The 63,443-nt window shown below is 40.1% G+C and overlaps 1 protein-coding gene across 1 annotated transcript; it reads right to left on the bottom strand.

The window, feature by feature from the left end:
* Nucleotides 1-5,916: 5,916 nt before the first annotated feature.
* Nucleotides 5,917-41,733, bottom strand: Nlrp2 (NLR family pyrin domain containing 2). The gene is made up of 11 exons (XM_032895211.1): nucleotides 41,454-41,733; nucleotides 39,495-39,539; nucleotides 37,419-37,478; nucleotides 21,511-23,113; nucleotides 18,820-18,990; nucleotides 16,793-16,957; nucleotides 13,650-13,820; nucleotides 11,682-11,852; nucleotides 10,283-10,453; nucleotides 7,686-7,856; nucleotides 5,917-6,055 (listed from the first exon to the last, which is right to left on the bottom strand). The coding sequence occupies exons 1-11, from the start codon at nucleotides 41,731-41,733 to the stop codon at nucleotides 5,917-5,919; spliced, it is 3,147 nt and encodes a 1,048-aa protein (XP_032751102.1).
* Nucleotides 41,734-63,443: the final 21,710 nt, after the last annotated feature.

Here is a 63,443-nt window from a genome sequence, read left to right as displayed (position 1 = left end):
ACTAAAGATGTTGAACATTTCTTCAGGTGTTTCTCAGCCATTTGGCATTCCTCAACTGTGAATTCTTTGTTTAGCTCTGAACCCCATTTTTTTTATTAACTTGAGTATTTCTTATATACATTTCGAGTGTTATTCCCTTTCCCAGTTTCTGGGCAAACATCCCCCTCCCCCCTCCCCTTCTTTATGGGTGTTCCCCTCCCCATCCTCCCCCCCTCACCACCCTCCCCCCAACAATCACGTTCACTGGGGATTCAGTCTAAGCAGGACCAGGGCTTCCCCCTTCAATGGTGCTCTTACTAGGATATTCATTGCTACCTATGAGATCAGAGTCCAGGGTCAGTCCATGTATAGTCTTTAGGTAGTGGCTTAGTCCCTGGAAGCTCTGGTTGCTTGGCATTGTTGTACATATGGGGTCTCGAGCCCCTTCAAGCTCTTCCAGTTCTTTCTCTGATTCCTTCAACGGGGGTCCTATTCTCAGTTCAGTGGTTTGCTGCTGGCATACACCTCTGTATTTGCTGTATTCTGGCTGTGTCTCTCGGGAGAGATCTACATCCGGCTCCTATCTGCCTGCACTTCTTTGCTTCATCCATCTTGTCTAATTGGATGGCATATACATATGCATGGGCCACATGTGGGGCAGGCTCTGAATGGGTGTTCCTTCTGTGTCTGTTTTAATCTTTGCCTCTCTATTCCCTGCCAAGGGTATTCTTGTTCCCCTTTTAAAGAAGGAGTGAAGCATTCACATTTTGATCATCCGTCTTGAGTTTCATTTTGAACCCCATTTTTTAATAGGGTTATTTGTCTCCCTGCGGTCTAACTTCTTGAGTTCTTTGTAAATTTTGGATATAAGGCCTCTATCTGTTGTAGGATTGGTAAAGATCTTTTCCCAATCTGTTGTCATTTTGTCCTAACAACAGTGTCCTTTGCCTTACAGGAGCTTTGCAGTTTTATGAGATCCCATTTGTAGATTCTTGATCTTAGATCATAAGCCATTGGTGTTTTGTTCAGGAAATTTTCTCCAGTGTCCATGTATTTGAGATGCTTCCCCACTTTTTCTTCTATTAGTTTGAGTGTATCTGGTTTGATGTGGAGGTCCTTGATCCACTTGGACTTAAACTTTGTACAGGGTGATAAGCATGGATCGATCTGCATTCTTCTACATGTTGACCTCCAGTTGAACCAGCACCATTTGCTGGAAAATGCTATCTTTTTTCCATTGGATGGTTTTGGCTCCTTTGTCAAAAATCAAGTGACCATAGGTGTGTGGGTTCATTTCTGGGTCTTCAATTCTATTCCATTGGTCTATCTGTCTGTCTCTGTACCAATACCATGCAGTTTTTATCACTATTGCTCTGTAATACTGCTTGAGTTCTGGGATAGTGATGCCCCCTGAAGTCCTTTTATTGTTGAGGATAGTTTTAGCTATCCTGGGTTTTTTGTTATTCCAGATGAATTTGCAAATTGTTCTGTCTAACTCTTTGAAGAATTGGATTGGTATTTTGATGGGGATTGCATTGAATCTGTAGATCGCTTTTGGTAAAATGGCCATTTTTACTATATTAATCCTGCCAATCCATGAGCATGGGAGATCTTTCCATCTTCTGAGGTCTTCTTCAATTTCTTTCTTCAGAGTCTTGAAGTTCTTGTTGTACAAATCTTTTACTTGCTTGGTTAAAAGTCACAACCGAGGTACTTTTTATTATTTGGATCTATTATGAAGGTGTCGTTTCCTAATTTCTTTCTCGCTTGTTTCTCTTTTGTGTAGAGGAAGGCTACTGATTTATTTGAGTTAATTTTATACCCAGCCACTTTGCTGAAGTTGTTTATCAGCTTTAGTAGTTCTCTGGTGGAACTTTTGGGATCACTTAAATATACTATCATATCATCTGCAAATAGTGATATTTTGACTTTTCTTTCGATCTGTATCCCTTGATCTCCTTTTTTGTTGTCTGATTGCTCTGGCTAGAACTTCAAGAACTATATTGAATAAGTAGGAAGAGAGTGGGCAGCCTTGTCTAGTCCCTGATTTTAGTGGGATTGCTTCAAGTTTCTCTCCATTTAGTTTCATGTTAGCTATTGGTTTGCTGTATATGGCTTTTACTATGTTTAAGTATGGGCCTTGAATTTCTATTCTTTCCAGGACTTTTATCAAGAAGGGGTGTTGAATTTTGTCAAATGCTTTCTCAGCATCTAATGAATTGATCATGTGGATTTGTTCTTTCCGTTTGTTTATATAATCGATTACATTGATGTTTTTTGTATATTAAACCATCCCTGTATACCTGGGATGAAGCCTAGTTGATCTTGGTGGATGATTGTTTTGATGTGTTCTTAGATTCGTTTTGCCAGAATTTTTTGAGTATTTTCGTGTCGATATTCATAAGGGAAATTGGTCTGAAGTTCTCTTACTTTGTTGGGTCTTTGTGTGGTTTAGGTATAAGAGAAATTGTGGCTTCATAGAAGGCATTCTGTAGCACTCTGTCTGTTTCAATTTTGTGGAATAGTTTGGAATAGTATTGATATGAGGTCTTCTATGAAGGTCTGATAGAATTCTGCACTGAACCTGTCTGGACCTGGGCTCTTTTTAGTTGGGAGAACTTTAATGACTGCTTCTATTTCTTTAGGAGTTATGGGGTTGTTTACATGGTTTATCTGTTCCTGATTTAACTTTGGTCCCTGGTATCTGTCCATTTCCTGCAAATTTTCAAGTTTTGTTGAATATAGACTTTTGTAGTAGTATCTAATGATTTTTTGAATTTCCTCTGATTCTGTAGTTATGTCTCCCTTTTCATTTCTGATTTTGTTAATTTGGACACACTCTCTGTGTCCTCTCTTTAGTCTGGCTATTGATGTCGTTGATTTTCTCAAAGAACCGACTTTTGGTTTTGTTGATTCTTTGTATGGTCCTTTTTATTTCTATGGAATCTTCTGCTCCTGAGATTCTCTCTTGTATCTCTTGTATTCTGTTGGTGATGCTTGTATCTATGGCTCCTTGTCTCTTCCTTCGGTTTTCTATATCCAGGGTTGTCTCCCTTTGTGCTTTCTTTATTGCTTCTATTTCCATATTTAATTCCTTCACCTGTTTGATTGTGTTTTCCTGGAATTCTTTCAGGGATTTTTGTGATTCCTCTCTATAGGCTTCTACTTATTTATGTTTTCCTGCATTTCTCTAAAGGAGTTCTTTATGTCTTTCTTGAAGTCCTCCAGCATCATGATCAAATGTGATTTTAGATCTAGATCTTGCTTTTCTGGTGTGTTTGGATATTCAGTGTTTGCTTTGGTGGGAGAATTGGGCTCCGATGATGCCGTGTAGTCATGGTTTCTGTTGCTTGGCTTCCTGTGCTTTCCTCTAGCCATTGGGTTGTCTCTGGTGTTTGTTCGTCTTGCTGTTTCAGAGAATGGCTTGACCTTGCTTAGGCCTCTTTGTCAGCACTCCTGTACAACTGTTTTCCTGTTTTCTTTCAACTTTTCCTGAGAACAGGTGTTCTGATTTCAGGTGTGTCGGTGCTCCTGGAGACTGTCTTCCAGTTCTAGGCATAGGCAGGAATCAAAGGGTCCTGCCCCTGATTGCTTGTGTACATCCTTGCACTTAGAGGGTATAGTTGGCACTATGCAATTTTCTCTTGGGTCTGGACTGTGGGCAGTGGTTACTGGGTCCTGAGTGCAGACCAGAACTGCGTACTGGCGGCTGTCTGTCTCCATTTCCTTGTGTCTAGAGGCACTGTTCAGTTTTCCCTTGGACCAGGCATATGGGCCGAGGTGTTCAGAGATGGCAGTCTGTCCTGCGGTCTCAGGATGTCTACACTCCTGGGTGGTCTGCTCTCTTCCCCAAGGGATTTTTGCTTCAGTACTTCCTTAGAAGGTGATTCAAAATACAGGAGGACATACAGAGACAAAGTGTGGCGCAGATGCTGGAGGAAAGGCCATCCAGAGACTGCCACACATAGGGATCCACCCCACATGCAGTTACCAAATGCAGCCACTATTGGAGATGCCAAGAGGTTCATGCTGACAGGAGCATGATATAGCTGTCTCCTGACAAATATAGAGGTAGATGCTAATAGCCAACCATTGGACTGAGAACAGGGTCCCCAACGGAGGAGTTTGAAAAAGGACTCAGGTAACTCATGGGGTTCACAAACCTTTAGGAAAAACAATACCAACCAACAAGTCACCCCAGAGCTCCCAGGGACTAAACCACCAACCAATGAGGACACATGGAGTGACCCATGACTCCAGCTGCATATGTAGCAGAGGATTGGCCTTGTTGGGTATCCATGGGAGAAGAGCCCCTAGGTCCTGTGAAGGTTTGATGCCTCAGTACAGGTTAATGCTAGGGCAGGGAGGCAGAAGGGTGTGGGTTGCTGGAAGTGTGAGCATCCTCATGGAGGCAGGGGTGGGGGGGTGGGATGGGATGTTTCTGGAGGTGAAATGAGGAAAGGGATAACATTTGAGATGTAAATTAAGAAAATGTCCAATAAAAAGTGAAGGGAAAATTGATCTTGTAAAATATGCTGCTTTTGCAAGATAGGTGAGAAGGTTAACTGCTATTTCTGCTTTTGCAATCGAGTTTGCTTAGTCTTCTTAAAAGATGACTTGTACAATTGTTAGACATATATCCTAAAATAAGCCTTTGCCTACATGTAGATGGAATACACAGAATTTTGTGGGTTTTGCCTTTATAAGTTCTGTGCTGATAGGACTAAAGGTTGCATCTTGGTAATGTCCCAGGTGTAATCCTGGCATCAATCAGTCTAGGTGTTTCATCACCTGAAACAGCTGGGGTGATGTGATCCTTGCTGTTTGTTTTAACACACACCAGTCACTCCATTGCATATGGACTCTTTGAGAAAGTTTTGCCCCACCCCTACCCTTGTAGCCTCCCTTAGGTTAGCTGTAGCCAATCCTGTGGGGCTGAAGCATAGACATGCCAATGCCATGCCTAGATCAAGGATACACATTTCAATCTCTGTACTTCCACTATTCTCTACCCCTAGCTGTGCATGTCCTTGACCTTGGTCCCCAGGGCTGCAAACAAAACATAAAACCAGTAACCTGCGTAGACTGGTAGGGCTATAGAAATAGGTACAACTAAACAGTTGCCACATTCATTTCCTGTTCTGCATTCTCCTTACTGCTGGGTAGTGATTTCTTTGGAGATAATACCTCCAATTCCCTACCAATAGGTTGGGAATCTCATTAAGATGCAGGGTGTTCTAAAGGGAGGTGGAACACACTACATTGTAGGACAGACCCTTTAACTCAGGAAGGAATCAACTCTGGTTGAGACAGTCAGTGAAACTGACCAGGTATACCAGAACCATTATTCCCCAAACATATATGATAGTAAGGATGCTGAGAGACACTCAGACCAGACTGGTCACAGCTGCCTGGCAGAGGCTCTCCAATCTGTACAACTGCCTGCAATTGTGCAGCTTGCCCCAGGTTGTCAGTTTTCTTAAGCCATTACCCTTGCTGGGATGGGCTTTGGTGACGAGGCTGCCCTTGAGTTATTGCTGCTTCTGGAAGTAAAGCCTAACAAAAATCTCTGGTTTACCAAGTTGGATTTTCATGGTATCCATACTTTGGTCTGTAATTGGTGCCCAATCTGGGAATGTGTAGTTAGTATCCACTCAGGAATAGTGTTGCATGCTACCGTAAGATTTTCTTTCAGTTTTGTGGGAATCCATTAGTAAACACAGTTCATGAATGCTTTCACTTTTATTTCTCAACATACCAGTGATACAAATGTTTCCCACTTACCATTGCTTAGTGATACATGTGAGCTTTATACATAGACTTGAGTGGAATGAAGGATAACGGCATTTAGCCCAGATACCAATAGATCAGAGAGGGTGCCCAGTGAGTGTTCACCCACATCTTCAAGGCCCCTTACTCTTTTGGAGGGTAATGGCCTCAAAAAATGAAATGAGGGGAAGAATGACTCTTTTTCTTAGGATCCACTTGGTCACTGGTAATGCTCAACTGTGGATGGCTCTCCTTCATTTCTTGGATCAGCTTCTGGATACTGGGGTTAGCTTCATCAAATTTCAACCTAGGTTGCAACCAGAGGAGAAAAATGGTTTCTTGATGTTTTGAGGAAACTTAAAGTTCCCACATGCCTTGAAAGTTATCACTTTAATATTACACTGCAAGGTAGAATTGGAGAGTGATATTTTAAATCTTACTTTGTTATATGCATGTGTGTCCATGCATATATTGGTGGAATACACTCCTGCACCTGAATATATAGAAGCTAGAGATTGTCACGGGGGCATCTCTCAACTGATTCTTTACCAAAATGCCAACTTTTTTTATATTAGTGTTTTGCATGTATGTATGTATGTGCACCACATTCATGCCTCATGCCTGGTTCCTGTGGGAGCTCAGAAGAGGGCACTGAATCCCTGGAGCTGGAGTTACAGATGGATGTGAGCCACTTTACAGGTGCTGAAGGCAAACCTGGGCCCTCTGCAAAAGCAACAAGGGCTTTTAACCTCCGAGCCATCTGCTTATTCCCAACCATCTTAGTTTTTGAAAAAGGCAGGGTCTCTCACTGACACCCAGGAACTTATCATTTTGATTAAACTGACTAGCCAGTAAGCTGTCAGAATCTTTCCAACTCCTTCTCTAAGTACTGGAGTTATAGACCTGTATGGCCATGCCTATGTGGGTACTAATGATTCAAACTAAGGTCATGTTAGCACGGCAAGAATTTTACTAACTCCCCAGCCCCAGTATATTGGGTCTCATCCTCAAACTCATTATATAGCTATTGATGGCCTTGGATTTCTGATCTTCCCCACCTCCACCTTTTTTAAAAATTATTTATTCACTTAATATCCCAATATCAGCCCCACCTCTCCTGGTCCCTGCTCAAAAGAACTCCTCCCCATATCCCCTCTCCTCCTCTGAGAATAGGGAGGCCTGGATATCCTCGTCTCCTGGCACATCAAGTCGCTCAGGACTAGGCTATCCTCTCTCATTGAGGCCAGACAATGTGGATTACAAACTCATACCTTCATTCATTTATGTGTGCTCTAAGGTTCTCATGTACTAGTAGTAGGTACTTCATTAAGTTGTCTATCTTCCCCAGCCCCATTTTTATTTGTGATATTTTGAGAGAGCATCTCATGCTATAATTGAGGAATGCTTGAGGCTCACCATGTAAGCCCATATATGGCATTCTTATCTTAACTTCTCAAGGTCCAGAGAACAGGCCTGAGCTATCACACCAGGCTCCCAAATTTTTGAGGCACCATGTTAGACTTGAAGTTTGTTTTCCCTAATAGACAAGTGTCTAACAATTGTGGCTTCTTGGTCTGCCATGCATTTACTCTATGACTCTGTTTACCTACCAGTGCAACAGAAGGGGTAAGAAGAAGGTTAATATTGTTTGGCAACCACTAGATGTGTTAATACATATCTTTAATCCCAGCATTCAATAGGAAGAGGCAGGCAGATTTCTGAGGTTAGCTTGGTCTACAAAGTGAGTTCCAGGGCTATATAGAGAAGCCCTCTTGAAAAATTAAAATATCATTTGCTGACTGGATGCCCATGGATGAAGCTGATTGCCAGTGACTGATGTCAATAGTGAACCATTCTGGAGCATTGCTTGTCCTCACTACCACCCCCAAAACCTTCATGTACAAAACACTATGAAATAGGAAATAGTAGGATCGCACCTGAGTGTTTGGAGGGGACAAATTTGGAGTTTCAAGGATTCACAGAATATCTTTACTGCATCAGTTCCCATGACGTTCTGAGACAGGTCTAGAGTGTTCAGGCTCTTGTTGCTTCTGAGAATCTCAGAGAAGTCTTTGCAGTTCGTTGGAATGATGGAGCATCCACACAGCCTTGCAGACCAAACACAAAACTTAACTCATTAAGTCTTACCCAGTACTAGATCCTGTATACTCTAATACTCCCATTCTAGGTAAGTTGTGGTTGTTTGTAAAATAGGGGCATGAGAGTTATGGGGGTTACCAACAAGTGTCTGCTTGGATTTGAATTGTTACAAAGGAGGCAATATGGTACTGTAAACAGGGTTGAAAGTTTTCTAACAGGGAACTGGATGTCATTTCACTAGATGGTTACACTGTCCAACTGAGAAATATTTGTTTATAACTATGATCTGTGTTGTTTTCAAGTTTAGTCAGAGAAACTTCTTTTTACAGTTAAGTATTGTTAATGAAGACTCATAACTGGTTACAATGCTAAGAATAAATGATAAAGTGCACAACCATAGAAGGTCATCTTCATCAACCTCTCTCCTTTCAAGGCTCAGGAAAACATCTTATAAGAGGGGATAGATAGACTAAGAGCTGATGCGAAACACTATTATATGGGTATGGCATGACTGATGTACACATGAACTCACAGCAACTGAAGTTATCTGCATGAGGGCTGTACAGATCAAGCCAGCCAAAATTTCAGCATAGATGAGAGAGGGTCTCTAGAGGCACTACTCCTTACCGAGGAGCTATTATCAGTTGACCGAGGGAGAGTCACTTTGGAGATGAAGACATGGTAGGTTGTCCATGTTTCCACACCTATGTGTATATGATCAGTATTCACTGGACTAAGTGGACTGATTGATACTAATAATAACAACAATAAAAGAACATGAAATTGGGAGGAAGATGGATTATGCAGTCCCAGGAAAGACTTGGGGGTAGTGAAGGAATGGATTAAAACACCTGGTGTACATTTATGAGAATCTTATGACCACAAAGAAATAATTTGGTTATCACTATACTTTGTTAGAGCTCCCAAATTTATTGTTTTATACTATTATATAGAATTGTATATATTATAATATAATATTAAAATTTCTCAATATTTACTTTTCCACCCCTAGTCCTTGGAAGTCTTACTCTCTGCTTCTGTAATCTGTTTTTTTAAGTTTTCCTGTCATTCATTGAAGATCTACTGATATAGTTCAAGTAACAACCAAAGCACCACCAACAGATTTGGTAGGTTAAGGAAAGTGTGATAAATATTTACAATTGAGTATTACTCAGCCATAAGATGAGGAACCCTGGCATTTATGACAATGTGAGTGAACAAGGAGGACATTTGTTGAGTGACAATCATATGACTGCACTTCTATTCAGAGTATTATCCATCATGAGTCTTGCACAATTGAGGGCTGTCATTAAGAGTATTTGATTGATGCTCCTAACTTGTCTGGGATTTGTAGGACAGAATCAAGTAGACTCCATTGACCTTACTGAAGCTATAGGTACAATGTCCAACTCTTATCTCTATAATCCTTGGAAGTTGGGCAGCAGTGGGTGCTTCTGCTTGGCTTGATGAATCTCATATTGAATTTTTTTCAGAGGAGGTATTTGTATACCCTGTTTGTGTAACTGTATTATGTGTTCATATGTGAATGTACATATGTGCCACTGTGTTGGTACTGTTTTCAACATTTTTCATCTCATATTTTAAAATAAGTTTCTTTATGAAGCTGGGATTTGTAATTTGACTTGAAATTACTCTTTGAGTTCCAGAGACGCCCCAGTCCCTGCTTTCCCAGTGCTGACATTGTAGGCATATACTATCACACTTGATTTTTTATACTTTATGTTGATGCTGGAATATGACCCCCAGTCTAATTGATTGCACAGCAAGCAATCATATCCACTAGCTAACCTTTTTTAAAAGAACAACTTTAGGGGTTGGGGATTTAGCTCAGTGGTAGAGCGCTTGACTAGAAAGTGCAAGGCCCTGGGTTTGGTCCTCAGCTCCAAAAGAAAGAAAGAAAGAAAGAAAGAAAGAAAGAAGGAAAGAAAGAAAGAAAAGAACAATTTTATATACATGGTTGTGTAGCCAATGAGGTAAGAAGGGAGTGGATCCTCTGGAGCTGGTGGTTACAGCCAATTTGGAGCCACTTGATGCGAGCTTGGGAACAAAATTAATATTCTTTGTGAGCAACAAAGAGACCTTAACTGTTGAGCATTATCTCTATAGCCCCTTGCCTGGTGATTTAAAAGAAGATTCAACTTAGTACTAGAGAGGTAGATCAATGGGTAAGCCCTTGCAGTCAAGCCTGCAGCCTGGGTTTGAACTTTGGATCTCATGTGTTGGGAAGAGAGAATCAATTCCTTCATGTTGTCCTACTGACCTCTATGTACCAGCTGAAGATGCGAATACTAGAAAAATATGATACAATACTCAACTGATTTGACTCAAGGCCTCCCTATTGCTCCTGAAGGCATTTGCTACACTTGAAAGCTTCTTTGAGGTACAGATTGCAGTTCAAAAAGGTACAACTCACCACAAACTTTTCAAGTTACTCTTGGGGCTCTTCAAAGCCTCACACAAAAACTTTGCACCTGTGGTTCCAATTCGATTTAGCCCCAGATCCAAGTGCTTCAGGCTTGGTGCTTGTCCGAGCATCTTTGAGAGATAGTGGCAACCATTGCTGGTGATGTTACAGGACCACAGACTGGAAAATCACATGCAGAGGGATGAAAACCAGAAACAAATAAACACCTTAGTCCATTTTGGGATGATGCACCCAAACGACAACCTTCAACCTCAACCCATTGGTATTAGTCAAACCTTAAACACATCTACAAATAATATTATATGGCATCAACAGTATATATATATATATATATATATATATATATATATATATATATATATATATATGCAATAACAATTTGTGGGAAGAGGTCATAAATTTGAATGCAAATAGGGAAGGATATATGGTAAAGTTTGGAGGGAAGAAATGGAAGGGAAAATATTGTAATTACATTTTAATCTCAAAAATTATGCTAAAATTAAAATGGATCCTAGAGATTCCATATAAAAACCGGGGTCATATCGAGCTTACTGATCCAACCTCTACCCAACCATGTATACTTTTTGTTGCATAGTGCTAAAATCAAACTTGAAGATGTTAGGCTGGGCTTGGTGGCATAGCACTTGGGAGTCTGAAATAGGAGAATTGATTTGAATATAAAGCCAGCCTGGGCAAGGAGATTCTGTCTTACAGAAAAGACAGAAAGAATGTAAGATGGAGAGGAGTGCTGTGAAATAGTGTCTTCTGGACATGACATGACTGCAGCACACATGAAGTCACAGTAACCTTGGTTATCTCCAGAAGACCAAGTCAGGCAAAAATACTATAATATGGGGGAGGGTTTCTGAGGACCTTCTCCTCTCACTACTAAAAACTATTAATAGTCAATGGCTGCTGGAGGAGGTAAAGTCGCTATTCTTTGGGAGGTGCCTACTGGTAGGTTGTGCTTCCCTCAAATGGATGATCCCACACCTGAATTTGTGTTAGCAGTACTAATTGGACTCAATGGTTCATACTTTACGAAAACTTAAAAGAAGTAAAAGAAGTCCAGGAATGGTGGCACATCCTTATAATCCACATACTTGGTAGGAGAAGGAGAATTCAAAGTCTTATATACAGTGAATTCTAGGCCAGCCTGGGATACATATGACACCACCCTTGACCAAAACCAAAACCAAAACCAAAAAGGAAGTCAGATCTGAAAACCAGATCTTCCTTCCAATTCCCTATAGAATATTAACACCACAAATTCTATAATGGTGGAAATACTGAAGCTAGGGCTTTACTTAAGTTACATGGAACCATTACCACCCAGCGCCTCCCCCACCCCCCACAGCTCCAATGTCTGCAGGCAGAGAAGACTTACACCAGGGTCTGTAGTTTGCATTTGGGGAAGCTTAAGCTTTCACACAGTTTTTTCACTCCATTATCTCCAAGTTCATTCTTGGCCAGGCTAAGGTGTGTTAGAGTCTGGCTGACCATCAGAACAGAAGAGAGGTCCTTGCAACAGACTTCAGTGAGATGACAGTTCTCCAACCTGTGGATGCGTCACACAACTGAACTAAGAAGGACTGGCTTACCAATAATAAGTCTAGGAAGGGGAGAGGCTTACAGGGACCCACTCAATTCAACTGTTGTCTATGAATAGACTTTAGGAGAAGGGCAATTACTATCCTTAATTGTGTCTCTGCTGAGCCCATCAGGCTTTGACACATAGCTATAAACCCACAGTCTTACACATGGCCCTGGTTATCTTGGTGCATCATAAAATAAGATGAATAGGAAAAAATGAGAGAGATTTGTAGAGGGGAAACTGGAAGGTGGGGGCGAGAATGCCAGTATGCATGGTAAACATGTATAAAGCTTAAAAATTCCCACCTAAAACAAAGACCTCAAACCAAGCCAAACCAACTAAACAAACAAATCATATATCAAGACAGGAGAGGGCATTTCCAGCTGTCCCCAGAAGATAAACTCAAGTTCTTGTGATTTCCATTACATAGTCATGATCACATGAGGGATTTAGACTTAGGAAAGCAACCTAAGACTTCCTAAGGCTAAGCCAGCTAAAATCCAGCATGGATGAGGGAGGGCCTTGTGCTGAGGAGCTTTTGGCAGGTGATGGTTTCTGGGATATGAAGAGTCAAGTTTTCTTCAGGGATATGTCTCCTGAGAGGTGACCCATGCTCCAATAGACTGCCTTTTATTTGTTTTAGATAAAGTATCATATATTTCATTGACTTACTGCCCTTTGGTATTAAGTACAATTTGATCATTGCATTTAATAAGATATTCAATAAATGTTACACATTATATTTAATTTAAACAAAAATTATGGTATGTTAACAACTACCTTCAATTTAACAAGGCTATATTTCTAGAGTACCCTGAGATGAAAATGGAAAACATGACTATACCTATGCCAAAAGATGTTCATAATTGAATTTTAACATTAAAGTGAGGCATTAGTACATTTGCAGTAGATTGTCTTACCCCACGTACGGAAAGTAGACTCAGTGGGTTTAAGCAAAGAGCATGTGAAGTTGGGATGGACTGGTGAAGATATGATGGAGGGAATTCACAGGAGAGAAAAATGGGTGATGAGATTTACCAAGTGACACACACATATGCATGCATGAAGTTCTCAACAAAAAGAGGGAGAAGAACAAAATGAGTGATGTACAGTCAAAAACTCAGAAGACACCAGGTGTCTACAGGCATGGGTGGGCTAATAGTGTTGGGAACAAAGAAAATTACTCCAAGTACTACTATTTCATTTTCAGTATCTGTTTTTATAGTTTAGTTTAGTAAACTAAATTCAAGTTCCTAGGGGAACTGGGGACTTCCCAATAACTGAATGGCTTCTATTATAAGGAAACAGTTGTCTGAATCCAGACAGCTCAAGGGCAACTTCTCCATTTTGCTGGCAGGGTCAAACTAAGTTCATGTTCCCAAGCCCAGGAACTTATTCCTAACTTGATCAGTAAAAACTCCCTTGCTCAACCCATATCTCAAAATATGATTGGAAAATGCTACAGTCCACTCCACTCCCCCTTCACTTTGTGCTCTTATCCTTTAAATATACTGTGCATTTTCTCCTCAGGGTCACAGTCTAGTTTCTGATTTTGTTCCGTGACCCTGATGGATTAGTAGTGTCTTGATTACAATAAATTTTTGTCATCTGTATTGACTAGTGGAGTTTTGCTGGATTTATTTTGGATTTAAGTGGATCCCACAATATGGGTTGCCTGGTAAGTGTGGAGTCAATCATGTTTCTCCTGTCTATAGCTTAGTGTCCAAAGTGATGTCTTATAGGAAGAGAAGAGATACTTACGATACCCTCTGCAGTATGCACTTTGATTGCTTCCAAGTATTACATAGAAGCCTCACACCCTTGTCCAAGAGATTATTGTCTGTGAGATCCAGACTTATCAGGGATTGATTGGCTTTCAGGGCTGGGAAGAAGTCATCCCATTTCTGAGCAGTGGTAGAACAAGATCCCAGGCTATGGAAGAAATGAGAACAAGTATGTTATGAACGGTTCAGAGAATGATGTAGGTAGAATAGCTGTTCTTGCTATTGTGAATGAGTTTAGTTAAGTATATAGCAGGCCAAAGTAAGAGAACTAATTGAAAGAGATAGTAGAACATCAAATCAGGCTTACAAAAAGCTAGTAGAAACTGACTGTCGCCAATTGAAGGTATCAGATTGTTTCAGATCAAGCTTGTTCTCCTTGGATGAACTTCCTACAAACTTTTGAGTTTTCTTTCCTATTATAGGAATGAATGGCTTACTTCCTAGCTGTTCAAAGGCACAATGTTTATACTCTTTAGCCATTTTGTATTACAAAAACATGGTCTAAATTACCTAACTTCAGCAAGTTTCATTCTCTTTCATGTAATTTTTTTGATCATGCATGCTTTTAATACTAGTACTTGGGAGGTGGAGGCAGGCAGATCTCTGGAGGGGACAGGCTAGTATGGTCTACACAGTATGTTCCAGGCCAGTCAGAACTACACAGTGATATCCTATCTCAAATTAATTTTCACTCTTTTAATATTTTATACAGATATATAATATATCTTTTCCCACCCACCCAATAATATATCTTATTCACATCTTCTACAACTAATTCATACTGCCAACTCAACAGATTTCCATCCCAAATTCATGTTCCCTTTTAGCCCCATCTGTAGCTGAAGAGATATCAGCCATCAAGGTCAGATTGGTGAGGGGAGAATCACTTTTTCTTTGGTGTTGTGACCACTGGTAGGTTGCCCATGCCTCAAGGATAGTCCCACACCCATGTGCATATATGTATTGCAAATTGTACTGCCATGAATGTATGAATATATATATAGTTTAAAGACAGGGTTTATCTATGTATCCATGACTGACTCCAAACTCATTATGTATACAAGGCTAGCCCTTGAACTCAAGAGATCTACCTGCTTCTGCCTCCCAAGTTCTTGGATCAAAGGTATGCACCACCAAACCCAGCTTCATATATTATCTGTGAGACTGGGTCTCACTATGTGGATCTCAAAGTTTCAGTCCTCTTGTTTCAGTCTCCCCAGTCCCATGATTGTAGGCAAGTGAGGGGTTTTATTATCTCCAATTTTATGTTGGAAATAATTATATCTTAACATTGAATGTTTTAAGTCGAAAACACACACTGAATGATATGTAGACATTCCCACAGCTAAAATGTACTAAAGATGATGAAGAGCCTCTCTCTTAGAGTTACACTGTAGCCATGTAACCATGTTGAATCAAGGTATCAGCATATTATGTGGACTGCCAATTGTTTCAAAAAATAATAAACATTGAACTTACATGACTTTCCTTTCATTTTGGACATTATCTTATTTATTTAAAGTGAAAATTGAGTCTCAAATATTCAACTCATACACTTTCACTCTAAGATAATTCTCTCAGTAAAAGGAAAAAAGGCCACTTTCCATGGATAGTATTCACAATAGTTACAACTTATCTCATGACTTGTTTTACCTCATGTCCTAGTCCTTATGGATTGTATGATAATCCCCTCTCTTTATTGACAAGAGGACCTAGACAAATTGGTGAATATTACATATTGGGGAATACAGAGCATGGTTTGTGGCCTAACACTGTGTCCCTCCTACTGCTGCTGGTTCAAATGTGGTCATATTTGGATCCATGGACCACAGGATGGGGTTGGTGATATAAGCAGTAGGGAACATCCCAACAGCTAATATCCCAGTCAAAAGTGATGCCAGTGGAGGGTTTAACTGATACTCTGGAGCACCTTTGCTGGGAAGTAGGAGTCTTCAAGCTTATGTTGAATGACAACTCAAGAAGAATATAACTACAACAACCACAAGAAAATGACCCAATAGGGCTATTACTTAAACTCTAGGAGCTTCTTGGTCACAGGGTTGTCATATATAGTTGTTTATGTTGTTCAGAACTTAGAGAAGGTGAAGACTGAATTATTTTTCTATCTTTTAGTCTATATGCTCTGAAGGTTGGGTCTCTCTCTCTCTCTCTCTCTCTCTCTCTCTCTCTCTCTCTCTTTCTCTCTCTCTCTCTCTCTGCATAAACAATCTTATTAGGGAGACAGAAATGAATCCCAGAGGGCCAGGAGAATGAATGGAAATATGGGGCTGCTGGAGGTGGGGAGTGGAGATATCTAGAAAGTCCCAGAGACCTGGTATGTGAGAGGCTCCCTGGATTCAGTGGTGGTGATCTTAGATGAAATGCTCAACAGTAGGGAGAGGGAACCTGAAGAGATCACCTCCAGTAGTTAGATGGGGTCCCCTGGTGGAGAGATGGAAACGTCAAACCACCTTCAAAATTTTTGACCCAGAATTGTTCCTGTCTAAAAGATATTCTGGGACAAAAATGGAGCAGAGAAAAGGAATGGCCAACTTGAGACCCATCCCGCAGGTAGGAACCAAACTCTGATACTCTTACTAATGCTATATTGTGCTTGCAAACGGAGCCTAGCATGGCTGTCCTCTGAGAGGCTCTACCAGGAATGAATGAGGTTGGAGACTCATAAGGAAGAGTTAGGGGAAGGATTGAAGGAGCTGAAGATAATGACAACCCCAGAGGAAGACCAACAGTGTCAATTAAAATGGACCCCTTGGAGGTTCAGAGATCACCAACCAAAGAGCAAACACAAGCTGGCCCTCAGCACATATGTAGCAGAGGACTGCTTTGTCTGGCCTCAGTGAGGGAGGACATGCCAAATCCTGTAGAGACTTGATGCCCAGGGAAGGAGCAGGCATCTGGTGGGGGGGGTAGCACCCTCTTAGAGGTGAAGGGGACAAGGGATGGAGTAAAGAACTCTGGGAGGGGGATAACATTTGGGATGTAAATAAAGAAAATAATCAATTAAAAATAAGAAATCTTTACCTCTAATTTAGATTTGCTATATAGAAAGACCTGAGATAGTTTTATATGACCACACTTTTAGGGAATGACGAGACAGACCTGAGAAACTTCAGGTTGCATGCTGGATTTTTCACAACCTTACACAGTGAGTGAATCATGCTATCCAGTTTACCACCTTGCAAAGTCAGATGTGAGATGGTTTCATAACCACAAAAAATGAGGCATAATTTCTCGTACGCATCATCTGGGGAAATATTTTTGAGGCTGAGGAAAAGAACACAAAAGAGGAGATATTGAGTGCTGTTGAGTAAATAAACATACTCAACAGTAAATAGACATACTTGGCACCAAACCTGTCAACTTCAGTTTGATCTCAGGGACCCACGAAGTCAAACAAAAGAACCAATTCTGGCCAATTGTCCTCTGGCTTCCACTCACACAAATATATACCTCACATTCTTCTCCACAAAATTATAAATAAATATAATAAAAATTTCTAAAAAGATGATTTTGACTTTTATACCTCTACTGCACAATAAACAGAAGCAAAGGAATGCACTTGCTTACATTTTGGCTCCCCCAAATTAAACTACCCCATTCTTCAAGTCATTGTTGACAGACTTGTATTGAGGCTATACAACATGGTTTTGTTATAGGTACACCTTGTCTGATAATTGACAAAACCAAGATAATTAACACATCTATCATCTCACACAGCTACCATTTTCCACTTCATAGTTACAATCCTACACTCCTGAAATGATCAAGAAACATGTTGATTTGGGCTGAGATACTCCTTTTTTGGTGCAACCATATGATAATCTCTATATAAAACAGATTCTAAAAAGATTTATTTTTAACTATGTTGCAGTGTATTTATCTATGTGTGGGTATGAGTAGGTGTGTGGGTATATGCTTGTGTGAGTACAGCTGCCTTCAGATTCCAAAAGAATGTATCAGGTTCTCTGGACATAGAGTTACAAGAAAATGGATAAAGATTGTATTGTGTCAAATAAGCCATTTTTGTGTGTGTGGGAGATTACAGACGATCTATGCTCTCACGTTATGTATGGTGGCATAGGTCTGTAATCTGACCATATGGGAGACAGGTAGAGTGTCAGAAGTCTGAAACCATCTTGCTCTACAAATGAGCTATTGGAAAACCAGGCCTACATAGACCACCATCTCAAAAGACCACCTAAACCAACCCTGCCAAACCACCCTCAACTCTTCTTAGCCAATATGGAGCATATAATATTGATATTATAATAACATTACAGCATATGCTATTTTCAGATCTTATCTCAACTCAAGCTTTGTTTCTATTGTCTAACATTTCTCATTAGAAACGATTTGACATCCTTGTGATTTATATCTTCCTAGATTTCAATCTTCTAGGCACACAATCTACAGATTAACCTCAAGTAAGAGTGAAATGTTCCCCATACTCTGCCCTCATGCATTTCAGTTACAGACTTAACCTTTTTCTTGCACACAACTCATTTTATTCCAATTTCATTAATTTACTTACATGTTTTTGGTAATGGACACATAACTTTGCCCAGTTGACTTTCTATGCTCATGCCTCAAGTACAAGCTCTCTATCTTTCTACATCAGTGGCTTTCAGCCTGTCATGATTCTGTGTCCCCTGAGGACACTAGATGATACTTGGATACCTGTAGACACAGAAGTTTCTTAAGACTGAAGGCAGAAAGTGCTGTTGATATCTGGCATGTGGAGGTGAGGGAGGGACCCTACTCACCATTCTATAATATATAGACCAACTTTCTTCCCTCCAACAAATACATCACTCAAGTTCCCACATAGGTTGGTGACTCTGTTCTATTTAGAGCCAAATGGTTGCCATAGCAGGATTCAAACTGCCTGGGGATCTTGATTTTTCTTATGGTATTTGTGGACATCAAAACTGTATTCTGCATTATACAGTTACTACATGATTCTTCTCTAGATAAACTTAAATGGCAGGGCTACCTAATTTCCCTGTGTCTTGGATATCTGGTTTGAGTCTGGGATATGAGTTTGAGGATTTTTCCAGTACTCTATAATTGTGAACACTTTGGTTGTATGATATGGGGTTCTCCTCCAGAGATCAACTCCTACTTACACCACTTTCTGGAGATGGCAGGGAGCAGAGGACAGCTTTTCACAAAGAATCTCCAGTGAAGAGCTGTTGAGGAAGCTTTCATGGATTTCTAGAAAGGCCAGTTTCTCATTTGAATGAAATGTGTCACAAAAGTCTGTCCAGAGAGTTAGCATGCATTTTTTGTCCTGGAACCTACAAAAACAAAGAGACTAATTTTATTTCTACATGTATTCATGTGTGCTTGCATGCTCCTATGAATCTTCCAGCACCTTCCACCTTTTGCTTGAGGCAGAATCTCTCATTGGTTTGCAACTGTATCAGGGAGGCAAGGCCAGCAGGCACTTAAGCTTCCAACTTTTATCTTTTTATCACTGAGGTTACAGGCATTCACAACCTTGTATTTTTGTGTGGGTTCTGAGGATCTAAACTCGGGTCTTTGCACTTGCCTCACTATAAATGATTTAAGGACTGAACTTTAAGGATTGGCCCATCTTCAAAGTTTCTACAAAAGCCTTTGAAATTTGTCTTTTATATTTGCATCCAAATGGATGGTTGCTATGACTTTTTCCTGTGTACTTTGTCCTTCCTGGTCCATCTCCACTCACCTGCTTGCTTCTTTTTAATCCCCTTATGTTTTCATGTACCATATATTCTATTACCTGCAGTTCTTTTCTCTTAAGGGATCTCCTTGGTCTAATTTTTTCTGTATTGCTGCAATTAAATACCATGACCAAAAGCAACATGTGGAGTTAAGGTTTTATTTTGCCTTTTTCTTCCTGATCACAGTTCATGACTGATGAACTGAAGTACAGGCCATGGAGGAATACTGATTATGGCTTGCTCAATCTGTTTTCTAATATACCCCCTCCAGAAATACTAGTCTAACAATAGAACCACCAACAGTGGGCTGGGCCCTCCCACATCAATATCAACCAAAAATGTCCCACAGACTTGCTTACAAGCCAATCTCTCAATTGATGTTTTCTTCTCTCAGATGACTCTAGTTTTATATTCGCTTCACAAAAATTAATCACTACAGTTTTGTGTAGTTTCATAACTTTATCTTCCTCATGTATATATACACATACATAAAACATTAAAATCTAGAATCAGTTTGAAAGAGAACATGGTATTTATCTGGATCTGCCTTCTTTGATTAATAATTTCTAAATTTATTCATGTTCCTGGAACTGTTATGATTTCATTTTCTTTACAGAACAATAACATTTAGTCATTTGCAGCAACACAGAGGATATTTTATAAAGTGAAGTAAGCTAAACCAGAAGGGCAATTACTTAACATTCTCTCATATACAGCAATTTAAAAAAGACAAATTGAATACTGAAATAGTGCTTCAGGTTAAGAAAGGTACAAGGTTAAGGCATGTTAGGGCAGAATGTATGAATTTGAAAATTTATGATTTATGTGTGTGAGGTTTTGCCTGCATGAATGTCTGTGTACATGCATATACCCTGAAACTGGACATATAGACAGTTGTAATTTACTATGAAGGCTCTGGGCATTGAATCCAGTTCCTCTGGCTGAGCATCAGGTGCTCTTATTTCTGAGCTGTCTCTTCAGGCCCTCAAAATACCTTTAATTTCCACTTCTATAATGGCTAATGATGCTATCCACTTAGGAAAAATAGAAAAGCATCTCTAAGTGGGTAAAACAAAAAGTGCTTTAAGGATTATTTAGAAAATAGTGTTCAGAGAAATGAAACTTTAGCTCAATGATAGTATGCATGTGGAGTGTTCATTAAGAGCTGTGTTTGATCTCAATGGTGAACATAGAAAATAGTTTTTATACTTGAAAGCAATACAGAGTAAGTCCTTCAAGTGGGACATATTTAGTAAAATTTCATTTTACAAATGACTTTAAGGAGAAGATAACAGAGCATATATAATGTGAGGACAGGCAAGATGATTCACTGGGAAAAGGTGCTTGCTACCAAGCCTGATGAATTCAATGTTTAGGATATGTGAGATTCAAGGAGACAACTGGTTTTTGTAAGCTAGTCTCTGACTTTTGTACACACATACTTAATAACTGAGTTTAATAAAAACATATGTCGTGTGAAAGTGGAAGTGGGGTTATCCACGAGTAAAAGGGTTTAAGCATAAATGGTGAACAGGGAGATGAGGGGTACAGGCAGGAGAATCCACTAAGAATATGTATGAAAATGCTGTAAGGAAAGTAATAAAGCAATTGCTCACTGAAAGAGAGACCATAGAACCTAAGATATTTAACTCTCAGGCTGGCATCCTTAATTATATCATAACTTTACCTTTTATTATTAATTAGGAAGGAAGTTGAACAGATACAAAATGTCCTACCCTGACATACTGAGAATGAGAGACATTAGCCTCTTACTAAATGCACATGGGATGAGTTGGAGGTAGAAATACCATTCAGTAGCCTAGTAAGAGCACCAGTGGAAGGGGAATCCCTGGGTCCTGCCAAGACTGAACCCCCAGTGAATGTGATTGTTGGGGGGAGGGCGGCAATGGGGGGAGGATGGGGAGGGGAACACAGATAGAGAAGGGGAAGGGGAGGAGCTAGGGGGATGTTGGCCCGGAAACCTGGAAAGGGAATAACAATCGAAATGTAAATAAGAAATACCCAAGTTAATAAGGATGAAAAAAAAAAAAAAAAAGAAAAAAGAAAAAAGAAAAACCATTCAGAAGCATGTGAGGAAAATAGGGTTCTTACCTTTGGTCCTCAGCTGTGGACTCCAGTGTAGCAAAATTCTCTGGGAAGACTGCCTTTTCTATTTTAAGGAACATTGTCTGCAAGTTCTGAGAGTTCTTGAGGCAGAATGAAGCATGGATGAGGTCCATGTTGGTTTTCAAATGCAAGGAGACTTCCCCAAAGAGGGCCATGGCTTCTTTCACAAACTCCTCCTCCTGAGATTCATAGAGACAGGAAAAGATCTCTTGCAGATCCATCAGTAATAGGAAGGGTTTATTTCCCCCCAACTCACACTCCAGGAATTTTCTCTTGACCCCCATTGATATTTGGCAGCCAAAAATGGTCTCCAGCTCTTGAATATGAGTTTTGTTCAGGAGGCTAAATACAAATGGCAGCACTCCAGACAGGTTGGGGTTCTTCAACCTTGCTTCCCTAGAAAGCATCTTCTGTATACTATATTTAGAGACATCCTTGCTTTCTTGCCCAAGTTCCTGAACAAATATTATGGCAGCCAGGAGCTGCTGGATACTGAGGCAGATGAAAGAAAGACAGCTTGCACAGGAACTGTCCTCAAGAAAGATGCACCTGTACACCACAGGATGCAATTTATTCAGGTTCAATTTTAATTTCAAGAAGTCTTCTTCACAGAGTATGGGCACCTGTTCTAAGAGACTATCGGCAGCCAGGATACATATTTTCTTGAATAAGATTTGGAGTTGCTTGTTGAGATGGCCATCACAGGCTTCTTGTAGGAAGACTCTGCAGAGGAAGTTCAGGAACATAGAGGTGTAGGTCTGACATGTCAGAGCCAGGTCTTCCCCCTTCTTCATTCCTAGCTCCAGACAGAGGCAGAATATTCCACACGCAGCAGGAAGTGAGGCCATTTGGAAGAGAGGTTCATTGCATTTCACTTCCTTGAGAGCTCTCAGTGCCTTTCCCTCACCTTCACCCTCTTCCTCGCCCTCATCATCTTCAAAGTATTGCTGAAAGTACTCCTGTTTTTCCTGCTCTAAGAAACCCTGAGTTTCTACTAGGACAGGCTGATCTACCATGAGGTAGATTTGGTGCAAAGACTGTGTTTGTGTGGTTACCAGCAGTGTGCTATGAGGTTCCATCTTCCTCATAAGCAAACTGCTCAGTAAGACCTCTACAGGCTTCACTGTGTTCCAGTCACCACAGATGTCACGGAGCAGAGCTCCTGCTGGGAATGTCAGCTCATCAAAACCATCTACCACAAATAAGAATTGTTCTGACAGGACTAGACGCCGAATCATATAGTATCTCCAGGAGGGATTGTCCATGGAGAGGAGGTGGCCAAAAGTGCAAGGTTTACTATTATTAAGTTTCCTGCAGCTGATGTAGAAGGCACATGAAAAACTCTGGGCCTGCTTACTCTCTGACCATTCTAGCATTAACCTCCTTGCCATTGTGGTTTTTCCAGAGCCTGGAGGGCCGTGCAGCACAATTGTATAAGCAAATGGCGCTTCTATCTTCGGGTTACACAATGTCAGGAGTGTCCTGTAGCTCTCAGTATCCACATAGATTTCTTTATTGCATTTAGGCCAGAAGTTCTTCTTCCATTTATCATTGTACATATTCCTCCATTCCTTTTTATGTTTGTGCTCTTTACCATCAGTGATTGGGGGGGGGGATAAACAGAACATAGTTTGTTATTGTGAAAAATTATCTTGTATAAAGTAGAAAAGGAAATTAAAGAACACACCTCTTAAAAAGCAACTTAAATCCAAGTTTATTTCAGCAAGATGTGATGTAGACATCTTATTTTGTATGCAAAGGTTCTATTAAAAAGAGTCCAATTAGAAAGAATTTAAAAAGCTTTAATTATGGTTATATGAGTATGTGGGTATGGACATGTGAGTACAGTCAGATGCCTCTGCTTGATGTCTACATAGATGCCCACAGGTTAGCAATGACAGTTTAGTCAGAGATGCTTTTCTTTAATGTGAGTAGTTGTTATCAAACTTGTGACTGGCCCTGAAAGAGTAAGAATATGTTGAATAATCTGCACCTTTATCATATCATTCAAGGCACAGGGAACATTGAAGAAGAAGGCGTAAAAATATAAGAATCAAAGGAAAGGTAGCATTTTCTAAGGTGTGGCATTATTATTATATTCTTATACTCCAGAATCTGAGATCACCTGGGCAAGACTGAACTTGTGAACATTCATTATAGAGCAGGAAAGCATCACAGAACATCTTCTCTGAGGATTTATTGTCTGGGAGTGGCTCACAAGGCTGAAAACCTTTGTGAGAATGCATAAGCAGTAGTGGTTATAGGGGATGGTACACATTTTTTCCATCATTGTAGCCACTGGTAAGGTGTCCATGCTTCTATAAGCAGTCCTACACACACACACACACACACACACACACACACACACACACACACACACATGGTGGGGGGGGGGAAGGAGAGTGGGAGGGAGAGGGAGAGGGTGATGGAGATGAAGAGGGACAGGGTGAGGGAGAGGGAGACAGGGGAGTATCAGTTGGGAAGAGAAAATGTTGCAGGAGTAGAAGGGGAACAAGAGATGATGATGTGCGTGAATATACAAATACATTATATATGTATGAAGATGTCATTAAAAACCATTATTATCTATAGTTAGCATATACACCAACCAATACTTAAAAAGCTGCCAATGCAGTTTGTTAGAATAACTTGTCTATTTTTTCTCCTGGACCAGAACAAGTCATAAGAGCTCAGAAAGTGATTCCCTGTGATATTCATTGTTAGTTCATTATTACTGCTTGCAAATGTTAGTTGAGAAGAAGTGAAGTGCTATCTAGCTGTAACACTTCCCACTTCTTAGGCACCTATCAAAGTAGAGTGAAAATATGTTTATTTGAAGCCATGTGTACATATGTTCTGTAACAGACCAGGATACGATGCTGGAAACGATCTCTTCAGTATGAGAATTAATTTGTACTAACAATAGAGAAAGAAAGAGTATAAAGGGGTAAGGAAAAACTCCCTTACTCCTTTGTTACCTCTAATTAGGGTTTATATCACAAAGGTGCCTCTCTCTCTCTCTCTCTCTCTCTCTCTCTCTCTCTAAAGGGGAGAAAACAGAGAATCCATATGGTTAATTCTCATTCCTTTACTATCCCTGTGGCATAGCTACATTTCTCCTCTCTCTCTGGAATTCACAATTCATTGCTGGAAGTGCTCTGTAAACTAGAATTTTAAGATTGCTTTGATAGTATTTTTCATCTGCTGGGTATCTCCCAGGTGAAGAAACACATATATAACTTCAATTTTTGTCCTAATCTTTCTCATTATAGGAGATCCAGGCAATTAAAACCAAGATGCTTAGAAACAAACTTTTTCATCTCTAGAGTTCACAGTAGTATTATGCAAAAGGGGGAAAATCTGAAACATTTAAGGCCTTAATATGAGATCTGAAAGTCTGAGGAGTGTCATGCCTGAAATGGAACATTTATAGCACATTCTACCCAAGGATCAGGGACCATTGCAGAAAAGGGAGTAGAAAGAGCTGGTGGATGACTGACAAGGAAAGCATTTTCAGGACCTGACAGAAAAGCTGCACATGTGAACTCACTGTAGTTTGGGCAGCATGTACAAATCTTGTGTAAGTTCAAGCCAGACAAAATCCCAACATAGTGATAGGGAGGATGGGTGACTTGGGGTGGGCACAATGTCCCACCCTAGCTAAGGATCTATTGGCAATTGACAGTTACTGGGGAAGGAAAGAAGAGCCTATTTTTATTTGATGTCATGTCTTTCTGTTGGAGGTGGGTTCAATAAGTTCCCTCTCCCCACTGTAGGGGTTGCTATTCCACAGTCAAAGCTCTGATCCATAATTATTCCTGTCTGAAAGAAATGTAGAGATGGAAATGGAGAGGAGCCTGAGGAAAAGAAGGTCCAGTGACAGGCCCAAAGTGGAATCCAGCTCAAGGAGAGGCCCCAAGACCTGACACCATTACTGAGGCTATGGTACATTCACAAAAAGGGACCTATCACTAGTGCCCCACCCCCAAAGACCCAACAAGTAGCTGAAAGAGTCAGATGCAGTTATGTGCACCCAACCAATGAACAGAAGCTGCTGACCCCTCTGGTTGAATTAGGGAAAAGTTGGAGGAATCTGAGGAAGAGGGCAACCCTATAGGAGGATCAGCAGTCTCAACTAACCTGGACCTCTGATATCTCTCAGACACTGGATCACCAACCAGGCAGCATACACTAGCTGAGATGAGGCTTCCAGCACATATACAGCAGAGGACTCCTGGGTCTGGGTTCAGTCAGAGAAGATAAACTTAATCCTCAAGAGACTAGAGGCCTCAGGAAGTTTAGTAGTCTGGTGGGGTTGGGACATCCTTGTGGAGACTGAGGGGGGAGGAGGAATGGGATGTGGAATAATTGGAGGTTGGACCAGGAGGGGAATAAAATCTGGATTGTAAAAAAAAAAAGCCTATTTTCATAAAGCGTGTGACCTCTGGTAAAAAGACTAGGTATGCTCCATACCCACGAAAAGTTGGACAGTACAAATTTAACTCCATGGATTAAAAACAGAGTATTGGAGGAAACAGACCGGATAAACAGTTCTCTGCACCCAAATCCCGTGGGAGGGAGAGCTAAACCTTCAGAGAGGCAGACACGCCTGGGAAACCAGAAGAGACTGCTCTCTGCACACACATCTCAGACGCCAGAGGAAAACACCGGAGGCCATCTGGAACCCTGGTACACGGAGGCTCCCGGAAGGGGCGGCGCAGATCTTCCCTGGTGGCTGCCACCGCAGAGAGCCTGTGGGCAGCACCCCGCGAGTGAACTTGAGCCTCGGGACCACAGGTAAGACCAACTTTTCTGCTGCAAGAAAGCGGCCTGGTGATCTCGGGACACACGGAGGCAGAATTCCTCTAGGACCGGGCACGTCCTGTGTTTACCGGAAGTCCCACACCCGCGGATCCCGGCCTGCAGCAGCTCTCTGGTCCCAGAACCCGTGGGAGAGAGACTTCACCGCCTGGTCAGGTGGGCACTCCTGAGGCTGCAGAGCGGAAGAGACCACCAACACTGCCCACCCCTGCCCACATCCCTGGCCCAAGAGGAAACTGTATAAGGCCTCTGGGCTCCCATGGGAGAGGGCCCAGGAGCGGCAGGACCCCTGCCTGAGACACCGCCGGAACCTGAAGGAAACAGACCGGATAAACAGTTCTCTGCATCCAAATCCCGTGGGAGGGAGAGCTAAACCTTCAGAGAGGCAGACACGCCTGGGAAACCAGAAGAGACTGCTCTCTGCACACACATCTCAGACGCCAGAGGAAAACACCAGAGGCCATCTGGAACCCTGGTACACGGAGGCTCCCGGAAGGGGCGGCGCAGATCTTCCTGGTTGCTGCCATTGCGGAGAGCCTGTGGGCAGCACCCCGCGAGCGAACTTGAGCCTTGGGACCACAGGTAAGACCAACTTTTCTGCTGCAAGTGACCTGCCTGGTGAACTCAAGACACAGGCCCACAGGAACAGCTGAAGACCTGTAGAGGGGAAAAACTACACACACGAAAGCACAACACTCTGTCCCCATAACTGGCTGAAAGAAAACAGTAAAAACAGGTCTACAGCACTCCTGACACACAGGCTTATAGGACAGTCTAGCCACTGTCAGAAATAGCAGAACAAAGTAACACTAGAGATAATCTGATGGCGAGAGGCAAGCACAGGAACCCAAGCAACAGAAACCAAGACTACATGACATCATCGGAACCCAATTCTCCCACCAAAACAAACATGGAATATCCAAACACACCAGAAAAGCAAGATCTAGTTTCAAAATCATATTTGATCATGATGCTGGAGGACTTCAAGAAAGACGTGAAGAACTCCCTTAGAGAAACACAGGAAAACATTAATTAACAAGTAGAAGCCTACAGAGAGGAATCTCAAAAATCCCTGAAAGAATTCCAGGAAAACACAATCAAACAGTTGAAGGAATTAAAAATGGAAATAGAAGCAATCAAGAAAGAACACATGGAAATAACCCTGGATATAGAAAACCAAAAGAAGAGACAAGGAGCTGTAGATACAAGCTTCACCAACAGAATACAAGAGATGGAAGAGAGAATCTCAGGAGCAGAAGATTCTATAGAAATCATTGACTCAACTGTCAAAGATAATGTAAAGCGGAAAAAGGTACTGGTCCAAAACATACAGGAAATCCAGGACTCAATGAGAAGATCAAACCTAAGGATAATAGGTATAGAAGAGAGTGAAGACTCCCAGCTCAAAGGACCAGTAAATATCTTCAACAAAATCATAGAAGAAAACTTTCCTAACCTAAAAAAAGAGATACCCATAGGCATACAAGAAGCCTACAGAACTCCAAATAGATTGGACCAGAAAAGAAACACCTCCCGTCACATAATAGTCAAAACACCAAACGCACAAAATAAAGAAAGAATATTAAAAGCAGTAAGGGAAAAAGGTCAAGTAACATATAAAGGCAGACCTATCAGAATCACATCAGACTTTTCGCCAGAAACTATGAAGGCCAGAAGATCCTGGACTGATGTCATACAGACCCTAAGAGAACACAAATGCCAGCCCAGGCTACTGTATCCTGCAAAACTCTCAATTAACATAGATGGAGAAACCAAGATATTCCATGACAAAACCAAATTTACACAATATCTTTCTACAAATCCAGCACTACAAAGGATAATAAATGGTAAAGCCCAACATAAGGAGGCAAGCTATACCCAAGAAGAGGCAAGAAACTAATCGTCTTGGCAACAAAACAAAGAGAAGAAAAGCACACAAACATAACCTCACATCCAAATATGAATATAACAAGAAGCAATAATCACTATTCCTTAATATCTCTCAACATCAATGGCCTCAACTCCCCAATAAAAAGACATAGATTAACAAACTGGACGCAACGAGGACCCTGCATTCTGCTGCCTACAGGAAACACACCTCAGAGACAAAGACAGACACTACCTCAGAGTGAAAGGCTGGGAAACAACTTTCCAAGCAAATGGTCAGAAGAAGCAAGCTGGAGTAGCCATTCTAATATCAAATAAAATCAATTTTCAACTAAAAGTCATCAAAAAAGATAAGGAAGGACACTTTATATTCATCAAAGGAAAAATCCACCAAGATGAACTCTCAATCCTAAATATCTATGCCCCAAATACAAGGGCACCTACATACGTAAAAGAAACCTTACTAAAGCTCAAAACACACATTGCACCTCACACAATAATAGTAGGAGACTTCAACACCCCACTCTCATCAATGGACAGATCATGGAAACAGAAATTAAACAGAGACGTAGACAGACTAAGAGAAGTCATGAGCCAAATGGACTTAACGGATATTTATAGAACGTTCTACCCTAAAGCAAAAGGATATACCTTCTTCTCAGCTCCTCATGGTACTTTCTCCAAAATTGACCACATAATTGGTCAAAAAACGGGCCTCAACAGGTACAGAAAGATAGAAATAATCCCATGCGTGCTATCGGACCATCACGGCCTAAAGCTGGTCTTCAATAACAATAAGGGAAGAATGCTCACATATACGTGGAAATTGAACAATGCTCTACTCAATGATAACCTGGTCAAGGAAGAAATAAAGAAAGAAATTAAAAACTTTTTAGAATTTAACGAAAATGAAGGTACAACATACCCAAACTTATGGGACACAATGAAAGCTGTACTAAGAGGAAAACTCATAGCGCTGAGTGCCTGCAGAAAGAAACAAGAAAGAGCATATGTCAGCAGCTTGACAGCACACCTAAAAGCTCTAGAACAAAAAGAAGCAAATACACCCAGGAGGAGTAGAAGGCAGGAAATAATCAAACTCAGAGCTGAAATCAACCAAGTAGAAACAAAAAGGACCATAGAAAGAATCAACAGAACCAAAAGTTGGTTCTTTGAGAAAATCAACAAGATAGATAAACCCCTAGCCAGACTAACGAGAGGACACAGAGAGTGTGTCCAAATTAACAAAATCAGAAATGAAAAGGGAGACATAACTACAGATTCAGAGGAAATTCAAAAAATCATCAGATCTTACTATAAAAGCCTATATTCAACAAAACTTGAAAATCTACAGGAAATGGACAATTTCCTAGACAGATACCAGGTACCGAAGTTAAATCAGGAACAGATAAACCAGTTAAACAACCCCATAATTCCTAAGGAAATAGAAGCAGTCATTAAGTTCTCCCAACCAAAAAGAGCCCAGGTCCAGACGGGTTTAGTGCAGAATTCTATCAGACCTTCATAGAAGACCTCATACCAATATTATCCAAACTATTCCACAAAATTGAAACAGATGGAGCACTACCGAATTCTTTCTATGAAGCCACAATTACTCTTATACCTAAACCACACAAAGACCCAACAAAGAAAGAGAACTTCAGACCAATTTCCTTATGAACATCGACGCCTTAAAATACTCAACAAAATTCTGGCAAACCGAATCCAAGAGCACATCAAAACAATCATCCACCATGATCAAGTAGGCTTCATCCCAGGCATGCAGGGATGGTTTAATATCTGGAAAACCATCAACATGATCCATTATATAAAACAAACTGAAAGAACAAAACCACATGATCATTTCATTAGATGCTGAGAAAGCATTTGACAAAATTCAACACCCCTTCATGATAAAAAGTCCTGGAAAGAATAGGAATTCAAGGCCCATACCTAAACATAGTAAAAGCCATATACAGCAAACCAGTGGCTAACATTAAACTAAATGGAGAGAAACTTGAAGCAATCCCACTAAAATCAGGGACTAGACAAGGCTGCCCACTCTCTCCCTACTTATTCAATATAGTTCTTGAAGTTCTAGCCAGAGCAATCAGACAACAAAAAGGAGGTCAAGGGATACAGATCGAAAAGAAGAAGTCAAAATATCACTTTGCAGACGATATGATAGTATATTTAAGTGATCCCAAAAGTTCCACCAGAGAACTACTAAAGCTGATAAACAACGTCAGCAAAGTGGCTGGGTATAAAATTAACTCAAATAAAGCAGTAGCCTTCCTCTACACAAAAGAGAAACAAGCCGAGAAAGAAATTAGGGAAACGACACCCTTCATAATAGACCCAAATAATATAAAGTACCTCGGTGTGACTTTAACCAAGCAAGTAAAAGATTTGTACAACAAGAACTTCAAGCCTCTGAAGAAAGAAATTGAAGAAGACCTCAGAAGATGGAAATATCTCCCATGCTCATGGATTGGCAGGATTAATATAGTAAAAATGGCCATTTTACCAAAAGCGATCTACAGATTCAATGCAATCCCCATCAAAATACCAATCCAATTCTTCAAAGAGTTAGACAGAACAATTTGCAAATTCATCTGGAATAACAAAAAACCCAGGATAGCTAAAACTATTCTCAACAATAAAAGGACTTCAGGGGGAATCGCTATCCCTGAACTCAAGCAGTATTACAGAGCAATAGTGATAAAAACTGCATGGTATTGGTACAGAGACAGACAGATAGACCAATGGAATAGAATTGAAAACCCAGAAATGAACCCACACACCTATGGTTACTTGATTTTTTTGACAAAGGAGCCAAAACCATCCAATGGAAAAAAAGATAGCATTTTCAGCAAATGGTGCTGGTTCAACTGGAGGTCAACATGTAGAAGAATGCAGATCGATCCATGCTTATCACCCTGTACAAAGCTTAAGTCCAAGTGGATCAAGGACCTCCACATCAAACCAGACACACTCAAACTAATAGAAGAAAAACTAGGGAAGCATCTGGAACACATGGGCACTGGAAAAAATTTCCTGAACAAAACACCAATGGCTTATGCTCTAAGATCAAGAATCAACAAATGGGATCTCATAAAACTGCAAAGCTTCTGTAAGGCAAAGGACACTGTGGTTAGAACAAAACGGCAACCAACAGATTGGGAAAAGATCTTTACCAATACTACAACAGATAGAGGCCTTATATCCAAAATATACAAAGAACTCAAAAAGTTAGACCGCAGGGAGACAAATAACCCTATTAAAAAATGGGGTTCAGAGCTAAACAAAGAATTCACAGCTGAGGAATGCCGAATGGCTGAGAAACACCTAAAGAAATGTTCAACATCTTTAGTCATTAGGGAAATGCAAATCAAAACAACCCTGAGATTTCACCTCACACCAGTGAGAATGGCTAAGATCAAAAACTCAGGTGACAGCAAATGCTGGCGAGGATGCGGAGAAAGAGGAACACTCCTCCATTGTTGGTGGGGTTGCAGACTGGTACAACCATTCTGGAAATCAGTCTGGAGGTTCCTCAGAAAATTGGACATTGAACTGCCTGAGGATCCAGCTATACCTCTCTTGGGCATATACCCAAAGATGCCCCAACATATAAAAAAGACACGTGCTCCACTATGTTTATCGCAGCCTTATTTATAATAGCCAGAAGCTGGAAAGAACCCAGATGCCCTTCAACAGAGGAATGGATACAGAAAATGTGGTACATCTACACAATGGAATATTACTCAGCTATCAAATCAACGACTTTATGAAATTCGTAGGCAAATGGTTGGAACTGGAAAATATCATCCTGAGTGAGCTAACCCAATCACAGAAAGACATACATGGTATGCACTCATTGATAAGTGGCTATTAGCCCAAATGCTAGAATTACCCTAGATGCCTAGAACAAATGAAACTCAAGACGGATGATCAAAATGTGAATGCTTCACTCCTTCTTTAAAAGGGGAACAAGAATACCCTTGGCAGGGAAGAGAGAGGCAAAGATTAAAACAGAGACTGAAGGGACACCCATTCAGAGCCTGCCCCACATGTGGCCCATATATATACAGCCACCCAATTAGACAAGATGGATGAAGCAAAGAAGTGCAGAAGTGTAGATCGCTCCTGAGAGACACAGCCAGAATACAGCAAATACAGAGGCGTAATGCCAGCAGCAAACCACTGAACTGAGAATAGGACCCCCCGCTGAAGGAATCAGAGAAAGAACTGGAAGAGCTTGAAGGGGCTTGAGACCCCATATGTACAACAATGCCAACCAACCAGAGCTTCCAGGGACTAAGCCACTACCTAAAGACTATACATGGACTGACCCTGGACTCTGACCTCATAGGTAGCAATGAATATCCTAGTAAGAGCACCAGTGGAAGGGGAAGCCCTGGGTCCTGCTAAGACTGAACCCCCAGTGAACTAGATTGTTGGGGGGTGGGAGGCAATGGGGGGAGGGTGGGGAGGGGAACACCCATAAGGAAGGGGAGGGTGGAGGGGGATGTTTGCCCGGAAACCGGGAAAGGGAATAACACTCGAAATGTATATAAGAAATATTCAAGTTAATAAAAAAAAAAGAAATACTCAAGTTAATAAAGAAAAAATAAATAAAAAAAAAAAAAAAAACAGAGTATTGGGAAGTTGGGAAGATGGGTGAATCTTGGAGCAGTTTGGGTAAGCATGGTCAATATGATCAAAATGAAGTATATGAAATTCTCAAAGGATTAATGAACTTATTAAACAAAATAGTAAGACAATACAAAACTCTGAAATTGTTAGAGAAGGGTTCAAGATATGGATTTAGATAAGTATTATGAGTTTGAGGCCAGCCTGGCCTATAGAGAGAGTTCCAGGCCAAATAATGCTACACAGAGGAATCCTGTCTTAAAAACAGAAACAAAAAACAAAAAAGAGAATTCAAAGAATCAATGAAATGAGGAAAAAACAAGATAGACAATCTTTATCCAAACTAACTAGAAGGCAAAGCGAGAACATCTAAATCAACAAAGTCAGAAATGAGAAGGAGGATATAACAGACACCAGGAAAATCCAAAGAATCACCAGGTCTTACTTAAAAGTCTGTACTCCACAAAACTGGAAAAAAAAATCTAAAAAAAGGACAGATACCATTTACTAAAATTAAATCAAGGTCAAATAAACAATTTAAATAGACCTATATCCCTTAGGAAATAAAGTAAACATTAAGTTTCTCCAAACTGCACTTTCTTCTTCTCAGAGGTGAAGGAGAAAGGGGGAATAAGAAGAGTAGCTATATGGGGGGGGGACTGGTAGGGGAGGTAGGGTAGGATGGTGCTGTGATCGGGATGTAAAATGAATAAAGAGTTACCTACAAAAAAATTTCCTAACTCAACCAAATCAAACAAAACCAAATCCAAACCGTCTAGGTCCAGGTGGTTTTAGTGCAGAATTCTACCAGACTTTCAAAGAAGAGAGAACACCAATACTATTCAAATTATTCTGCAAACTGAAACAGAAGGAACATTGCCAAATTAATTTAAGAAGCCATATTTATGCTGATATCTAAATCACTGAAATATTCAACAAGAGAAAGGGAATTATGGAGCAATTTTCCTTATGAACATAGATGCAAAAATATTCAAAATACATGTAAACTGAATTGAAGCACACTATGCCTAAGTAGGCTTCATCCACAAGATGCAGGGATAGCTTAACATAAAAAAAATCAGTCAATGGAATATATTACATAAACAAACTGAAAGAAAAAAAAAACACATGATGATCTAACTAGGCGCTGAAAAATTTTTGATGACATCCAATATTGCTTCATAATGAATCTTGGAGAAAGCAGTAACACAATGTACATATCTAAATATAATAAACTCAATTTACAGCAAGTCAATAGCCAACATCAAATTAAATTGAGAGGAACTCAAAGCAATTATGCTAAAATTGGGAACAAGACAAGGCTGTCCACCCTATTCATAGGTACTCAATATAGCATGTGGTGTTCTAGCTAGAGCAATAAGACAACTGAAAGAGATCACAGGGCTATGAATTAGAAGGGAAGGTATTTGCACATGATATGGTAACATAAGTGGCCCACAATTCTACCAGGGAACTCTCAAACTCATTAAACACCTTCAGTGAAGAGGCTAGATACAAGATTAACTAAAAAAAAAATCAGTATTTCTCCTTTATATAAATGACAAACATACTGAGAAAGAATGAAACAATATCTTTTATCACAGCCACAAACATTATTTACACTTTGGGTTAACTCTACCCAAGCAAATGAATGGCTTTTAAGGCAAAAACTTCAAGTTTTTGAAGAAAGAAATTGATGAAGGCAGTAGAAGATGAAAAGATTTGCTATGCTCATGGATCAGTAGAATTAACATAGTAAAAATGACCATTCCACCAAAAGCAATATACAGATTCAACACAATGTCCATCAACATTTCAACACAATTCTTTATAGGTCTTAAAGGGACAATATTCGATTTTATATGGAAAGTTAAAAATCTCAGGAGAGCTAAAACGATACTGTACAATATAAGAATTTCTGGAGATATCATCATCCCTGATTTCAAGCTGTCCTACAGAGCTATAATAATAAAAACTGCATGGTATCAGCATAAAAGCAGACACTGTGATCTATGCAATTGAAAACACAGATATAAATCCACACATCTCTGAATACTAAAGTTTTGATGAAGAGGTCAGAACTCAATGGGAAAAACAAAGCGTCTTCCAGAAATTGTGCTGGTCTAATTGGATATCTGTAGGTAAAAAAATGCCAAATAAAGCCATATTCATCATCCTGCTTAAAACTCATATCCAAGGGGCTGGAGAGATGGCTCAGCAGTTAAGAGTACTGACTGCTCTTCCAGAGGTCCTGAGTTCAATTTTCAGCAACCACTTGGTGGTTTAAAACCATCTATAATGGGATCTGATGCTCTCTTCCAGTGTGTTTAAAGAGGAACGGTGTACTCACATATATAAAAAACAATACAAAGACACCTGAAAAAAAACCTCATTAAACCAGACACTTTGAAATTGATAGAAGAGAAAGTAGAGAACACCTTTGGGGGCATCAGCATAGGAGATAATTAATATTTTTGATAGCATAGGCAAAGTTTTTTCACCAATCCCACATATGACAGAGATCTAGTATTCTGTCTGTCTGTCTGTCTGTCTGTCTATCTGTCTATCTATCTATCTATCTATCTATCTATCTATCTATCTATCTATCTATCTGTCTAGAAACTAAAAGCAACAAATCAAATAACCAAATTTAACTATAGTACATATCTAAACAGAATTCTCAATAGAGGAATCTCCAATGGCCAAGAAATACTTGAACCAATGTTTAAATTAACATCATTACCACCAGAGAAATGCAAATCAAAACTACTTTGAGATTTTATTGTATACCTGTCAGAATGGCTAAGATCAATAACATAAGCTCATGTTGGTGAGGATGTGGAGCAAGAGAAGCACTGTATTATTACTGGTGGGAGTGCAAACTTGTTCAAACAATATGGAGATCAATGTGTTGTTTCCTCATAAAATTGAGAGTACGTCTATTTCAAGACCCAGCTATATAAACCCTGGGCTTATACCCAGAAGACACTCTGTCCTACCACGAGCCACTTATTCAACTATGTTCATTGTGGCTTTATTCATAACAGTTAGAAACTGGAAACAATCTGGAAATTCCTTAATCAAGAAACAGATAAAGAAAATGTGGTATATTTACACATGGTGTGTTACTTAGCTATAAAAAATGACATCCCTATCCCAAAAAGATAAACATGATATGTCATCACTTATAAGTAGATATTAGCTGTCAAGGAAGATCACAATATAATCTATAGACCCAGAGAGACTAAGTAGAAACAAGGAGAGCTCTAGGCAAGACACACAATTCTTTCTTAGAACAGGAGGTAGATATTTTAGGTGTCCTGTTGGTGGGTGGGTGGGAATGGGAAGGAATTAGATCAAGGAGGGAGTGGCAGAAGAAAAGAGTACTAGTAGAGATGACTAGAATAGGCGGGCATTTAGGAGGCCATGTGGAAACCTATTGCAGCAGAAGCTCCCTGGAATCTATGAGTGTTACTATAGTCAGGACTCCTAGTACTGGAGAATACAGAGCCTGACTATCTTTGGTAATCTGGGAGGGCTCCCAGTTGAGGAACTAGGACACCAACCTAGCTACAATACCTCCAACCCACGCTTGTGCTACCAGAAAGATGTGCTGAGGGAATGATGGTTCAGAGATTGTGGGAATGGTCAAACACTTATTGGTGTAATATGTGGGCCAATCCATGAGACTGAGCCCATGCCTGACACTGCCTAAGAAGTTGACTGGTTCAGAGACCTAGGAAAGGACTAAACATGACTGATGAACTCCTCTCTTCCCCACAAAAATGTTAATAAAGTTATTCCCAAATACATAGATTAGTGCCTAGCCTAATTGACATCAGAGAGGCTTCCTCTGGCAGTTGATATGAATGGATGCAGCAACTCACAACCAAATGTAGAACTTGGGGAACCCCATGGAATAGGAGAAGAAGGATTGTAGGAGCTTGGGGTCAAGGACACCTGGAAAACATGGACCACAGAATCATCTAAGTAGCCCTCATAGGAACTCACAGAGACTGAAGCAACAGTCACAAAACCTGCAGGAGTCTGTACTAGGTCCTCTGCATACATGCTGCGGTTGCTTAGATTGGAGTGTTTGTTGGATTTGAGGGAAAGGTGAACTAGAGAGGAACCGGGCTGAGTATAGGGAGGGAATGCTGCAGTTGGGAATGTATTGCATGAGAGAAGAATAAAAAATGTAAAATAAAAATGAATAATCATTTGATTTTGAACTGGGGCGATAATAAAAATAATTAAAAAGGTTATGAGCTAGAAAGAGAGAGAGGAGAGAGAGAGAGAGAGAGAGAGAGAGAGAGAGAGAGAGAGAGAGAGAGAGAGAAGTTCAAAGTGGAGAGGATGAAGAGGAGGGATGGGCTGGTGTGATATAGGAACAATGCTCATTATGATATTATCAAAATAAAATGATAGAAGAAACAGGAGAAAGATTGTAGTTTTCAGGGGAAGTGTGGGGGCCTCGAGGAGGTGGGCTTTGTTTAGCTTACAGTAACACTGAACGTTGTAAAACTTACCTGGTCTTTCATCTCCTTGAACGAAATCCTGTGGAAAAAGTGATGTCTTCAAGGGTTCTCCTGGAAGAAAGACATCTTTCATTTGCCACTGTATGAGTCCATGATCTGAAGAGGGTAGGACTTAGAGAGAGCACAAGTTCAATCAATGAGCTCAGCGTTTTATACCTAGATTATGGAAAGAGAATGTTAAGGAGACACTGCACATATAAATGAACCTCTATAAGCTTCTGACCTTATTCTGACCTGAATTATGTTCCTTTTCTAATAAGGGAGTTCCACCAGAGCTTAGGTTGCATCCAAATGTTGCTCAGCAAGGGGAATTATGCAAGAAATGCATAATTAGGTTGTTTTGGGGTATCAGTGATGCCACAGAATACCATTGAGTCTTGGAGGTGCAAGATGTAAGGGGAGGCTCTGATACTAATAGGTTCCCTAATTGGTTTTTGATTTGTCAATAGAGAAGGCTGGGAGCCAATTGTTAGGCAGGAGTATAGTTGGGATTTCCAGGACTCAAGAGGAAAAGGAGCCTCAGGAAAAGAGTGCTTTTCAGTTTTGCCTTGGAGAAAAAGGGACATATCAATCATGGAAGGACTCGGGGAGAGATAGAGGCTGTGGCTTCCACTATGGAGGGTGGTTAAGGATGTGGAAGAGAGCTGGAGATAACAAATTGGTAATGGACTGAACTGAACTGGTCCCACAGCTCCCTCTACCCAAATCCTATGTGGGAGAGAGCTGAACTACCAGAAGTGCGGACAATCCTGAGATCTCAGGGGAGACTGCAGTAATACAGTAATACAGAGCAATTGTCATAAAAACTGCTGGTATTGGTACAGAGACAGGCAGATAGATCAGTGGAACAGAATTGAAGACCCAGAAATGAACCCACATACCTATGGTCACTTGACTTTTGACAAAGGAGCTAAAACCATGCAATGGAATAAAGATAGCATTTTTAATAAATGGTGCTGTTTCAAGTGGAGGTCAGCATGTAGAAGAATGCAAATTGATCCATTCTTATTGCTTTGTACAAAGCTTAAGTCCAAGTGGATCAAGAACTGCCACATCAAACCAGATACTCTCATACTAACAGAAGAAAAAGTGGGGAAGAGTCTCAATCACATGGGCAGTGGGGAAAATTTACCGAAGAAAACACCAATGGCTTATGCTCTAAGATCAAGAATCAACAAATGGTACCTCATAAAACTGCAAAGCTTCTGTAAGGCAAAGGACACTCTCATCAGGACAGAATGGGAAAAGATCTTTATCCAATCCTACATCTGATAGAGAGCTAATATCCAAATATAAAAGAATTCAAAAGCTAGACTCCAGAGAGCGAAATATCCCTATTAAAATGTGGGGTACAGAGCTAAACAAAGAATTCTCAGCTGAGGAATATTGAATGGCTGAGAAGTACCTAAAGAAATGCTCAAATCCTTAGTCATCAGGGAAATGCAAATCAAAACAACCCAGAGATTCCACCTCACACCAGTCAGAATGGCTAAGAACAAAAACTCTGGTGACAACGGATGCTGGTGAGGATGTGGAAAAAGAGGAACACTACTCCTCCATTGTTGGTGGGATTGCAGACTGGTACAATCACTCTGGAAATCAGTCTGGAGATTGCTCAGAAAATTGGACATTGCACTACCTGAGGACCCACCTATATGTCTCTTGGGCATATACCCAAAAGATACTCCATCATACAACAGAGTGTGTATAAACTGCAGGACACAGAATAAGAGTGGCTACAATCAAAATGCATTATATACATAAAGTTTCTAAATTAAAAGAACAAAGAACAAGAAAGAGGAAAGCCAAGCCCCAGCCCCAGCCCACCTCCCTGGATAAGGAACAGCTTATTTCTCCCTGCTCTCCTTTGTACCTCTTGACTTTTGTTAGATAGTACCTTGCTAGAGTTTATCTTATTGCTACCCAGTGCTCGCTGTGAGACAAGCCAGAATTTAGGTACCATCTTTTCATATCCTTTGGTATTTTAACACAGGATCTGATATTTTTAAAGGAATTTTAAATGTATTCAAATCTCCCATGGATAAAAATTATCCACAAGGAACTTACTTGGTTTAGAAGAAACCTTTTCTTCCGATGCTTTTGATGCTGCTTCTGAAAAGGTAAAAGGTAGAAGAAATTTGCATGTTTCCCCAGATGCATTCCAACTGTCTTACTCTGGCTTGACTCTTATGTGGGTAAAAAGTTGCTTTCTGAATATATATAAGGTTTGCCCCACAGGAGGGAGCTCTTGTCTGGTTCTGTGATCATAGAGTCTAGAAAGGGGATGTGTATGGTGGTTTGAATGTGAATGGCTCCTATATTCTCAATATATTGAATGTTTGGTTCCCAGTTGGTGGACTATTTAGGAAGGATTAGGAGGTGTGGTCTATTTGGAGGAGGCATGTCATGAGGTAAGGGGTGGGTTTTGAGCTTTCAAAAATCAGGCATCAGGAACAGTCTTGTTTTTTCTCCACTTCCATCTTATAGATGAGCTATAAGTTCTCAGTTTCCATGCCTAGGTGAAGCCCTACATTAATATTTTGTTATTTATCCCCAATTATACATTCTAGGGGTCAGTATAGCTAAAATTTTTAGGACATCTCTTAAGAATAAGCATAAAACAAAGGGTCTCAATACCAGGAGACTTTGTTCTATTATAGATATCTGACTATGTCTATAGCCACTTGAAAGTTACAAGTTGAGGAAGGTACTGTGCATTTGATGGGTATGGGAATTTGCAAGTGGCATGCAGGGACCAGAGATACTAAAGATGCTAGAACAATTTTACAGGATGCTCCCACTAGTGTTATTGATGCCACAGACCTAAAGCATGGTAGAGGTATTCACTTGTGTGACAGTATGGATATGTATGTATGCAGATATTTACATGCCACTTGGTGAAGGAAATCTATGTTAGGATTGAAAACAAAACAGAAAGTACACTTTAACTCATCATCGTTCATAATATTTAAAGATTTGAGGTCATGGTCTGGCTAGATGACTCAGCAGTAAATTTGATTCCCAGAATGTTAGGCACCTTGTTACTGCATATAACTTGAGCTTCAGGGGATCTGAAACCCTCTTCTTGCCTTTGCAGATACCTTCACACACATGATATTCATTCACACACACATGTCCACATGCATACATGTGCATGCACACACACAAATCATAAAACTGAGTCTTAGAAAAAAAAATAAAAACAGTATCATGAACAAATCATACATAATCAGCATCAGTTTAAGGAGACTGTGAGAAGAGTCTCTTGGTAGTTACCTTACACCCTTGGAACAGACCTTGGAAGAGGGGAAAATCCCAGACAGATATTCCTAAGACTTAGTGAAGTTGTAGCATTTATGCTCTGAATAGTTCTGCAAAGCTCAATGCTATTACTGCATTTTCTTTAAAAACTGTTTTCTATTTGTGTGTGGGGGGAGGGGTGAAGGAGGAAAAACATGTACATAAGGAGCAACTGGGCAGGTGTTTGTGTGGGTACATGTATGTGTGTGTATGCACGTGTGTGTGTGTGTGTGTGTGTGTGTGTGTGTGTGTGCATGTGTGTTTGTATGCAGGCAAAAGGACAGCCTTGAGGGGTCATTATTCAGGCACCATACACCTTAGTTTCTGAGGCAGAATCTTCCATTGGCCAGGAGCTCAGCTGCAAGTAAGCTAGACTGGCTGGTCAGACAACTCCAGGGGTCCTCCTCTCTCTACCACATCTCTAATGTTGGGATTACATGTGTGCTATTTAAAAGCCATAATGCTTGGCTTTTAAAAAAGATATGAGTTTGAGGATCAGACTCTGGTACTCATGTTTTCACTTAGCTCTTCAGCCCTTTTACTTTTGAGACAGCAACTTACTATGTAGCCTAGGCTGGTCTAAAATTCAAAATAATCCTCTTGCTTCAGCTTCCCTAGCACCAGAATTATAGGGGTCAACCATCTTTGTCTGACATTTCTACATATCCAAAACCCTTAAGACAATTCTTCTTTTCTAGGACATAGTATGAAATGGTTTCTGCTCACCTTCGACTTGCTTCATTACTAACTCAGCTAGATCTGCACGGTTTATTTCCTCTAAGATCTTGAAGGTAACTCTCTTTACCCAATCACTGGGGCAGTAGTCTGTGAGAATTTCTGCTAGTTGAGCTCCATTGGCCAGGTCCATTATCAGCTTGGGGATCTGCTTCATTGTCTGTGGTAGAGAACAGCTCTTTAATGTACTCTTGAAATTGTTCAACTCGGTCTTGTCCAGCTTTTTCAGGACATCTTTTAGGTTGAAACCCAGTTGATCAGAATGTTCCATGTTGAACCACTGGTGAGATCTGAGCTTCCAGCTCCAGAGAACTGTGGGGAAAATGGAAAGAGTCAATGAGACAGCTTTCTTAACTCAAATACTGGTGACCATTGTGCCAATAGCAGGGGCTATCAACACAGTCTCCTGCTCCTTTAAGAGCAAATTTCTCTCCCTCAAGGGGAAAGGGGATAGAATTAAGAACTCTGGTGGGAGCAACATTTGGAATGTAAATAAAATAACTGCTTACAGTCTCCATATGTTCCCAAAGCTAATGCTGTCCTACAGCCCTCTGTACCCAAATCCTGCCCTTAGAGAACTGGCCTCCCAAGAGTGCTCTCATTCCTAAGCCCACAGGAGAGAACACCACTTTTGCTCCAATAACTGTCCAAAGAGGAACCCTCCAGGAACACACAGGGCACAGGAACCTTGGAACAGCCTGGGACAGGATCCTGCCAGTCTCCATCTGTGCCCAGAGCTAAGACTGTTCCACAGCCCTCTGGACCCAAATCATGCCCAGAGAGAGCTGATCTCCCAGGATTACAGATCACAGGATTACAGACCCACAGGAGGGACAAGCTAAAGTCAGAAACAGCAAGACCAACTAATACCAGAGATATCTAGATGGCAAGCACCAGAAACTAAGCAAGTGAAATCAAGGCTATGTGGAATTATCAGAACCCAGGTCTCCCATCACAGCAAGTCCTGGATGCCCCAACACACTGGAAAAGGAAGATTTGTATTTAAAATCACATCTCATGAAGATGATAAAGAACTTTAAGAGGACATAAATAGTGCCCTTAAAGAAATATAGAACAACACAGGTAAACAAGGGGAAGACTTTAAAGAGAAAACACAAACATCCCTTAAAGAATTATAGGAAAACACAACCAAACAGGTGAAGGAATTGAACATAACCATCCAGGATCTAAAATTGCAAATAAAAACAACAAAGAAAGCATAAAAGGAGACACCCTGGAGATAGAAAACCTAGGAAAGAAATCAGGAGTCATAGATGTAAGCATTACCAACAGAACACAAGAGACAGAAGAGAGAATCTCAGGGGCAGAAGATACCATAGAAAAAAATGACACAAACATAAAAGAAAATGCAAAACTCGAAAAGCTCCTAACCTAAAACATCCAGGAAATCCAGGACACAATAACACAATAGGAAAATCAAACATAAGGATAATAGATATAGAAGAGAGCAAATATTCCCAACTTAAAGGACCAGTAAATATCTTCAACAAGGTTATAGAAGAAAACTTCCCTAAACTAAAGAAAGAGATGCCCATAAAAATACAAGAAACATACAAAACTCAAAATAGATTGGACTAGAAAAGAAATTCCTCCTGTCACATAACAGTCAAAACACTGAATGCACAAAACAAAGAATATTAAAAGCAATAAGGGGAAAAGGTTAAGTAACATATAAAGGCAGACCTATCAGAATTACACCAGACTTCTTACCAGAAACTATGAAAGCCAGATCCTGGGCAGATGTCATACAGACCCTAAGAGAAGACAAATGCCAGCCCAGGCTACTATGTCCAGCAAAACTCTCAATTAACATAGATGGAGAATCCAAGATATTCCACAACAAAACCAAATTTATACCATCTTTCCAAAAATCCAGCCTGACAAAGGAAAACAGATGGAAAATTCCAGCACAAGGAGGGAAATTACACCCTAGAAAAAGCAAGAAAGTCATCTAATTTCAACTAACCAAAAAGAAAATAGATACACAAACATAATTCCACCTCTAACAACAAAAATAACAGGAAACAACATTGGTCCCTACTATCTCTCAACATGAATGGACTCAATTCCTCAATAAAAAGACAGATTATCAGATTGGATACGTAAACAGGACCCAGCATATTGATGCGTACAGGAAACACACCTCAGTGAAAAAGACAGACACTACCTGAGAGTAAAAGGCTGGAGAACAACTTTCCAAGCAAATGGTCCAAAGAAACAAGTTGGAGTAGCCATTCTAATAGCAAATAAAATTGACTTTCAATCAAAAGTTATGAAAAAAGCTAAGGAAGGACATTTCATACTCATCAAAGGATAAATCCACCAAGGTGAACTCTTAATTCTAAATATCTATGCTCCAAATCCAATGGCACCCACATTCATAAAAGAAATCTTAGTTAAGTTCAAAGCACACATTGCACCTAACACACTTATAGTGGGAGACCTCAACACCCCACTCTTATCAATGAACAGAACATGGAAACAGAAACTAAACAGAGACACAGAGAAACGAACAGAAGTTATGTACCAAATGGATTTAACAGGTATCTATAGAACATTTCATCCTAAAGCAAAAGAATAGACCTTCCTCTCAGCACCTTATGATACCTTTCTCAAAATTGACCATAAAGCAGGTCACAAAAACAGGCCTCAAACAATGCAAAATTGAAATAATCCCCTGTATCTTATCAGATCACTACAAACTAAGGTTAGTCTTCAATAACAACAAAAGCAATAGAAAACCCAAATACACATAGACACTGATGATAACTTGGTCAGGGACAAAAATAAAGAATTTAAAGACTTTTTAGAATATAATGATAATGAAGACACAACATACCCAAACATATGGGATACAATGAAAGCACTGCAAGAGGAAAACTCATAGCTCTGAGTGCCTTCAAAAAGAAACTGGAGACAGTGTACACTAGCAGCTTGACAGCACACCTGAAAGCTCTAGAACAAAATAAGCAAATAGACCTAAAAAGAGTAGATGGCAGAAAATAATGAAACTTAGGGCTGAAACCAACCAAGTAGAAACAAAGAGAATTATACAAAGAATCAACAAAACCAGGAGCTGGTTCTTGAGAAAATCCACAAGATGCATAACAAGATAGATAAAACCTTAGCCAGACTAATCAGGGGGCACAGACACAGTATTCAAATTAACAAAATCAGAAATAAAAAGGGAGACATAACAACAGAATTACAGGAAAAAAAATCAGATCCTCCTACAAATGCCTATACTCAACAAAACAAAAATCTTGATTGAATGGACACTTTTCTTGACAGATACTAGGTTAAGTCAGGATCATATAAACCATCTAAAGAGTCACAAAACCCATAAAGAAATAGAAGTAGTCATTAAAAGTCTCCCAACCAAAAAACGGGCCTGGACCAGATGGTTTTAGTACACAATTCTATCAGACTTTCAAAGAAGACCTAATACCAATACTCTTCAAACTATTCAACAAAATGGAAACAGAAGAAACTCTACTCAATTCTTCCTATGAAGCCACAATTATGCTTATACTTAAACCACACAAAGACCACACAAAAAAGAGATCTTCAGACCAATTTCCTTCATGAATATTGATGCAAAATTACTCAATGAGCACATCATAATGCTCATTCATGGTGATGAAGTATGCTTTATCCTGGGGATGTAGGGATGGTTCAATATACAGAAATCCATCAACCCAATCAAACAAAGCAAAAAAATACCATATGGTGATTTCATTAGATGGTGAGGAAGCATTTGACAAAATCCAACATCCCTTCATGTTAAACCTCTAGAAAAGAACAGGAACTCAAGGCCCATACCTAAACATAGTAAAAGCAATATACAGTAAACTAGTAGCCAACATCAAACTAAATGGAGAGAAACTTGAAGCAACCCCTCTAAAATCAGGGACTAGACAAGGTTGCCCACTCTCTCCCTATCTATTCAATATAGTACTCAAAGTTCTAGCCAGAGCAATCAGACAACAAAAGGCTGTCAAAGGGATACAGTTTGGAAAAGAAGAAGTCAAATATCACTATTTGCAGATGATATGACAGTTACTCAGAAAATTGGACACAGTACTACCTGAGGACCTAGGTATACCACTCCAGGGCATACAACTAAAAAGATGCTTCAACATATCACAAGGACACATACTCTACTATGATTATAGCAGTCTTATTTATAGTATCCAGAAGCTGAAAGGAACCCAGATGTCTTCCAATGGTAGAATAGATACAGAAAATGTGGTACATCTACATAATGGAGTACTACTCAGCTATTAAAAAATGACTACTTGAAACTCTTATGTAAATGGATAGAACTAGAAAATAGCATCCCAAATGGGGTAACCCAATCACAAAGAAATCCCACATGGTATTCACTCACTGATAAGTGGATATTAGCCCAAAAGCTCGGAATATTCAAGATACAATTCACAGACCATATGAAGCTCAAGAAGGAAGACCAAAATGTGGATGCATTAGTCCTTCTTAGAAGGGGGAACAAAATACTCACGGGAGGAAATACAGGAACAAAGAGTGGAGCAGAGACTGAAGGAAAGGTCATCCAGAGATTGCCCCACTTGGGGATTCAACCCATATGCAGCCACCACACCCAGTCACCACTGCTCTTGCTAACAAGTGCCTCATGACAGGAGCCTGATATAGATGACACCTGAGAGGCTCTGCTAGAGCCTTGCTGAAACAGATTAAGATGGTTGCAGTTAACCATCAGACTGAGTACTGGATTACCAATGGAGGAATTAGAGAAAGGACTGAAGGAGCTCAAGGGGTTTGCAACACCATAGGAAGAACAACCATATCAACCAACTAGACCCCCTAGAGCTTGTAGGGGCTAAACCACCAACCAAAGAGTACACGTGGGGGAACCCATGGCTCCAGCCACATATTTAGCAGAGGATGGCATTATCTGGAATCAATAGGAGGAGAAGCTCTTGGTCCTGTGAAGGCTCATTTCCCCAGTGTAGTGTTTTAATGCAAGTGGGTGGGTGGGAGGGGGAACATTCTCATAGAAGCAGGGGGAGGGGTGTAGGAGTGGAGGAACTGGGAATCTGGATAACATTTGAAATGTAAATACATATACTCTACAATAAAAAATAAAATAATTAAAAAATAAAACTATGTAAATGGCCCAAAAGGAGCATATCCTTGATAATAGTTAAGTTCACATAGAGTTCCATTCCCTTACTTAATTTAAGGGGTTAATTTGAGAGTCTTGGTCCCATTGAAACCATGCAAGATTCTCAAGTTACATGAAAAATCTTCAATGCCATGTTTCCTCTGCCTAGGCGATCACTTTTAAACTTAATATGTAAATAATCTGATAAAATTTATGGTGTAAGTCTCCATAACAACATGATACATAGTTACCTTGTGCTGTTTATGCAGTAAGGCATAGTTTTTAATTTTAATGAGGTGGTTGTGTTTATGAATTTTTACAGACAAAACCACATAGAGAAGGAATCTAAATAAGAGCAGAAGCAAAACAGATCATATAGTTTTATAGGATTGCATGTTCTTAAAAAGCTCAAGATGCTCAAGACTGACCCCCTATAGCAGGCATTACATAGTAACAATATTAAGTAAGAATTTGGGCTGAAAAATCTCTTGACAGTTGAATCGCAAGGTATTTGCATTCACCACTGACCCAGGATAGGGGTAAAATTTTACAGGCAACTTTCATTGATTTTCAATCCTGTTCATGTAAAAGAGAGGATGGTTGTATTCATGTTATAGCCTCTGCTGAGGGCCTCAACATGCATATACTTACTTCCAAGTTTATCAAATTGGTCACATTAAATATGCCCATATGTACCTGTATTACTTCATTTTTTCCCTCCACTCTACTGAGAAGTAATTATCAAACAGTATCTATGTTGGATAATGTGACTGAATATACATATAAACTGAAATATTATAATAAAATGCTGAAAATGCCAATGATCTTAAGTAGTTTTTTGGTAAGAACATTTCAAACATTTACTATTCTTTTAACATTTGAAAATATATTTTTCATAAAATATATTCTGAGTGTTTCTCCTCTCCCTCCTCCCGTATTCTTCTTACATGTCATTTCTGCCCACCCAAAGGCATATCCTCCATTTTTCTTTCATTAGAATACAAGCATCTAAAAATAAAATAAATAGGGATGGAGAGATGTCTCAGCCGTTAAGAGCACTGACTGCTAATGCAGAGGTCCTGAGTTCCATTCTCACCAATCACATGGTGGCTCACAACCATCTGGAATGAGGTCTGATACCCTTTTCTGATGTGTCTGAAGAGAGTGACAGTGTACTCATATAAATGAATAAATCTTTAACAAGTAAATGAAAATATCAAGATTAAGATAAAATAAAACAAAAACCAGAATAAAGCACACAAATAAAGCTAAAGGATATATAGGTAAGCATATATATATGTATGTAAACAAATGACCTGTAAATAAAAAACAAGACTAAATATCCAGACAACACACTACTAAATTTAAAAAAAAAAAAGCAAACTTCCTAAAACTCCATAAGCACATTGAGTTTGCTTTGTGTTTGTCAGCTGCTACTGGGCACAGAGCCTACCCTTAAGTGTGGTTTGCACATCCAGTAAGACTGTTGAGTAGTTACAGTTTTAGGGTAAGAATATTTGAAATTTATTTTAAAAATTCTATTTAAAAATTCCATATAATAAGTATAGTCACCATACTGTCCATGGGGTACTAGAACTTTCTTTCCCTACATAGCTGGAATTTTTGTCCTCCCAGACCACCATCTCAGTGATCTGTGACAAAAGTGAGGAGTTCCCTCTTTGCCTTTGGACTAGGTCTTGATGCTGGCCTCTGTTCTTAGCTCCAGGACAATAGTGTAGGGTATAATTGTAATCACAACAAGTTTCTGATGCTAGTGAAGTAAAAGGAGTTTGGAGTGAAATAAAGAATATAGTTCAGGGGCAGGAGAGATGATTCAGCAGTTATGAATACTTGCTGCTCTTCCAGAGGGACTAGCCCTCTAGAAGCTTCCTATAACTCTCGTTGCAGTAGATCTGACACCATCTTCTGGCTTCTGTAGACAACTGCACATGTGTACACACACATGTCCACATAAAAACAAATCCTAAAATATAGACTAGACCCTCATCAGCTGATGAATGGGTAAGGAAAATGGTGTGTGAAACAGGACTCTATTCACCTGTGGAGAATATATTTTTAAAGATTTATTGTAATCTTTTTATTAATGTGTGTTTTTGTGTGTATATTCTCATGAGTGCAGTCCCATGGAGGCCAGCAGAGGGCATTGTTGTTATGAGGTCATTGTTGTACAACAGCAGCAGGCTGTTGTGAGCTGCCTGATGTGAACTCTGGTTTGCTGGAAGAACACTGAATGCTCTTGACCACTGAACGATCTCTCCAGCCAGGAATAAATTTATTATTTTTATTAGTATTTTTTGAGATGGGCTCTCAGTATGTTAGCTTTGGCTATCTATGTAGATCAGGCTGGGCTTGAAATCAGAGAAGTCTGCCCCTTCCCCCAAAGTGCTGTGATTAAAGGTATGTATCACCACAAATGGCTTTGAAATAATTTAGTTGACAATATTAACATTTTTCTTTTGAGACAGGATCTCATGTACCTCAGGCTGGTTTCAAACTCACTATGCAAGGATGACTTTGAACTCCAGAATGTGCCTTGCCTTTGCCTCCTGAGTGCGGGGATTACAGTTGTTTACTACCATCTCCAGAATATGCAGAGTTGGGCTCTAAGCTAGGGCTTCATGAATGATGGACAAACACTCTTTAACAACCAAGCTTCATGCCCAGTTTTTGCATTATTTTTAAAACTTAGCATACAAAGAAATTGAATTCATTATACTTTTACAGTTAGCCATTATACTGTTTCAGTCCATCTCTCTTCTTCACCTCTATGTCCTGAATTTACTTCTCACTTTAGATGAATTTCTTCCTTCCTTTGAAGTAATATTCCTGATTCTGTTTTCATGCCATATGAATCTACTCTATTACTCTCTAGAAGAATACATTCCCAATATCTGTAGGAAGACAGAATGTTATGCAAAATCAGCCAGCCTCAGAATGACAGATATCACATTTTCTCTCAGACCTCATGTTTTAAGCTGCAATATATATGTTATATAAACACACATGAACATGCATCTAGAAAAGTGTCTATGTCAGGGAAGGAAGGGACCCCAAAGCAGGGAGGAGGCAAAGAGTATAATGGTGTATGTATGAGATGAAGGCAGAAAGTACGTATATTTGGGGTAGGAGGGAGGGAGGGTCTATTCGATGGGGTGAGAAGGGCAGTTCAGGTATGAAAGAAAACATATGCCCCAAATCCCATGGAGGAAGAGAGCTGAACAACCAGAAGTGTGAACCATCCTGAGACCTCGGGAGAGACTGCCACTTCTGCTCACATCCTTGGTCCAAGAGGAAACTGCATAGTGTCTCTGACACAGGAATATAGGAACAGCAGGTACCTGTGGTTCTGGTCTGTGCCCTGAACTGAACCAAACCAGTCAAACAGTTCACTGCACCCAAATCCCATGGGGGAAAGAGCTGGATGCTCAGAAGTGAGGACACTCCTGAGAAATCAGAGGAGACTACTCTCTGCCCACATTCCTGATGCAAGAGGGAATTACCCAGTGCCATCTGTGTCCTCTGGGCACATGGACCTAAGAGCAGTCAGGGGCAGGACACTTATGATTCCTGCCTGTACTGAGAGCTGAAAGACATTCACCAGGAGCACCTACAGACCTGAGAGCAGAGCACCTGTTCCCAGAAACAGTTGAAAGAAAACAGGAAAACAGTTATACAGGAGTGCTGACACAGACGCCTACAGGAGGGTCAAGCCACTGTCAGAAACAGCAAAACAAGTTAACACCAGATACAACTTGATGGCCAAAGGCAAGTGCAGGAACTTAAGCAACAGAAACCAAGACTACTTGGCATTATCAGAGTCCAGTTCTCCCACCAAAGCAAATACTGTATATCCAAATACACTGGAAAAGCAGGATTTAGATTTAAAATCACATTTTATGATAATGATGGAGGACTTTAAGAAGGACATAAATAACTCCCTTAAAGAAATGCAGGAGACACCACCAGGAGCTAAAGGGACTGGATCAACAGTTCTCTGCACACAAATCCTGTGGGAGAGAGAGCTAAACCTTCAGAGGGACAGACACACCTGGGAAGCCAGAAGAGACTACACTCTGCCCACATTTCTGACTCCAGAGAAAAACACCTAACACCATCTGGGACCCCATGCATGGGGGCTCCCGGAAAAGGCGGCCCAGACCCTCCTGGTTGCCACCCTCACGGAGAGCTCAAAAGCAGCACCCCACGAGCAAACTTGAGGCAGGGACCTCAGGTAAGACCAACTTTTCTGCTCCAAGTGACCTGCCTGGTGGTCTCAGGACACGCAGAGGCAAAATTCCTCTGGGACCGGACATTTCCGGTTTTCAGCTGGAGCTCTAACCTTGCTGATCCTGGCCCGCAGCTCACTGCTCCCAAACCCCCTAGGAAAGAGAGCTCACCGCCCAGACAGGTAGGCACTCCTGAGACTGCAGAGCGGGAGAGACCACCAATACTGCCCACCCCTGCCCACATCCCTGGCCCAAGAGGAAACTGTATATGGCCTCTAGGAACTGGAAGATAGAGGCACTTAAGTGGCAGGTCACCTGCACTCCAGACACCACCAGGAGCTAAAGTGACTGGATCAACAGTTCTCTGCACCCAAATCCCGTGGGAGGGAGAGCTAAACCTTCAGAGGGGCAGACATGCCTGGGAAGCCAGAAGAGACTACACTCTGCCCACATTTCTGACTCCAAAGGAAATCATCTAATGCCATCTGGGACCCCGGTGCACCGGGGCTCTCTGAAAAGGCACCACAGGCCCTCCTGGTTGCCGCCCTCACAGAGAGCTCAACAGCAGCCCCTACGAGCAACTTGAGCCGAGGGACCACAGGTAAGACCAACTTTTCTGCTCCAAGTGACCTGCCTGGTGGACTCAGGACACAGGCCCACAGGAACAGCTGAAGAACAGTAGACAGGAAAGACTACACGCCCAAAAGCAGAACACTCTGTTCCCATAACTGGCTGAAAGAAAACAGGAAAACAGGTCTATAACACTCCTGACACACAGGCCTATAGGACTGTCTAGCCACTGTCAGATAGTAGAACAAGGTAACACCAGAGACAACCTGATGGCGAGAGGCAAGCATAGGAACCCAAGCAACAGAAACCAAGACTACATGGCATCATTGGAGCCCAATTCTCCCACGAAAGCAAACACAGAATATTCAAACACACCAGAAAAGCAAGATCTAGATTTAAAATCAAATTTGATCATGATGCTGGAGGACTTCAAGAAAGACATGAAGAACTCCCTTAGAGAAACTTAGGAAAACATTAATAAACAAGTAGAAGCCTATAGAGAGGATTCACAAAAATCCCAGAAAGAATTCCAGGAAAACACAATCAAACAGTTGAAGGAATTAAAAATGGAAATAGAAGCAATAAAGAAAGGACACAGGGAAACAACCCTGTATATTGAAACCAAAGGAAGAGACAAGGAGCTGTAGATACAAGCATCACCAACAGAATACAAGAGATAGAAGAGAGAATCTCAGGAGCAGAAGATTCCATAGAAATCATCAACACAACTGTCAAAGACAATGTAAAAGGGAAAAAGCTTCTGGTCCAAAACATACAGGAAATCCAGGACTCAATGAGAAGATCAAACCTAAGGATAATAGGTATAGAAGAGAGTGAAGACTCCCAGCTCAAAGACCAGTAAATATCTTCAACAAAATCATAGAAGAAAACTTCCCTAACCTAAAGAAAGAGATGCCCATAAACATACAAGAAGCCTACAGAACTCCGAAAAGATTGGATCAGAAAAGAAACTCCTCCCGTCACATAATAGCTAAACATCAAATGCACAAAACAAAGAAAGAATATTAAAAGCAGTAAGGGAAAAAGGTCAAGTAACCTACAAAGGCAGACCTATCAGAATCACACCAGACTTCCCGCCAGAGACTATGAAAGCCAGAAGATCCTGGACAGATGTCATACAGACCCTAAGAGAACACAAATGCCAGCCCAGGTTACTGTATCCTGCAAAACTCTCAATTAACATAGATGGAGAAACCAAGATATTCCATGACAAAACCAAATTTACACAATATCTTTCTACAAATTCAGCCCTACAAAGGATAATAAATGGTAAAGTCCAACATAAGGAGGCAAGCTACACCCTAGGAAGAGCAAGAAACTAATCATCTTGGCAACAAAACAAAGAGGAGAAAAGCACACAAACATAACCTCACATCCAAATATGAATATAACAGGAAGCAATAATCACTATTCCTTAATAGCTCCCAAAATCAATGGTCTCAACTCCCCAATAAAAAGACATAGATTAACAAACTGGATACGCAATGAGGACCCGGCATTCTGCTGCCTACAGGAAACACACCTCAGAGACAAAGACAGACACAACCTCAGAGTGAAAGGCTGGAAAACAATTTTCCAAGCAAATGGTCTGAAGAAGCAAGCTCCAGTAGCCATTCGAATATCGAGTAAAATTGATTTTCAACTAAAATTCATCAAAAAAGATAAGGAAGGACACTTTATATTCATCAAAGGAAAAATCCACCAAGATGAACTCTCCATTCTAAATATCTATGCTCCAAATACAAGGGCACCTACATACGTAAAAGAAACCTTACTAAAGCTCAAAACACACATTGCACCTCACACAATAATAGTAGGAGATTTCAACACCCCATTCTCATCAATGGACAGATCATGGAAACAGAAATTAAACAGAGACATAGACAGACTAAGAGAAGTCATGAACCAAATGGACTTAATAGATATTTATAGAACATTCTATCCTAAAACAAAAGGATAAACATTCTTCTCACCACCTCATGGTACTTTCTTCAAAACTGACCACATAATTGCTCATAAAACAGGCCTCAACAGATACAGAAAGATAGAAATAATCCCATGCGTGCTATCAGACCACCACGGGCTAAAGCTGGTTTTCAATAACAAGAACGCCCATATATACATGGAAGCTGAACAATGCTCTAGACTCAATGATAACCTGGTCAAGGCAGAAATAAAGGAAGAAATTGAAGACTTCTTAGAATTTAATGAAAATGAAGGTACAACATACCCAAACTTATGGGACACAATGAAAGCTGTGCTAAGAGGAAAACTCATAGCTCTGAGTGCCTGCAGAAAGAAACAGGAGAGAGCATATGTCACCAGCTTGACAGCACACCTAAAAGCTCTAGAACAAAAAGAAGCAAATACACCCAGGAGGAGTAGAAGGCAGGAAATAATCAAACTCAGAGCTGAAATCAACCAAGTAGAAACAAAAGAACCATACAAAGAATCAACAAAACGCAAAGTTGGTTCTTTGAGAAAATCAACAAGACACATAAGTCCTTAGCCAGACTAACGAGAGGACACAGAGAGTGTGTACAAATTAACAAAATCAGAAATGAAAAGGGAGACATAACTACAGAATCAGAGGAAATTCAAAAAAATCCTCAGATCCTACTACAAAAGCCTATATTCAACAAAACTTGAAAATCTGCCGGAAATGGACAATTTCCTAGACAGATACCAGGTACCAAAGTTAAATCAGGAACAGGTAAACAATTTAAACAACACCATAACTCCTAACGAAGTAGAAGCATTCATTAAAGGCCTCACAACCAAAAAGAGCCCAGGTCAAGACGGGTTTAGTTCAGAATTCTATCAGACCTTCATAGAAGACCTCATACCAATACTATCCAAACTATTCCACAAAATTGAAACAGATGGAGCACTACCGAATTCCTTCTATGAAGCCACCATTACTCTTATATCTAAACCACATAAAGACCCAACAAAGAAAGAGAACTTCAGACCAATTTCCCTTATGAATATTGACGCAAAAATACTCAATAAAATAGTGGCAAACCGAATCCAAGAGCACATGAACACAATCATCCACCATGATCAAGTAGGCTTCATCCCAGGCATGCAGGGATGGTTTAATATATGGAAAACCATCAACGTAATCCATTATATAAACAAACTGAAAGAACATACCACATGATTATTTCATAAGATGCTGAGAAAGCATTTGACAAAATTCAACACCCCTTCATGATAAAAGTCCTGGAAAGAATAGGAATTCAAGGCCCATACCTAAACATAGTAAAAGCTATATACAGCAAACCAGTTGCTAACATTAAACTAAATGGAGAGAAACTTGAAGCAATCCCACTAAAATCAGGGACTAGACAAGGCTCCTCACTCTCTCCCTACTTATTCAATATAGTTGGTGAAATTCTAGCCAGAGCAATCAGACAACAAAAGGAGATCAAAGGGATACAGATTGGAAAAGAAGAAGTCAAAATATCACTATTTGAAGATGATATGATAGTATTTTTAAGCGATCCCAAAAGTTCCACCAGAGAACTACTAAAGTTGATAAAGAACTTCAGCAAAGTGGCTGGGTATAAAATTAACTCAAATAAATCAGTAGCCTTCCTCTACACAGAAGAGAAACAAGCCGAGAAAGAAATTAGGGAAATGACACTCTTCATAATAGTCCCAAATAATGGGGTTGAGATTTTAGCTCAGTGGTAGAGTGCTTGCCTAGCAAGTGCAAGGCTCTGGGTTTGGTCCTCAGCCCTGAAAAAAAATACTCCCAAATAATATAAAATACCTCGGTGTTACTTTAACTAAGCAAGTAAAAGATCTGTACAATAAGAACGTCAAGCTTCTGAAGAAAGAAATTGAAGAAGATCTCAGAAGGTGGAAACATCTCCCACGCTCATGGATTGGCAGGATTAATATAGTAAAATACACCAAAAACGATCTACGGATTCAATGTAATCCCCATCAAAATTCCAATCCAATGGTTTAGAGAGTTAGATAGAACAATTTCCAAATTCATCTGGAATAACAAAAACCCAGGATAGCTAAAACTATCCTCAACAATAAAAGGAATTCTGGGAGAATCACTATCCCTGAACTCAAGAAATATTACAGAGCAATAGTGATAAAAACTCCATGGTATTGGTACAGAGACAGACAGATAGACCAATGGAATAGAATTGAAGACCCAGAAATGAACCCACACACCTATGGGCACTTGATTTTTGACAAAGGAGCCAAAACCATCCAATGGAAAAAGGATAGCATTTTCAGCAAATGATGCTGGTTCAACTGGAGGTCAACATGTAGAAGAATGCAGATTGATCCATGCTTATCACCCTGTACAAACCTCAAGTCCAAGTGGATAAAGGACCTCCACATCAAACCAGATACACTCAAACTATAGAAGAAAAGGTGGGGAAACTTCTCGAACACATGAGCACTGGATAAAATTTCCTGAACAAAACACCAATGGCTTATGCTCTAAGATCAAAAATTGACAAATGGGATCCCATAAAACTGCAAAGTTTTTGTAAGGCAAAGGACACTGTGGTTAGGACAAAATGACAACCAACAGATTGGGAAAAGATCTTTACCAATCCTACAACTGATAGAGGGTTTTGTCTAAAATATACAAGAACCCAAGAAGTTAGGCTGCAGGGAGACAAATAAGCGTATTGAAAAATGGGGTTCAGAAGTAAACAAAGAATTCATAGCTGAGGAATGCCAAATGGCTGAGAAACAAGTAAAGAAATGTTTAACATCTTTAGTCATATGGGAAATGCAAATCAAAACAACCCTCAGATTTTACCTCACACCAGTGAGAATGGGTAAGATCAAAAATTCAGGTGACAGCAGATGCTGGCGAGGATGTGGAGAAAGAGGAACACTCCTCCATTGTTGGTGGGATTGCAGACTGGTAAAATCAATCTGGAGGTTCCTCAGAAAATTGGACATGGAACTACCTGAGGACCCAGCAATACCTCTTTTGGGCATATACCCAAAAGATGCCCCAACATATAACAAAGACAAATGCTCCACCATGTTCATAGCAGCCTTAGTTATAGTAGCCAGAAACTCGAAAGAACCCAGATGCCCTTCAACAGAGGAATGGATACAGAAAATGTGGTACATCTACACAATGGAATATTACCCAGCTATCAAAAACAATGACTTCATGAAATTCATAGGAAAATGGTTGGAACTGGAAAATATCATCCTGAGTGAGCTAACCCAATCACAGAAAGACATACATGGTATGCACTCATTGATAAGTGGCTATTAGCTCAAATGCTTGAATTACCCTAGATGCACAGAACACATGAATCTCAAGAAGCATGACAAAAATGTGAGTGCTTCACTCCTTATTTAAAAGGCGAACATGAATGCCCTTGGGAGGGAATATGGGCAAAGTTTACACAGAGGCAGAAGGATCACCCATTCAGAGTGTTACTCACATGTGGCCCATTCATATATAGCCACCAAACTAGATAAGATGGATGAAGCAAATAAGTGCAGGCTGACAGGAACTTGATGTATATCTCTCCTGAGAGACACAGCCAGAATACAGCAAATACATAGGCGAATGCCAGCAGCAAACCACTGAACTGAGAACTGGACCCCTGTTGAAAGAATCAGAGAAAGGACTGGAAGAGCTTGAAGGGGCTTGAGACCTCATATGAACAACAATGCCAACCAACCAGAGCTTCCAGGGACTAAGCCACTATCCAAAGACTATACATGGACTGACCCTGGACTCCAACTGCATGCATAGCAATGAATAGCCTAGTAAGAGCACCAGTGGACCTAAAGACTATACATGGACTGACCCTGGACTCTGACCTCATAGGTAGCAATGAATATCCTAGTAAGAGCACCAGTGGAAGGGGAAGCCCTGGGTCCTGCTAAGACTGAACCCCAGTGAACTAGACTGTTGGGGGAGGGGGCAATGGGGGGGAGGGTGGGGAGGAGAACACCCATAAGGAAGGGGAGGGGAGGGGATGTTTGCCCGGAAACAGGAAAGGGAATAACACTCGAAATGTATATAAGAAATATTCAAGTTAATAAAAAAAAAAAATCAGCAAAAAAAAAAAAAAAAAAAAAGAGCACCAGTGGAAGGGGAAGCCCTTGGTTCTGCCAAGACTGAACCCCCAGTGTATGTGATTCTTGGGGGGGGGAGAGTGGTAATGGTGGGATGATGGGGAGGGGAACACTCAAAGAGAATGGGAGGGGGAGGGATTAGGGGGATGTTGGCCCGGAAACCAGGAAGGGGAATAACAATTCAAATGTAAATAAGGAATACTCAAGTTAATAAAGATGGGAAAAAAGGTAGAAATACCCAAGTTAATAAAGATGGAGAAAAAAAACCCATAAAAATGGAAATAGAAAGAATAAACAAAGCACAAAGGGAGAAAAGCCTGGGGATAGAAAACCCAGGGAAGATATCAAGAGTCATAGATGCAAGGATCAATAATAGAATAAAAGAGATAGGAGAGGGAAGAGATCCAGAGTCATAGATGCAAGGATCAATAACAGAATACAAAGGATAGGAGAGAGAATCTCAGGTGTAGAATATACCATAGAAAACATAACATAAAACACAAAAAGCTCCTAGCCCTAAACATCCAGGAAATCCAGGACACAATGAGAAGACCAAACCTAGGAATAATAGATATAGAACAGAGTGAAGACTCCCAACTTAAATGGCCAGTAAATATATTCAACAAAATTATAGAAGAAAACTTCCCTAATCTAAAGAAAGAGATGCTGATAAACATACAGAAGCCCACAGAACTCTAAGCAGACTGAATCAGAAGAGAAATTCCTCCCGTCTCATAATAGTCAAAACACCAAATGCACAAAACAAAGAAAGAATATTAAAAGCAGTGAGGGAAAAAGGTTATTGACATATAAAGGCAGACCTATCAGAATTACACCAGACTTCTCAACAGAGACTGTGAAAGCCAGAAGATCTTGGACAGATGTCACACAGAGATGTCTCTGAGGAGAGAACACAAATACCATCCCAGGTTACTATATCCAGCAAAACTCTCAATTAACACAGATGGAGAAACCAAGATATTTAATGACAAAACCAAATTTACACAACATCTTTCTCAAATCCAGCCCTACAAAGAATAATAGATGGAAAATTACAACAAAAGGAAAGAAAGTAGGCCATACATAAAGCAAGAAAGTAATCTCCTTGAAACAAAACCAAAAGAAGAGAGACACACAAACATAATTCCACCTCTAACAATGAAAAGAACAGAAAGCAACAATCACTATTCCTTAATATTTCTTAACATCAATGAACTCAATTCCCCAATAAAAAGACATAGACTAACATACTGGATACGTAATGAGGACCCAGCATTTTGCTGCGTACAGGAAACACACCACAGAGACAAAGACAGACACTACATCAGAGTCATAGGTTTGAAATCAATTTTCCAAGCAAATGTCCTGAAGAAACAAGCTGGACTAGCCATTCTAATATTGAATAAAATTGACTTTCAATCAAAAGTCATCAAAAAAGATAAGGAAGGACACTTCATATTCATCAAATGAAAAATCCACCAAGATGAGTTCTCAATCCTAAATATCTATGCTCCAAATGGAAAGGCACCTGCCTTCATAAAAGAAACCTTACTAAAGCTCAAAGCACACATTGTACCACACACAATAATAGTGGGAGATTTTAACACCCCACTCTCATCAATGGGCAGATCATGGAAACAGAAATTAACAGAGACATAGGGAGACTAACAGAAGTTATGAACCAAATGGATTCAACAGATATTTTAGAATATTCCATCCTAAAACAAAAGGATATACCTTCTTCTCACCACCTCATGGTACTTTCTCCAAAATTGACCATATAATCAGCCACAAAACAGGCCTCAACAGATACAGGAAGATACAAATAATCCCATGCATCTTATCAGATCACTACAGACTAAGGCTGGTCTTCTATAAAAAATAATAACAGAATGCCCACATATAAATGGAAGTTGAACAATGCTCTACTCAATGACAACTTGGCAAAGGAAGAAATAAACAAAGAAATGAAAGACTTCTTAGAATTTAATGAACATGAAGATACAACATAACCGAACTTATGGGACATAATGAAAGCAGTGCTAAGAGGAAAACTCATAGCTCTGAGTGCCTGCAAAAAGAAACAGGAGAGAGCATACGTCAGCAGCTTGTAGGGATGGTTCAGCATACAGAAATCCATCAATGAATTCCACTATATGAACAAACTCAATTTAAAAAATCCATATGTTCATCTCAATAGATGCTGAGAAAACATTTGACAAAATTCAACACCCCTTCATGTTAAATGGCTAGGAAAGATAAGGAATTCAAGGCCCATACATGAACATAGCAAAAGGAATATATAGCAAACCAGCAGCCAATATCAAACTATATGGAGAGAAACTTGAAGTAATCCCACTAAAATCAGGGACTAGACAATGCTGCCCACTGTCTCTGTACTTATTCAGTATAATACTCGAAGTCCTAGCCAGAGCAAGCAGACAAGAAAAGGACAAAGAGATACAAATTGGAAAGGAAGAAGTCAAATGCCACTCTTTGCAGATGATATGATAGTATCCTTAAATGACCTCCAAAGTTCCACAAGAGAACTCCCAAGCCTGATAAACAACTTCAGCGAAGTGGCTGGATAAGTAATTCAAATAAATCAGTAGCTTTCCTCCAATCCAAGGATGAACAGGCAGAGAAAGAAATTAGGGAAATGATACCCTTCAAATTAGTCACAAATAATATAAAATACCTTGCTGTGACTTTAACCAAGTAAGCGAAAAATCTCTATGGCAGGAAGTTCAAGTCTCTGAAGAAAGGAATTGAAGATCTCAGAAGATTGAAAGGTCTCCCATGCTCATGGATTGGTGGGATTAATATTGTAAAAGTGGCCATCTTGCCAAAAGCAATCTACAGATTCAAAGCAATCCTCATCAAAATTCCACCTCAATTCTTCATACAGTGAGAAAGAGCAATTTGCAAATTCATTTGGAGTAACAAAAAACCCGGGGTATTGAAAACTATCCTCAACAATAGAAGAACTTCTGAGGGAATCATCCTCCCTGATCTCATGCTGTATTACAGAACAATGGTGATAAAAACTGCATGGTATTGGTACAGAGACAGGCAGGTAGATCAGAGGGATAGAATTGAAGACCCAGAAATGAACCCACACACCAATGGTTACTTGATCTTTGACAAAGGAGCTAAAACCATCCAGTGGAAAAAATTAGCATTTTGAACAAATGGTGGTGGTTCAACTAGAGTTCAGCTTGTAGAAGAATGCAAATTGATCCATTCTTTTTTTTTTTTTTTTTTTTTTGTTTCTTTTTTTCGGAGCTGGGAACCGAACCCACGGCCTTGCGCTTCCTAGGTAAGCGCTCTACAACTGAGCCAGATCCCCAGCCCCAAATTGATCCATTCTTAATGTCCTGTACAAAGCTCATGTCCAAGTGCATCAAGGACTTTCATAGAAAACTAGATACACTGAAACTAATAGAAGAGAAAGTGGGGAAAAGCCTAAAACACATGGATACTGGGGAAAATTTCCTGATCAGAACACCAATGACTTATGCTCTAAGATTAAGAATTGGCAAATGGGACTTTAAAAATTTGCAAAGCTTCTGTAAGGCAAAGAACAATGTCATTGGGACAAAATGATAACCAAGGGATTGGGAAAAGATTTTTACCAAGCCTACATCCAACAGAGGGCTATTATTAAATATATTAAAAAGAACAAAAAAGTTAGACTCCAGAGAATCAAATAATCTTATTAAAAATGGGACACATATCTAAACAAAGTATTCTCAGCTGAGGAATATTGAATCGCTGAGAAGCACCTAAAGAAATGTTCAACATCCTTAGTCATCAGGGAAATGCAAATCAAAACTACCCTGAGATTCTACCTCATACCAGTCAGAATGGATAAGATCAAAAACTCAGGTGACAACAGATGCTGGTGAGCATGTGGAAAAAGAGAAATACCCCTCCATTTTTTGTGGGATTGTAAACTGGTCCAATCACTTGGAAATTTATTTGGATTCCCCCCTGAAAATTGTACAGAGTAATACCTGAGGACCCAGCTATACCACTCCTAAGCATATACCCAAAAGATGCTCCAACATATAACAAGGACACATGCCCCACTAGGTTCATAGCAGCCTTATTTATAATAGCCAGAAGCTGAAAATAACCCAGATGTCCCTCAACAGTGGAATGGATGGAGAAAATGTGGTACATCAACACAATGGGGCACTACTCAGCTATTAAAAACAATGACTTCATGAAATTCTTGGGCAAATAAACAAAACTAGAAAATATCATCCTGAGTGAGGTAACCTAATCACAGAAAACCACACATGTTATGCACTCACTAATAAGTGGATATTAGCCCAAAGGCTCATATCACTCAAGGTACAATCCAAAGACCACATGAAGCTCAAGAATAAGGATCACCAAAGATTGGATGTTTCAGTTTTTCTTAGAAGGGGGAACAAAAATAATCATAGGAGGAAATATGGAGACAAAGTTTTGAGCAGAGACTGAAGAAATGGCCATCCAGAGACTGCCCCACCTGGGGATCCAGCCCATATACATACAACCACCCCACCCAGACAATATTGCTGATGCCTGGAAGTTCAATCTGACAGGAGCCTAATATAGCTGTCTCTTGAGAGGCTCTGCCATAGCATGACAAATACAGAGGTGGATGCTTGAAGCCAACCATTGAACCATTGGAGGAGTTAGAGTATGTATTGAAGGAGCTGAAGGGGTTTTCATCCCCATAAGTACAACAATACCAACCAACCAGAGCTCCCAGGGACCAAAGTACCATCCAAAGGGTACACATTGACAGACCCATGGCTCCTGCTGCATATGTAGCAGAGGATGGCCTTTTTGGGCACCAATGGGAGGAGAAGCCCTTGTTCCTTCAGGACTCAGTCCCCCAGTGCAGGCAAATGTCTGGGCAGGGAGGTGGGAAAGGGTGATGGATGTGTAGAGGAACACCTGCATAGAATTTGGGGGATGGGGGTTGGATAGTGTGTTTATTGAAGGAAAATAGGGAAAGAGGATAACATTTGAAATGTAAATAAAAGAAATCCAATAATTAAAAAAAGAAAGCAGGAAATGCTAAGCGGAAAGTTCATAGCACTAAGTCTTTCATAAGGGTATTAGAGAGATCTCACACTAGCAACTTAAGAGCTCACCTGATAGCTCTAGAACAAGAAATGAGCACAGCTAAGAGGAGTAGGTGGCAATAAACAAACTCAGGGCTGAAATCAATTAATTAGAAACAAAGAACAATATAAAGAATTAATCAAATTAAGACCTGGTTCTTTGAGAAACAGGCAAACAAATGAAAAGAACAAGCAAAAAACAAAAGAAAATAAAAACAAAATATATAAACCCTTAGCAAAACTAAATAAAAGGCAGAGAGACAGTATCCTAATTAACAAAATCAGAAATGTAGACTGGGACATAACACAGAGGAAATCCTAAGAATCATTAGGTATTATGGCAAAATCCTGTACTCCACAAAATTGGAAAATCTAAATTAAATGGACTATTTTCTTTTCAAATACCATCTACCAAAGTTAAACCAAGATTGGATAAATAATTTGATCAGTCCTATAACCCCTACAGAAAGAGAGGTAGTCATTAAAAGTCTCTCAACCCAAACCAAGACAAGACAAAAAAAATCCAGGGCCAGACAGTTTTAGAATTCTACCAGACATTCATCAAAGAGCTAATACTAATACTTCTCAAACTATTCCACAAACTAGAAACAGAAGGAGCACTACCTAATTCATTTTATGAGACCAAGGTCACCCTGATACCTAAACCACACAAAGACTCAACAAAGAGAATTTCAGACCAATTTCTCTATGATCATTGATGAAAAATACTCAGTAATATACTCAAACAAATCAAATCCAAGAACAC

The sequence above is a fragment of the Rattus rattus genome, chromosome 2, assembly GCF_011064425.1.
Source record: "Rattus rattus isolate New Zealand chromosome 2, Rrattus_CSIRO_v1, whole genome shotgun sequence".
Classification (NCBI taxonomy): domain Eukaryota; kingdom Metazoa; phylum Chordata; class Mammalia; order Rodentia; family Muridae; genus Rattus; species Rattus rattus.
The sequence above is the reverse complement of the archived record's forward strand: the minus strand, read 5'-3'. Positions and strand labels throughout refer to the sequence as shown.

Excerpts from the sequence above, each read along its gene's own strand:
- Nlrp2 (XM_032895211.1), bottom strand. The coding sequence starts at position 41,733 with ATGGAACATTCTGATCAACTGGGTTTCAACCTAAAAGATGTCCTGAAA. Across the intron at positions 7,857-10,282 it reads AGTAACTTGAAAAGTTTGTG|GCTGTGTGGATGCTCCATCA; the intron begins GTGAGTTGTACC and ends TTGGTCTGCAAG. Across the intron at positions 6,056-7,685 it reads TGTCCCCTCCAAACACTCAG|GTTGAAATTTGATGAAGCTA; the intron begins GTGCGATCCTAC and ends GTTGCAACCTAG.